At 33.4% G+C, this 70,820-nt stretch overlaps 2 protein-coding genes across 2 annotated transcripts; both read left to right on the top strand.

Moving 5' to 3' along the window:
- The first annotated feature begins 32,887 nt into the window (after window positions 1-32,887).
- Window positions 32,888-35,980, top strand: LOC120083319 (putative serine/threonine-protein kinase PBL10). The gene is made up of 6 exons (XM_039039018.2): window positions 32,888-33,482; window positions 34,088-34,410; window positions 34,535-34,670; window positions 34,770-34,912; window positions 34,993-35,116; window positions 35,222-35,980. The coding sequence occupies exons 1-6, from the start codon at window positions 33,431-33,433 to the stop codon at window positions 35,641-35,643; spliced, it is 1,200 nt and encodes a 399-aa protein (XP_038894946.1). The 5' UTR covers window positions 32,888-33,430; the 3' UTR covers window positions 35,644-35,980.
- Window positions 35,981-43,069: 7,089 nt separating this feature from the next.
- Window positions 43,070-59,821, top strand: LOC120083517 (protein INVOLVED IN DE NOVO 2-like). Its single transcript, XM_090316203.1, has 12 exons — window positions 43,070-43,317; window positions 44,016-45,511; window positions 45,631-45,812; window positions 46,271-46,339; window positions 47,760-48,047; window positions 48,226-48,436; window positions 49,236-49,478; window positions 57,358-57,428; window positions 58,217-58,342; window positions 58,616-58,975; window positions 59,061-59,267; window positions 59,478-59,821. Exons 2-7 carry the CDS (start codon window positions 44,023-44,025, stop codon window positions 49,466-49,468), a joined length of 2,472 nt encoding a protein of 823 aa, XP_090172329.1. The 5' UTR covers window positions 43,070-43,317; window positions 44,016-44,022; the 3' UTR covers window positions 49,469-49,478; window positions 57,358-57,428; window positions 58,217-58,342; window positions 58,616-58,975; window positions 59,061-59,267; window positions 59,478-59,821.
- The last annotated feature ends 10,999 nt before the right edge of the window (window positions 59,822-70,820 follow it).

The following is a 70,820-nucleotide window of genomic DNA, read 5'->3' as shown; positions in this document are numbered from 1 at the left end:
TTTTATTAAAATTAAAAAAAATTAACTGAAACAATAGCTAAGCTACTGTTTTCGTAGTATTAGTATATAATAATAATAATAATAATAATAATAATTAAAATTTTAAAAAAATATAATTAAAAGTTTTGTTTCAGGTTTTTCTAATTTTAATTATTATTATTATTATATATTAATAATTAAATAAATCGGGGCGGGGCGGGGACCCCTCCCCGTCCCTGCCCTATCCTCGATCGGGGATCCGATTTAAATCCTCGATTTGATCCCCATACCTGGTCAAACCGGGGATTCCCCTAAAGAAAATCTAAACAGAGATCTCCATGAGCGAAAGCTAGATCTTTCCAAACCCATTGTGAAAGAATTAAACACATTCACAAACATACAAGAACAATTATGTATCTTAAACAAAATTACAGCATGCTTTCTTAATAAAAAAAAAAACAAAAGGATTGAGAGACATACCTTTGAAGAGTTTTTCTTCTGTAAATCTCTCGCTCTCGTGAACAATCAAACAACAACCTCTCGCTCTCGTGAACAGTCAAACAACAACCTCTCGCTGTCGTCACAAACGTCTAGCCAATCTCTTGTTGTCGCTTAGAACACAAATAGTCTGCTTCTCAAACAAGAACCCTTCGACACAACCACTCGGCAACCTTAATATTCTCAGAGTGAGAATCCAGGAGGCAGGCTTTGTGTGAATTTGGTAGAGGGAAGGGAGAAGAAAACGATTGAACTACACGATCAAGCAAGTGGGAGAAAGGCTTTGTCTATCGCATAGACTGAAAATGATTGATCGTTTAGTAAATCTCGCTCTTGTGAGAATCGTATAGCTGATCACTTAGTCTCTCGCTAGATCGTTTACATGATCGTTCAGTAAATCGCTTTATATGATCGTTTAGTCTCTCGCTTGAAGGCTATCATGTAGTCTCTCGTGAGCAAAACGATTAGTAATTTACTAATGAAGTGATCTCTTTGTAGAATGAAAACACTTTTCATTTTATTTTTTAGTTATCAAAAACTGAATATAACCTCCCACTCCATGCATGGTTAAAGGAGAAACCAAATAACCACCCACAATTATCATATAATTGTTTTATTAAATAAATACAATAACCAACTTATCATATTATATTTACAACCTATAGTTTTAATATCATATCATATATAATATTTATACCATAGTTCTTTTCTCTTTTATTTAATATAAATCATATTTATATCAATTCCTCCAATTAATGTGTCTTATACATCATATCAATTATATCACATATAATTGAACCAATTTAATTATATCATATATAATCAAATTCTCTCCTATTAATTTGAACACTTTAAACTAACCCAAAAACTTATTCTCAACTTGAATCCATTGAGCTACCAAAGGGGCCTCATGGACCTGTAGCTTGAAGCTCCAACAGTACGTGAATAACTTACTAAACTCTTCAATCATGAAATCCACCATCTGTTAACTGCCGGACACTCCACTAAAGACCGACAACTGTAGTCTTCTCACTACAGATATATTTCTATATCCACTGGATATAACCAATCAACAATAGAATAATCCTTCACAGATCACTCGTAAGTACAACTGGGCCAATTTACCATTTTGCCGCTATAATTACATCTAACTCCTTAAGTACCACCGATTCCTCTAATGAACAATACATCATAGTCCTACTATGAGTGAACACCTCTCGGACCCTGAGAAAGTGTGTGACGCCACATCGTTCAAGCCTCAGAATCAGCCCTTAAGAGGGCAATCTATCTACTTACCCCTGCTTTAGGGAAGGAGTGAATTCCATCTTGTGTAACTGAGTTCCCAACTCCCCAATTAGACGAATCCCCAAAGTGGTAGGTTTAAGTCGGCAATCTGGCCACTCGCACCCATGCAAATCAAAGGATCGCCCTCATAGGCAGGAGTTCCCAACTCACTTAGGATTAAGGTCACGTATGGCCCTTTTGTAGGTATGTAGTTCAGATGGAGAAGATTTCGATGTTACCTATGGTCATCCTAGTGAAATGAAAGTCTCTGTCATGAACAACGTTATTTAACGAGACAAACATTTCGTGGTCTGATCTTATACAAACTCCTTTGTATAAGATAGTCCCACACGTATGTCTCCACATAAATGATCAGGATCAGACCATCTGTAGCACTTTACAACACTTGTAACATCTACAAAGCGGGTCGTATCCGTAGTGTCACAAGGATAAGGTTTCCCTCCTTTATCCATATACTACAGACCGTTTAGGTTATCACTTAAGGCATGATCCACTTGTATGTCTCCACATACATGCTTAAGTTACAACGATAATCAAAGATCTTAGTTTATTGGTTTGTGGTAAATGCAACTAAAATATCTCATATTTCATAGACAACAGTGAAGAAAATATCTCATATTATTACATCACAAGCGTTTGTTCATACAGGTGTTTACAAACTATAGGACCCTACGAGATTTAGGGTATTAACCCCAACATCTTCGTCCCAATCGAGTCGGGGACTCGCGAGGAATTTTGCCATCCCTAATTGTAGGCAACCTTATCAAACTCATATTCTTCTTCTCGAGCAGGTCCCTTACGTCTAGGAACTAGTGGAGGAGTAATAGGTATATCGTACATATAATGTATCTCCTCCATATAGCTCTCGTTGTTACTGCATATAGTAAGAACTTAGTTTGGATCATTTGCAACATCACGGAGGCTACTGTTATTCGACCTTTGTGAATTATAAAACAATTGGACAATATTTAAAATAAATTTAAATTAAAAATTTATTAGAAAATATTTATTTATGTACCAGATGACCCACAACTGCTCTCGGACGAGTAACGTAGGGCCTTGTAATATTATTGTACCAATTGATGTAATTTTGAGTGGCATCCTTATCAAATTGCCCAATAGAAACCTCATTGCAATAATCTTTCCAGTTTTTAGGCCGATGTCATACAGTAGAAATTCAGTATTACAAGGTGATGGGACATCGTGCTAGAAACCAATTGTTTCATTACCCTGTCAGGAAGATGTCATTCACGAATGTGAAAACATATGAAAGGATTTATTATCCACCATATGTTTTGACCATTTGTATAAAAATTGGGCAAAGTGTCCATAACAGCTTTGTAAGACTCCCAAATAATCTGAAACGTAAAATATTATATTAAAAAAAATATTAAAGACAAATACATTAAAAATTTGTATAAAAAATTCAATTTAGTTTAGTATTAATGTACCTGATCAGGTTGAAGCAGATCAAACATGTATATGTTTTGACTAACTACATGTGTAGCTGTTCTAGTCCCACAAAATTTGTCTTTCCACCCATATTTTTAAATTAATAATTTATATTTTCAATTAACTAGATCAATCATATATAAATATTTGTTAAATTAAATTGAATTAAAATAACATACTAAGAACCGTAGGCTCGTCCAACTAATTGAGCATCATTTACATGTCGGAGTCGTGGAACCATTGTTGGAAATCGTTCCCAAACCCATAATTGCAAAAATATTAGAAGCCCAACGATTTTAAGAACTTCAGGTTTTGTTGTTTTGCATAGTTGTCTATACAACTATGCCAAACATGTTCCACCCTAAGAATACCATCCCTCATTATAGAGGTTAGCTAATAATGGCAGGAACATCAAGTGAATGAAATGAATTGATTTGTTAAAAAATAGACTTTCACCCATCATCTGTAGCATATATACTCGCGTATGTCTTAGGACGACTTCTTTGTCTACTTCATCAGGAACCTCACAGAATTTTGTCCCTAACCATGTCAAACTTAATCTCAACCCTTTAATTTTATTGGCTGATGGGGTCACACCGAGTAATAGTTGAAAAATATTTAGCCAGTCATCATGCATTACTCTAGAAACCGACTCGCTGTCAGTAGGTAACTAGAACAACACTTCTATGTCCTGTAGAGTGATAATGCACTCTCCGGTAGACACATGAAATGTATGCGTCTCAAGCCTCCATCTCTCGATTAATGTTGAGATGAGATGCTAATCTAGTAGAATGAATCTCAATCTAGTAACTCAATAAAATCCAGATGTATGAAGCAATGGTAGTATTCTAGGGTGGAGTGGGATAGTGCGATGAACTGTGTCTCGATGTCTACACGATATCTCGCAAGTGGTACAATCTTATCCTAACTGATTACAAAATTCACATCGTAGTCGAGCGCTTGGTTCTGTCCAATCCATCTCGTTATGGTATCGTGGACTCTTTGGTCTACCAGGTTTTATCAACAACGATGGATCAACATGTAAGTGACATTCGTACTATTTCAATGAATTGTTCAAAAACAAACCCATTGTTCACATTTATGCAAACCCCACATGGTGATTAGTCATAATCAACTCCATCAACATCATAAATCACATTACAATTTGTAAACAACATAAATCCCAAACATTTGTTCGCAATTTTCTAAAAACAAAAGACAAACAATGTATTACTAATTATAAAACTTAAGTATAAACAAAAACAAACAAAAAATATAAAAATATATTTAAAAAATTAACTGAGTTTGAATTTCAAACTTATTAAAAACTAAAAGAATAGAATATTATTAAAAAAACAAACAAACAAGAATACTAAATTTTTTATAATAAAAAAACTTTAAACATCAAATTAATAATTTTGTATTGAACTACAAACTAAACTTTTTTTTATTAAACAATCACTAAATAATATTAAACTTTTTAAACTATAAATATCAAAGTTAAATACTAAAAAAAATCAAATATCATAAAAAATATATATATATAAAAATCACAATACTTCTGTATTAAACTATAAACTAAACATTTGTATTAAAAAATCACTCAAGAAAAATATACTTAACTTTTTAACTAAAAACATCAAAATTAAATACTAAAAAAATGGAATATTAGAAGAATTATACGTAAAAACCCACTCAAATTTATTAATTTGTATTAAACTATAAACTAAACTTTTTAAACTATAAACATTAAAGTTAAATAAAAAAATCAAATAGTATAAAAAAAATATAAAAATTCATACCATCAGTAGTTTTTTTTATTAAAAACAAACAAAATACTAAACTTTTTAACTGAAAAACTATACTCAAAAGCTAGAATGTCATATATATATATATATATATATATATATATATAAACAAGGATACTTCTTTTTCTATTAAAAACCACTACACAAAAAATTTAAAGAAAATTAGAATTAATATATATATTAATATATATATATATATATATATATATATTGTACTAACAAAATCTAATGTCCTAAAAAAAACACAAAGTCCTAAAAACTCTAACACTAATGTTATTTAAAATACAAAGAAAACATTAACATGGTAGATCTAATATAATATAAATAAAAATATTAAACTATAAAGAAAAAACTATCAACATCAAGATATAAATATTGTTGAATTCAGATTATTAAAAAACTATTATTGAATTGAGATTAACATGGTAGATCTAAAATATTAACATAGTAGACTAACATTAACATGGTAGATCTAAAATATTATTGAATTCAGACTAATATTAATAATAACTAATATTAAAAAACTATTAACATCAATATATAAGAAATTAAAATGATATTTCGAACATAAAATAAATATAAAAGAGTATTAAAAATAAAAAAAATTAGTAATAAATAAAAGTTAAACTCACAAATTCAATAGTGGTTCTACCTATTGTCTTTTTTTTTTTTTTTTTTTTTTTTTTGTTATTTGTTATCCAACAACAAAAACTGCGAAAAAATAAAATAATACTAGAATATACAACTTATTTTTTAATTAAAAAAATACAAATTTGGTTGAATGAACATATACCTCTTTTTGAATCATTGTTTCCCGAATAGCAATAAAAAATATATAAAAAAAAGAAATAATAATATGAGAATAGGAACAAAATTTATAATTATTTTTAAAAAATAAAAATTTAGTAGAGTGAATGAACAAACCTATATAATCTGTGATCGAAGAAGGATAAAGTATTGGGAGAAAAGATTCACATGAAAGAGAAGAAGAGAATAACAGGCAGAGAGTAAGAGTGTTATTTATGAGAGTAAGAGGCAAGAGTCTGAGATTTGGGGAAGAGTGGGGTTTAAAAGACCATAGGTCGAGTGCTCAAAACTCGACCAACGGATTAAAAGTGATAGGTAGGCAAATGGAGCAGTAGAGACTTTAAAGTTGAGGTTTATAGAGGCGAGGTGATGATTCAGCATGCAGGTTCTTGAGATAGTAAACACATGCGAGTGGCGATTCGACTGGCACAACAGGATGTCGAGGATTGAAGATTCGACCTATGTAGGTCGAGTTTTGAACCCTCGACTTGCTTTTAGATTTTTTTAGATCGAGATTTCAATCCTCGACTTACTTTAGGTCGAGATTTCAACCATCGACTTAATTTTTTTATTTTTTTTCAACCCTCAAACTTTTCAAAAAGCTGTACACTACCACAAATCTCTAAATATTTTTAAAAATACCATATTTTACTAATTATTTTTTCTAACTGCAATATTTAAATAAACATCCTTGTGAAAGTGGGGAAAAAAGGTTTTAAAGAGGCTTGATTACGGCAAATTAAGAAAGTATGTTTCATTTTCTTTCAACATCACACCAATTTCAAGCAAAATAATTTAATACAAACCCCTTTCTAAGGGATTTTAGTGGGAAAGTAAAGGCTTTTATATATATATATATATATATATATATATATATATATATATATAAAAGAAGATAGAAAGAGAAAGAAAAGTAAAAACTTATTTTGAGGTTTGGACTTGTTACCTCTCAATTATTATTATGATTTTTTTTATTTTTTTTTAATTTATTATTATTTTTTTTTTTTTACAAAAAAAACACTTGACTTTCTAGTAAAAATTTAAAAATAAAAACAAGTAATTTTTTAAAACTACTTTTTTTAGTCTTCTAAAATTGCCTTGGTTTTTTTAAAATACTAGTAGAAAGAGGATAACAAAACATAAAAACTTATAGGTGGAAATAGTATCTATAAATTTAATTTTTTAAAATAAAAACTAAAAACTAAATAGTTATCAAAGAAGGTCTTAATATTTTGATTCATTGAACTATATGTTATGGTTGATGTTTTAAAAGAATTCTTTTGTTGACAATATATGGGGTGGAGGAATCAAACCTCTAACTTTGAAGTTGATAGTACAAACACTATGTCAGTTGAGTTATGCTTATTTAATTAATTTCAAGATTGTGAAATCAAGTTGCTAACCAATTAAGATGAAATAACAAAATAAATAAACAACATTAAAAACACTAATTCTTTTAAGCCTTTCTTAATCATACTTTCATATCCTTTAAGATACCTTTCATTTAGATGAGGTTCATTCATATACCCCTCCTAAACTCGGGTGTTACATTAAGCACATATCTAGACCTAAAAGTTAAAGGTTTGATTTTTGTTAGATCATATAATTAAACTCACATTCACCCATTAGCTTAAGTTTTTAGATTAATCGATGATTTAACATAATATTAAAGTAGGTGGTCCAGGGAGGTCTTGTGTTCAAGCCCCTAACAATGTTTTTCTTCCTCATTTAATATTAATTTCACAACTTATTGAGTCTTCTTCATATTTGCTATCGGAAAAATGTCAGTAGATTGAGTCACTGTAAAACATACTTAACATTATAAACTGAATCATCAATCATTTTGTCTTTCTATTTCTATTATGTTTCTTAGTTTGCCTTCTTGTCATTATTATTGTTACGACATTGTGTGTGATTTGTGTTTTTCTTAGTAGACGTTCATCTACTTTCAGTTATATTATTAAGTTTAGTTTTTTAAACTTTAATGTTTGCGTATTGATCATTCAATTTTAAAAATGCCTAATACATCTATAAAGTTTTAATTTTATATCCAATAGCTTCATAGAATATAAAGTGTCTAATAGGTTTTAAAATTTTAAATTTTAGATTTAACAAATGACCAAATCGATATTTTTTTAAAAATTCATAGATCTAGTAGATATAAAATTGATAATTTAAGATGAAATACATGCTTTTAAACATTTTTTTAAAAAAAACTTATGAATATATGAAGAATTTAATGACACAAAATTTAAGTTTTATATTTTTATGAATCCTATCGATTATTCTTTCCATTCTAAAGTTTTTTTCCCCCAAATGAATACTTCTTTTTTTTTTTTCTTTTTTTTTTTCAGGTGATGTATCCATGCATTGTTATTGAAATTTTTAATTAGAATTTGACCAAGCCTTTCTCAAATCTCACTATTGAAATTTCTTTTAAAAAAAAAGTAAATTAATTCAAACCTTGCCAAATGGCAGACAAACTATTGATGCATTTGATAAAAAGGAAAGTATTTAATCTTTATTTAATTTTCTTTTAAAATATTATTGCTCATAAAGTAATTTCTTCATAACACAAACTCATTTCTAACTACATCAAAATTGATGATCATAAGATTTGAGAAAGAAAAAAAAAGTCATATTTGAAAAAAAACACACACACACCACCACTCAAATAAGCTTGAAGAATTCAAAGAACTTTATATTTATTTTATTTTTTGTGGGGTTAATCATGAACTCAACCTCAAACTTGGCTGCAATATTAATACTTATTTCTGTTCAAAATAAAAGTAAAAGAAAAAAAAGGAAAAGGGAAAGGGGAAAAGGGTAAAAAGAAATTATTTTATCTTTTTCAAACAATGAATGATGATGTGAGAAAATATCCAAAACTAAAAAAAAGAAAATGAAATTTTTAGCGATGAAAGAATATCAAATTATTTATAGAAATAGTAAAAAAAAAAATGATAGACATTGAGTCTATTAGTGATGAAACTGATAGAAGTTTATCATTGATAAAGGTTAATAGAAGTCTATCAATGTTCATCAATGATCGAAATCGATACAAAGTCTAAAATGATTAAATTTTGTTATTTTATATAAATATTTTTCTTTTTTTATATTTAAAAAAAGTTGCAAAATTAAATAAATAAATAGAACTTTTTATGTTGTTTTTCTTTTAGTGGGTGGGGGCTTAGAAGGACCACTTATGTTGACTTTTGTCTTGCATGTAACCTCATTGTCATTGTTAGGTAGGCTTTTTTATTTTTTTATTTTATTTTATTTTATTTAATTTCTTTAATGCTATATGTAAATATTGGAGAATGTATCTATCACAAATTAGTCAAATCCAAAAAATTATATCTCAAAAAAAAAAAAAATAATAATAATAATCCAATAGATCAACTATCAAAATTTTCTTTTAATATTAGAGAATAATTTACAATGAATACTTGATTTTGTGCTTTTTAGGTTAAACTATTATCAGAATTCAAAGTATATTTAATTTCTGGTTTAAATTGTATTTTTATTCACAAACTTTGAAAATATCTATACTAGTACATGGATTTAACACATTAATTTTGTATTTTGATTATCATTGTTATTTTATTATTAAAATAATCTTCAAAATGAAATTTGTATATTAACTTCTTGGTACTGTATGTACACATATATTAGTGTGCCCAAATATTTGAATAGGGGATATGTTTATTGTTTCGTTATCTTAAATCATCAATTAACTCAAAAACTTAAATTTATGGATAAAGGCAAATTTAATATCATATTAGAGAGTTGTTTAGAGGGTTGTTTCGTAATTTTAAGGCTCTATTATGTAACCATTTTGTTTTTTGCTTTTGTTTTTTAAAATTAAGTTTATAGACACTACTTCCACCTCCAAATTTCTTCATTTGTTAACTATTTTTCACTTATAGTTTAAAATGTCAAGTCAAATTTTGAGAACTAGAAAAAGCAGCTTTCTTAACAAAGATCCAAAGTATGATTAGAAATGTGGATGAAATAGATTTAATTTTCAAAGAAAAAAAATTCAAATAACATATATATATATATATATATATATATATATATATTTATTTATTTATTTATTTGGACATCAAACAAAATTGTAATTTAATTGGTTTAATCTAGTCACACATATTTGGTTATGTCCAAAAAAGAAAGTTACATGTGTTTGGTTTCTTAAAGTTGGCCTATGTCAATTCTAATTACCCTTCTACTAATAAATTGTGATATTACATCATTTATGATCTAGGATTAGTTTAAAGTAATATAATTTAAATGTTAGTTGACAATATTTTCATGATTTCTACCTAAAATGACTAGGATAATATGTTTGACAATAATACACAAATTAATTAATCAATATTGCTTAGAAATATGTTCGCTAACTTGAGACAATTTGGGTCTTTTTAAGAAGTTTTCACTTTTTTCTACCTTATGTAGATAAATTTTTGAATTTTAGATTTTGTTAATTTTAAAATAAGAAATATGGGAATAATTTTTAGATAAATACAACACCGAAATAAAATTAAGGCTCTATTAGATAATTATTTGATTTTTAACTTTTTAATTTTTAAAATTTATATTTATCTACTCACTATTTTTTTAATGATTTTTTATTTGTTAAAAAAATAAGAAATTTAATAAAACAAAAAAAACAAAACCAAAATTTTTAAATTTAAAAATATATTTTTTATTTTTTAATTTTATCTAAAAATTCATGTCGGTTTGGTAAATCATTTTGTTTTTGTTTTTAGTTTTTGAAAATTAAGTTTATTTTCCCTCATTTCTTATAATGGATTGCATCTTTCTTTAAGTACAAGAGTTGAATAGTTTTCAAAATTGGACTTAGTTTTTTAAAACATCGATAAAAAGTAGATAACAACGCAATAAATTTAGAGGTGAATGGATATTTATAAACTTAATTTCAAAAGCTAAAAATAAAAAATTAAGGCCCTGTCTGGTAACATTTTTTTTGTTTTTTTTTTTTGAAAATTAAGTCTATGGAAATTACTTTCACATCTAATTTTTTTCATTTATTATCTAGTTTTCACCAATGGTTTAAAAAATCAAACCAAATTTTGAGAACTAAAATAAATAGCTTTCAAAAAGTTGTTTTTGTTTTTGAAATTTGGGTAAGAATTCAACCATTGTACTTAAGTAAGATGCAAATCACTATAAGAAATGTGGATGAAATAAACTTAATTTTCAAAAACAAAAACAAAAAATCAAATGGTTACCAAACGGAGTCTCAATGTTTAAGGTCTCGTTTGATAACCATTTGATTTTTTGTTTTTTGTTTTTGAAAATTACACCTACAAATATTCATTGTAACTCTAAATTTATTGTTTTGTTATCTATTTTTTACCTGTGTTTTAAAAAACTAAGCTAAATATTGAAAACTTAATTTTAAAACATGTTTTTGTTTTTGAAATTTGACCAATAACTCAATTCAGTACTTAAGAAAGGTGCAAATCATGGTAAGAAATTGAGAGAAATTAAACTTAATTTAAAAAAAAAAAAGAAAAAACAAAATAGTTACACAACGAAGTTAAATTATTAAACGGGCTATGATTAAAAAAAATGAAACTATTTAAAGAAAACATGCATAATTTTCAAAAATAGAAAATAAAAAAGAATCAAATCTATCGGAAACAACTATAAGAAATTGATATTGGAGGATGAGACAAAAACATTTATGAACATAATAAATTTGGCCAACTATTATAAGTATATGTTTTTCAAACAGGAATTTGTGTCACATGTGTGTCTGTCTTACATCATCCCATCCAACCATACAAGACACCTAAATGTTTCGCATTAAATGTCATTCCCTAATCCAAATTTGTCACATGCACACCTATTACAATGTTTAATCCCATTAAAAATATCAATGAAATTTAATTAACTAATAAAAGGGGTGTGTTTAATTAGGATTTAGTTTTTAATGTTTTATTTTAAAAAATGTAAGCTTAATTTAAATACTCTTACACACATTACAAAATACCAAGCTATCTTTGTTAATTGTTAATATAAAAAAGAGAGGTTTAACTTATTTTTTCGGTTGAGTTCTGATTATGATTCCCTTTCTTTTTGAGATAAATACACCAAATACCTATTTTAAAAGATACAAATGGCAAATGATCCAATTTTTTTAAAAAATGTCAAATGTCCCTTTGTTGATGTTATGTCCACGTAAAGTTAAGGTATTGTTCTTATTTTTTCTTTTTTTTCTTCTTCTTCTCTGGTACGAAAAATCTTTCTCTACACGTCGTCTTCTTCTACACTGTATGTCTTCTTCTTCTTCTCCGACATGACGAGTCCACATGAGTAACTCTGATGTGATCAACTCCAGTGAGCTAGAGCAATAGGAGGAGTGATTTTGTGAGTAAGGAAACAAAGAGAGAGCGAGACGAGCGAGAGCAAGAGACACCGTGATTTGTGAGTGAAAAAAAAGAAGAGAGAGACGAGCGAAAGCAAGAGACAGTGATTTGTGAGGGAAACAAAGAAGAGAGAGAGTAAGACGAGCGAGAGCGAGATTGCTTTTCTGCGTGTGCTTGAGTATATTTTGGTAATTTCACCCAAATTTGATGTCAACAAAAAGTCATTTGCCATTTTTTCCCAAAAAGGGGTCATTTCACATTTGTTGTCTGATTTTGGGTCATCCATCTAACAAACTTTTTTTTGTAAGTTTTAAAATGTTTCAATTTTATATGTGAATTTTTTAATTTAATTTAATTTTATATTTATTTTCTAAAATGTTATATTAGTACTCTTAAGTTTTGAGTTTAGTTTCCATTTGGTACATAAATTTTAAGATTTTACACATCTATCATTATATTTTAGTAACAAATGCTTATTTTTAGTTATTTGTGTGTTAATCTTCTACTAATTAATTTAAAAGAATGAAATTAATTATAATTAAATCGATTTTCATATTTCATAATTATTTGAAAGCTAACACCAAAGACCAATTTTAAAAATTTAGAAATCAAATAGATATTAAACAAAGAACTCATGTGAAAAAGATAAATTAAGGTAACTTTTCCAAAGTTCTACCAACATTACAAGTATCTATAAAATAAAAACAACACATTCACTACTAGGAATTAAAGTTCTCAATAACAATATTTCAATTTTAGTCCCAATGTATTACTAGCGTCTTTCTTTTCGAGCTAATCTTTCACAATAAAATCACAAAATGTCAAAATAAATTTAGCTCAATAATTTTTCTATCATGAAATCAACATAGATATTTACATGATTTACTAACGTGTTAATTTCATCCACGGGTAGAAGAAGAGAACGACTTATTATTACAAAGAAATATCATAAATACATATCGCAAAGGCATCTATATAGTTAGAAAGTTCATACATAGTGCACCCTTCTAAACCTTATGGTCAAATTCGTAAATTAACTTAAATGCATATACAACTTATATTTCAAGAGCATCCTCTACAAGGACGTATTGCCTGTGGACCTGAACTCACTGACTGGCCAATAAGACTCCGTGCTTGTTCACTCGAAACACTAAATAATAAATTTAAGGCATTCTAATACATTCCTTAAGGTTCAAGGTTTCAATCTCTCATCTCCATAGTTATTGTACTAGAAAACATCACCACAAAATTTAAACTTAAAAAGTTTCAATTGATATACGTTGAAATTGATTTCTCAATTAATTCTTTAACTACTAAAGTCGTTCTATAGTTTAAAATCTTTACTCTACACTAGTCCTTAATTAATGTGTTATTCATGTCACAATTTTATATGAAAATATTTATGAAAACGTTATCAAAACAGAGTTGCGGGACCAAACTAAATCAAGTTTGGTTTGAGGTTCATAAAGATGAAAAGTTGGAAAATGGCATTAAAGCAATCAATAATTCCTAACACCCATAAAACAAGAGGTTGTAAAAAGGCTAAGTTTGAATAGCGTTTTCAATTATTGAATGTGCTGTGCTAATAAATGTTGGTCGGCATTTGTATGGCCTCTCACAATCACTAATTAATGCTAAGCAACGAAATACAAACCAAATTTTTAGCCTACAAAATTTAAAACCAACTGAAAATAATTGTAGACTCAAAATGATTTAAAGATTCACAAGTTTTAGTTATTAACGTTGATTTGTGTCTGTTTAATCTTTAAATTTTAAAAGTATTTTAATAAGTCTTTAAACTTTCAATTATGATTTAATAAATATCTAAATTTTAAACTAAAGTATCTAATAAACTTTTAATTTTATGTTTAATTTTATCTAATAAACTCTAAAAAATGTCTAATAGATCCTTAAACTTTTAACTTTGTATCCATTATATTTCCAAGATTTTTAATTTTGTAGTTAATCGATCCTTGACCTATTTGACATATTTCTTATAGAAAAATTCGCAATTCTATTGAATATAAAATTAAAAATATAAAGTTGAATTAGATAGAATTCTATTTTGTAGGTAATAAATTGATTATCAACTACTTTTTTCTTTTTTAAAAAAATGAATATATCATAGGCTTATTACTTATAAAATTGAAAGTTTAAAAATTTATTATACATAAAATTTAAAATCTAACAACTTATTTCACATGTTAAAATAAAATCCAAGAATATATCATGGACCTATTTGGTCCTTTTGTTAAAAATTTTGTCAACTTTGTCTTCTTTCTTTCCTTTGTTAACAAGTTGTTTTTTGGACTGGCTCCGATCATGGATGATGACCAAGATTTGAAGAGAGTATAACAAATTTTCTTATATGAATTTCATTTTGGAGGATTAAATTGTAACTTTTGTAAATCTTAGATAAATTTTGACCTTAAACTCTATTAGATACTTTTGAAAGTATAAAGATAAAAATAGATATAAATTCTAAAAGTTAATAGTTTGACATTAACTTGACATTTAGGTCTTAGAAGTCTATCTGTGTCTATCAGTATCTTCTATCAATGTCTATCAGTATTTTTTTTTACTATTTTTTGTAAATAGTTTGACATTTTACCTAAATGTGAAAATTTTTCTAATTTTTTTCTAATTAGTTTTAATTAGTTTATCTAAAATGATTCAACAATCCTTTTCTACTTTTCACCTCAATTTTTATACTTCAATATATGTATATATATTTTTAATATTTAAGGCTTTATTACTCTTAAGACCTAAATGTTGTAATATTTAATTGGAAAGTTTAAACTTATATATTTAAATTTTAATTTTTAAAAATGATAGAATTAGATATTCTATCTTTCTTTATTAGGAAGGCAAATAATTGGGGTAGTATTTTGAGGATTATTTCTTTATCTCATGTTCAATGGTCTAGCGCACTCACTTACCTCTAAAACTTTAGAGAAGTATGAGTTTTCTTGTCTTGCTACTTTCTACCTTAATGGATTTTTATGCTTGTGACTCGTGATGTGGTCCTCTAGTTTTTTTTCTTTGCTGTTTTTTACTATGTTGTCCTTAAAAAGAGAGAGTTATTCGCTCTTACTATACTCTTAATAATGACATTTTATGCTAAATCGAGCATAACTCAACTGCAATAATGTTTTTACTCTTTTACTTTGACTTCAAAGTTAGAGCTTCAATTCTCCCACCCATATATTGTCAAAACAAATAATAATAATAAATAATGACATTTTACTTATTAATTGAAATATTATTTAACGAAGAATTAAAGTTTTTACTAATGTTTGGGACATTTATCAATGAGATTCTTCATAAAAGTACATGTAAAAATGTAAAATCTATAAACTTAGGAATTGGAATAAAATTCTTTACTTCAAATTACAAGCTTAGGCTTGAACTTTTAAGCTTTTATTTAATAAATACTTGATCTTTCAATTTTGAATTTTACATGTAATAAGTCCATGATTTATAAATATCATGTCTAATAAATTCCTGATTTGTCTTGACATTTTAAAAATTTATGAATGACATAAAATTCAAAGCTGATTTTCTTATTAGACACAAAATTCAATTTTCATGTCTAAAAAATATGTTAATTTTAGAAAATGATGCGTATGACCAAAACATCTATTAGACACAAAATCAAAAGTTCAATGCCGGCCTACTTAAGTCAACATAAGCATAGTTCAACTAACATATATAAAGCTTGTATTATCAACTTCGAGATTAATCTACAAGAAAAACACCATCTTGATAGAATCCAAACAATATAACAACAACCCACTAAGATCTCCTCCAAAACAATCAATCAAATAATTGTTCTCCAAAACACCACAAAATCATCAAATAATCACCAAGCAATCAACAAAAAATAGATAGCAGTAAACCATAAAATTCTGGAAGATTAAGAATAAAGAGCACACACGATTTATACGTGGAAAACCCCTTCAATGTGAAGAATAAAAATCATGGGACTGAAGGAAATCATAATCGAGATTTTCGTGAGCAGTGGAAGCAAGACTATTCCAAATTACAATCATGAATGAACATATATTTACAGTTGACTTGAATACAAACGTTATACGATTCATAATGCAGAAATTACAGCATGAACAAATACCAAATGTACAGAGGGAAACTCTATAAACATATGCAAAAGCGTCTCCACGCTCCGATGCGCACTCTGATCGAACAATAGCGACCACGAATACTCGATCTACACGACCGCAACACCGCACGAACACTTCGCACTTGTCCTCAATGATCTCCTCAGTCACGAACTCCTCTGCAACACGAACGACCTCCAAAAAACCTCGACGATGTCGAGTGAGTCTGACACTACCAACAAGGCGACCTTGGTATTCTTGGTGTGAGAATCCAGAGAGTGGGCTCTGTTTGGACTTGGTGTGAGGCAGACGAAGGGAGGAAATAACGATCGCGTACACGACTGGGCAAGTGGGAGATGGTAGAGTCCTATCGTATAGGTCGATGCCCAATCGTTTAGATAAAGCTATGCGATTGTCTAGAAAAAGCTATGTGATCGTTTAGCTCTATTGTTTAACTCGGTCTATCGCGTACAGACTCTACACGATCGTTTACCTTGGGCCGATGATCGTCTCGCAAAGCTATGCGATCGTTTAGTAAACACTGCACGATTGTTTAGCTAGCACCTGTACGATCATTTAGCTCGCCCAACCGTCGTTTAGTAAATCTATATTTACTTGACGACCTCGTGAGTTTTCTTTTCGCGGAGAGAAAACTCAAAATCCTTTTCAATCTTTTGAAAAAACTTCTTTTCAAAATAGGAAACCACTTTCCTTTAAACTCACGGTTACCATGATCCAATAACCACCCACTACTTTCGTTATTTAAAAAAAAAAAATTAATTATCCAATAATTAATATTATTATAAACATAAATGATAACCAACTTATCATACTATATTTATAACCTATAGTTTTAATATTTCATCTCATGAAATATATAAACCATAGTTTTTTTTTCTATTCCATGGTACTTAATGTAAATCTCACTTACATCAATCCTCCACTAGATGTATCTTATACATCATACCGATTATATCATATATAATCAAAATACCTCTTGTCAATTTGAACATTTCAAACCAACACCAATAACTGATCTTCAACATGAATCCAAGCTACCAAGAGGACCTCATGGACTTGTAGATCCGAAGCTCTAACGGTACGTGAATAACTGACTAAACTCTTTAGTCATGGGATCCACCATCCGTTAACTGCCAGGCACTTTACTAAAGACCGACAACTGACTCCTCACTATAGATATATTATGTGTCCATCTTAACCAATCAGTAGTGCGACAACCCTTCACAGATCACTCGTAAGTACAGCTGGGCCAATAACCATTATGCCCCTGTAGTTACATCTGTCTCCTTAAGTACCATTGATCCTTCTAATGAATATAAGTCATAGTCCTACTATAACTGAGTCTTCTCTTCCAAAGAGAAGTTGTGGCCACTATGTTCAAGCCCCAGAATCAGCCCTTAAGAGAGCAATCTCTCTACTTATCCTTGCTTCGGGAAAGGAGTGAATTCCATCTTGTGGATTGAGTTTCCAGCTCCCAGATCAGACAAGTCCCCAAAAAGGTAGGCATGTTGAGTTGGCAATCTGGCCATTCTTACACATACTAATCAAAGGACTACCCTCAAAGGTAGGAGTTCCCAAAACACTCAGGATTGAGGTCGTGTCACCTATGATCGTTTAGGTGAGATGCAAGTCTCTAATATCAACGACGTTATATACAGAGTCTAGTCATCTCATGGTCCAGGTCTTATACAAACTCTTTGTATAGGACACCCCCACTCCACGTCTTCACATGAATGGTTAAGATCTACCATCTATAGTAGTTTACAACACTTGCAAACCTCTACAAAGCGGGCCGTATTCTAGTGTCACCAGGATCAGGTATCCCACCTTAATCTTTATGCTACAGACCGATTTAGGTTATCACTTAAGTCATGATCCACTTGTATATCACATATACATGCTTAAGTTCACATAAGATAACCAAGGAGTTTTGTTTATTGGATATGAGTAGATGCCAGAATTAAATAACATTTATTTTATTCATTGAACAATGTGTATCTTTACAAAACAATGAGACTCTGGGAGAATTAGGACACCAATCCCAATAGGGACTTGTGAGAAGTCCACCCTTATCAACTTCTCTTATTATGATAAAATTGAGGGAAAAAACTCAAATCAGTCATACAAAGGTTAACTACTCACCAATACTTTCATGAAGATGAGCAATTGAGCGATAAAAAAAAATAAAAATCACCCAATTTTATAGGTTCTGTTTGGTAGTGATTATAGACAAACTAGAGCTCCAAACAACGAGCCAATTGTTCAAAACGTGACCTTATATTTCCTTGACAGGATGACCAAATTTCAATATAATCCAACAGTTCAAACTTCGACAATCGACAACTTTGTGGAAGTTGCTGCTGAAAAATGGAACTACTGTCTTCTCTCCGATTTTTTTTGCTTCTTTTTCACTCTTCTTCCTCTAGGTCATCCCCATGTCACATAAAAGAAGACATAGGGCTTACAAGATGGACCAATCTAAAAAATTAGTCCTAATTGGGCTCATAAAACACAAGTTTAAAATAAAGTTTTGCTTGTGCCACAAGTGGGTTGGACACCTACAACAATTTCCCTCTCCAGCCCAACACGGAGAAGACTCAATCACATCCATGATCACTTGAACCTCATCTTGGCAAGCTTACTAAGCTCAATCATGCTTCCACGAACTACCTTAGTTAACATATTTGCACTATTCTTATCGGTGTGGACTTTCTTCAGATTCAATCTCTTTTCTTCTATTACATCTCGTAGCCAATGATATCTAATGTCAATGTGTAGTACAAGCATGATACATTAGATTCTTACTCAAATCCATAGCACTATGATTATCACAAAATATTACATACTCACTTTGCTTCAACTCTTGAAGGAACCTTTTAAGCCATAACATCACTTACTTGCTTCCATTGTTGCAATATACTCTGCCTCAGTTGTAGACAATGCTACGCATTTTGTAGCTTGGATTTCCATGAGATGCCCCCCTTAAAAATGTAAACACATAACTTGAGGTAGACTTTATATTATCAAGATCGCCTACCATATTTGCATCAGTATAGCCTTCAAGCATAGGTTTGCCATCTCAATAAGACAGACTCGATTTGGAGGTACCCAGCAAGTATCTGAAGATTCATTTCATTGCTTTCCAGTTAGTCTTACCTGGATTAGGTAAAAAATGTCTCATTAGACTCACTGCATGTGTAATATCAGGTCTAGTATACACCATAGAATATATCAAAGAACCAACAGTAGAAGAGTAAGAAATGGATGACATAACTTCTTTATCTGTAGGGCAAACTCTCTTACTTAGCTTAAAGTGAGTAGCTAGCAGTGTACTAACAAGCTTAGCATGCTTCATATTGAACCTTTCCAACACCCGATCAATATACTTCGCCTGGGATAACCATAATTTTCCCACTTTCCTATCATGAGCAATCTCCATCCCTAAGATTTGCTTTGCAGGACCCAAATCCTTCATGTCAAATGACTTGGACAAATCTTTCTTTAAATTTTGAATCATATCTATATCTTGTCCAACTACCAACATATCATCTACATATAAAAGAAGAATGATGAATTTCATATAGGGAACTTTCTTAAAATACACATAAGAATCAGCTGCAGTTCGTTTATAATCATTGCTTATCATAAACGAATAAAAATTCTTATACCATTGCTTTGGTGCTTGTCTAAGCCTATAACAACTATTCTTCAACTTGCAAACAAGTTCCTTTTTCTTTAAATCCTTCAAATTGCTCCATGTAGATCTCTTCATGCAAGTCAACGTGTAAAAAAGCAATTTTTACATCAGGTTGCTCTATCTCAAGATCAAGATTTGTTGCTAATCTTAATGCTATTCTGATAGATGTCATTTTAACCATTAGAGAGAAGATCTCATCAAAGTCAACATTCTTTTTTTAGTTGTATCCTTTAACAACTAATATGACTTTGTACCTCACTATCTTCTCACCATCCTTCTTGTACTTGAAAACTCATGATTTTTAATATTTTCTTATCCTCTGGAGACTTCACTAGCTCATAGGTTCTATTCTTTTTAAGGAAATTTATCTCTTCCTTCATTGCATCGAGCTACTGGTTTTTCATCATGAGATAAGAACTCTTGATAGTTGAAGGAACTATAAAATACTGTAGCAGAAGTGAGGATCGACTCAATTCACAATTATTCCACAAAATACAAATTTTACAGAAATCACACAAAAAGATTATGCATTCATTCGTAAATATACTGAAGGAAATCGAATACGAGATTTCCATGAGCAGTGGAAATAAGATCATTCCAAATTACAATCATGAATGAACATTACAAATTATAGTCAAAACAGAAACATGCGGTTATACAATCAATACAAAAATTACAGCATGAAAACTCAAATGAACAAAAAGAAAACTCTACGAACATTTGTAGACGCATCTCCACGCTCCTTGCTCACGAACGCTTGAACAATAGCAACCTCGAACGCTCGAACAACATGACTGCCACACTGCACGAACACATTGTCCTCAACAATCGCCTTGGTCACGAACTCCTCAGCAACACGAACGGCCTCTACAGAACCTCGACGGTGTCGAGTTGAGTAAGACACCACCAAGAAGGTTACCTTGGTATTCTTAGTGCGAGAATCCAGAGGATATGCTCTGTTCGGACTTGGTTTGAGGCAGACGAAGGAGGAAACACCAATCGTGTACACGACTAGACAAGTAAGAGATGGTGGCGACCTATCGTATAGGTCGATGCCGAATCGTTTAGCTAAAGCTAAGCGATCGTCTAGCAAAATCTAAGCATTCGTTTAGCTCATTGTTTAGCTCAATGTCTGTCACCTACAGACACTACACGATCGTTTACTTTGGGCAAGCTGTCGCTTAGTAAATACTGCAAGGTTGTTTAGCTTGCCCAAGCTGTCGTTTAGTAATTCTTTATTTTCTTTTGCGAGAGAAATCTCAAAACTCTTTTCAACGTTTGTAAAATCTTTTACATACTTACTAAAATTAAGAAAACAATTTTCCTTTTAACTCACGATTACCATGAAAATCCAATAACCACTCACTCAATTGGTTATTAAAGAAAAAAATTTAATTATTTAATAATTAATATTATTATAAATATAAATGATAACCAACTTATCATACTATATTTATAACCTATAGTTTTAATATTTCATCTCATAAAACATATAAACCATAGTTCTTTTTCTATTCCATAGTACTTAATGTAAATCTCATTTACATCAATCCTCCGCTAGAAGTATCTCATACATCATACCGATTACATCATATATAATTAAAATACCTCTTGTCAATTTGAACATTTTCAATCAACACCAAGAACTGATCCTCAACTGAATCCATTGAGCTACCAAGAGAACCTTATGGACCTGTAGTTCCGAAGCTCCAATGGTACGTGAATAACTGACTAAACTCTTTAGTCATGGGATCCACCACTACCAGGCACTCCACTAAAGACCGACAACTGAAATTTCCTTACCACGGATATGTTATGTGTCCATCTTAACCAATCAGTAGTGCGACAACCCTTCACAAATCGTTCGTAAGTATAGTTGGGCCAATAACCGTTATGCCTCTGTAGTTACATCTGTCTCCTCAAGTACCATTGATCCATCTAATGAACATAAGTCATAGTCCTACTATGACTGAGCCTTCTCTTCCAAAGAGAAGTTATGACCATTATGTTCAAGCCCTAGATTCAGCCCTTAAGGGAGCAATCTATCTACTTATCCTTGCTTCAGGAAATGAGTGAATTCCATATTGTGAATTGAGTTCCTAGCTCCCAGATCAGACAAGTCCCCAAAAAGGTAGACATATTGAGTTGACAATCTGGCCATTCTCACCTATACTAATCAAAGGACCGCCCTTAAAGGCAGGAGATCTCAAAACACTCAGGATTGAGGTCGTGTCACCTATGGTCGTTTAGGTGAGATGCAAGTCTCTAGTATCAACGACGTTATATATAGAGTCTAGTTATCTCGTGGTCCAAGTCTTAAATAAACTCTTTGTATAGGACACCCTGCTTGTTCGTCTCCACATGAATGGTCAGGATCTACCATCTGTAGTAGTTTACAACACTTGCAAACCTTTACAAAGCAGGTCGTATCTGTAGTGTCACCAGGATCAAGTATCCCACCTTAATCCTTATACTACAGACCTATTTAGGTTATTACTTAAGGCATGATCCACTTGTATATCACATATAAATGCTTAACTTCACATAAGATAACCAAGGATCTTTGTTTATTGGATATGAGTAAATGCTAGAATTAAATAACACTTATTTTATTCATTAAACAATGAGTATCTTTACAAAACAATGAGACTCTGGGAGAATTATGACACCAATCCCAACATTTACAGTATGCATTGAAAAGGAAAGAGGGAAAAATAAATCCATATCTTTGAAGATCATAAAACTTCACGAATCCTCTTCTCCAAGACAGTCACGAACAAAACACGATCAATCTCCAAAATGGCCACCACCACGAAATCCTCTGTAATCTTTGGGATGAGAATCTAAGGAGTTATATGGGCTCTTGGAGTTTTGAGAGAGAGGGAGATTGAGAGGAATTGAGAGAAGAGAATGGTTTTTGGGAGTTTTTCTGTGTTCTTTCTTTTCATAGAGAGCACTATGTATTTTCTTCCAAAAAAATTGTGAAGAAGAGCCAAATACCATAATCACCATATTTACACATGTAGTGAGTTGAGAGAGATTAGAGGAGGGAAGTTATTTCCCTCCCTAAATTTCAAAAAGTTAAAATTAATCAATAATAGATAAATTAATTTTAATAAATAAATAAATAACTATATATATATATATATATATATATATATATATATCATATATAACATATAACCTATGGTTTAATATTGTATCATATACAATATAACCTATAGTTTTAATTCTCTCATCAATGGTATTTAATATAAATCCCATTTATATTAAATTCAATTATATGAATCCAATTCATATCATTAATATTTGAATTTGAATCATATTCAAATATTTATTTCCTCTCAAGTAAACTTTATATTATAATGTATCAAATATATTATAGTAATTATATCATATATAATTAAATTAAATTAATTATATCACATGTAATTAATTCCCTCAATTGATTTGAACAATTCAAATTAATCCAAAATTGATTCTCATTAAATCTCTGTTGAGCTAGAGAGGAGACCTCATGGACCTGTAGCTTGAAGCTCCAATGGTACTTGAATAATTAATTAAATTAATTATTCAACATTCATTAACTGTCGGACACTCCACTAAAGACCGACAGTTGCACTTCTTTGCACTACAAATATATTTCTGTGTCCATTGGATATAACTATTGGGGTTGATGCCCTAAATCTCGTAGGGTCCTGTAGTTTGTAAACCATGTATGAACAAACATTTCAGTGATTAATAATATTTGATATTTTATTCACTTATGTCTGTGAAATATATGATATTTTAGTTGCATTAACCACAAACCAATAAACTAATATCCATGGTTATCGTTATAACTTAAACATGTATATAAAGACATACAGGTGGATCGTGTTTAAGTGATAATCTAAATGGTCTGTAGTATATGGATAAGGCTGGGTACCTTATCCTAGTGACATTACGAGTATGACCTACTTTGTAGGTGTTACAAATGTTGTAAAGTGCTACAAATGATCTGATCCTGATCATTTGTGTATTAGACATGCGAACGGGGATATTCTATACAAAGGAGTTTGTATAAGACCAAACCACGAAATGTTTAGTCTCGTTATATAACGTCGTTCATAATTGAGACTTTCATTTTACTAGGATGACCATAGGTAACATGACCTTAATCCTGAGTGAGTTGTGAACTCTTGCCTATGAGATGGTCTTTTGATTTGCATGGGTGAGAGAGGCCAGATCGCCGACTCAAAAAACCTACCATTTTGGGGATTCGTCTGATTAGGGAGCTGGGAACTTAGCTATACAAGAAGGAATTCACTCCTTCCTTAAAGCAGGGGTAAGTAGATAAATTGCTCCCTTACAGGTTGATTCTAGGTCTTGAATAATATGGTGTCACACCCTCTCTTGGCCGAAGAGGGGTTTAGTCATAGTAGGATTATGATATATTGTTCATTAGAGGAATCAGTGGTACTTAAGGAGTTAGATGTAATTACAGGGGAAAAACGATAATTTGACCTAGCTGTACTTACGAGCAATTTGTGAAGGGTCATCGTAATATTGATTGGTTATATCCATGGACATAGAAATATATCTATAGTGAAAAGAGTGCAACTGTCATTCTTTAGTGGAGTGCTCGGAAGTTAACGGATAGTGGATAATATGATTAAAGATTTTAATTAGTTATTCACGTACTATTGGAGTTTCAAGCTACAGGTCCATAAGGTCCCTTTGGTAGCTCAATGGATTTAAATTGAGAAAAAGTTTTTGGGTTAATTTGAAATATTCAAATTAATAAGAGGGAATTTGATTATGTATGATTAATTAGATTAATTCAATTATATATGATATATTTGACATAATGCATTTGATACATTACGATTTGAATGGAGGAACAAATATTTGAATATGATTCAAATATATTTTCTATGAATAAGATTCGTAGTTATTAAATTTAAGATAAATATGATTTATATTAAATGCCATAAAATAGAGAAAAAGAGCTATGGTTTATATATTGTATATGATGCAATATTAAAACTATAGATTATAAATATAATATGATAAGTTAGTTATCATATTTATTTATATTTATTAATTATTTGATAATTAACTTCTTTTTCTCCATAACCACCCTTAGTGGGTAGTTATTTAGATTTGTGGCAAAACGAGATAAATGAAATTGGTTTCATAATTCCAACGAGTGATCAGCATTCACTATTACACGATCGAGTATCTACATGATTCTTCAGAGACTAAACGATCGAGCATCATAGTCTATGTGATAGATTTCATCGTTTATACGACTGCCTTTGTCTGCTACTCGATCATCTTCCTCCTCAAACTCTAAACTTCCCCTCTAACAAAAATTAGCCAGAGTTCACCACTCCTGGATTCTCACACCGAGAATACCAAGGTTACCAAGTGGTAGTGTCTCTGTTGGTTCGAGGATCGAGTTACTGTTTGTTGTTGTTTGAGAGAGATCTTGTTGTTCGACTCATTCGTGAATGATCGAGGGATTAACTTGAAGAACGATTCTTCAAAGGTATAATTTCTTAACTTTTGTTCATTTGTTTCGATAACACGCTGTAATTTAAGTTTTATGCATAATCTGTTCTTGTATGACTGTAAATATATGCATTCAATCACAATAGGATTTGGACGATCCGCTTCCACTCAAAGGTTCTCTGTAAATAAAGTTCCTTTAAGAACCAGTCAATAGTGCGATGATCCTTCACAAATTGCTCGTAAGTATAACTAGGCCAAAATTATCGTTTTGCCCCTATATTTATATCTAACTCCTTAAATACCACTGATCCCTCTAATGAACAATAAGTCATAGTCCAAATATGACCAAACCTCTCTCAGGACAGGAGAAGATGTGGCGTCACATTGTTCAAGCCCCGGAATAAACTTTTAAGGCAGCAATTTATCTACTTTCTCCGACATCGGGGAAGCAATGAATTCCGTCTTGTGTAGCTGTGTTCCTAGCTCCCCGATCAGGCGAATCCCCAAAATGGTAGGCTTATTGAGTCGGCGACTTGGCCACTCTCACCCATACAAATCAAAGGACCGCCTTCATAGACAGGAGCTCACAACTCACTTAGGATTCAAGTCATGTTACCTATGGTCATCCTGGTGAAATGTAAGCCTCAATTATGAACAACGTTATATAATGAGACTAGTCATTTTGTGGTCCGAACTTATACAAACTTCTTTGTATAGAATACTCACGCTCACATGTTTCCACATGAATGATCAGGATCAGATCATTTGTAACACATTACAACAATTGTAACATCTAGAAAGCGGGTCATATTCATAGTGTCACCAGGAGAAGGTATCCACTCCTATCCATCTACCACAGACCATTTAAGTTATCACTTAAACATGATCCACTATACGTCTCTACATACATATTTAAGCTACAGATGATAACCTTAGATGTTAGTTTATTGGTTTGTGTATTTAATGCCACTAAATGTCAAATAAATAAAATCTTTGTACAAAACGATTAACTGGACCTTACGAGATTTAAGGCATCAACCACAAGACTCTAACTCTCTATCTTCACTAGAATGAACTCTGAGCTTGGATACCTTGTTGAAGATTTATGCACTCCGGTGGACTTTCGAGTCTGAACATCCCTCACTTGGGGAATAGGTTGCTCCCTCTGCTTATGTACTTCTCCGTGAATCACTTCCTCATATGCATCCTTCCCATGAATTTCTTCATCAAATGAAGACTCATCAAGATCACCATCATCATCAACATGACCTGGTACATCACCATCAAGTTGTATCTCACCAACATCATCATGTACATCATCAACATTCTCATTTTTCGACTGAACAACAAAAAGGAGTAGAAGTAGTATCATTAGCAGTATCAAAACATAACTCTAAGTAGAAGTGTACTTTGTACTAAGAAGATCTGCACCCTTCTCGTGCTCAAAGAATACTAGATCTCTGCTTCTCACTACCTTTTTCTTTTCTGGATCGTAGAGTCTATAACCATACTCTTCATCACCATACCCAACAAAAATACATGGATTGGTCTTCGAATCAAGTTTTGACCTTTGTTCTTTAGACACATGCATGTATGCCTTGCTGCCATGGACTTTAAGATGCAAATAAGTGGGATCATGTCCCTTCCATGCTCTCTTTGGAATGTCTAAATCAAGAGGAATTGATGGAGATCGATTAATTAAATACACGACACATTGCACTGCTTCACCCCAAAATGTTTTAGGAAGATCAGATATTATAAGCATACACCTCACCTTATCCATAATGGTTCTACTCATCCTCTCAGCAACACCATTATGTTGTGGTGTGCCAAGCTCTGTCTTCTCATGTCTAATGCCATGTTGTGGACAATAATACTTGAACTTATTTGAAGTATACTCACCACCATTATTAGATCGAAAACATTTCAATTTCCTTTCAGTCTCCCTTTCTACCATGACATAAAACTTCCTAAGAACTCGAACACTTGACTTTTTGTCTTCAATATATACACCCAAGTTCTTCGAGTAGTATCATCAATAAAAATGACAAAATAGTTATTGCCACCAAGTGAATCCACCTGAAGAGACCCCAATTCTCCTTGGCTTCTGGTAGACTTCCTAGAAAAGGAAATTCTATGTTGCTTACCTACCAACAATGATCACAAGGGTCCAGAGAAACTATTTTATCAACAGGGATAAGAGATTTACCTGCCAACAATTTAATCTCCTTATCACTTATATGCCCTAGCCTTCAATGCCACAAATTTGGAGAATTCTTTTCTTCTACTACATTCAACTCAGAAGAGCATATGCTCAAGTTTTTTTTATACAAAGAGCAATACAACCCACCTCGAGCAACTATTATTGAACCCTTATATAATTTCCACTTACCATCACAAAAGGTATGTCAAAATTCTTCTTGATCGAGGACATTTGTAGACAATAATTTAAGGCGTAAATCAGGAATATGGTGGACATTCTTTAATGTAAGCATGTACCCAACACTTGTCTTCACATGAATATCACCTAACCCAATTATGCTAGCTGAGCTTTCGTTTCTCATCTTCATATTACCAAAATCACAAAATTGATAGTTCGTGAAATACTCTCTTTTGGGAACATAATGTATGAAGCACCTGAATCTACTACCAATTTTGTGTTTGAACTCTCTACATGATGATGCTCATTAGTTGCACAAATCAAGGTGACAGCATTATCACTCTAAGAAATAATTGATGCAGTATTTTTATCATCTTCTTCTTTTTGTGAGTCTTGCTTCTTACTTTGTTCTTTCTTCCAATGATAGCAAAACTTTTTTATATGGCCAACTTATTACAGTAATGGCATGTCCTAGTCTATTTGTCTCTAGACTTGACTTCCCTTTTGAGTTACCATGGTCTTTAGGTCCCTTACTCTTGTTTCTTCCATAGTTCTCAGCAATAAGAGCATGTGAATTATCAACTCTCGTCTCCTTTCTTCTTATCTCTTCATTCAACATGCTTTGTTCGATAACATCCAAAGATAAAACTTTTGGAGCAGGGTTATTAATAGTCACAACCAAGGTTTCCCAACTGTTCAGCAAAGAACTCAACAAGAACAAAGCCTATAATTCATCGTCAAAATCAATCTTCATAGTAGTCAACTTATTAATAATATCCTGAAAATCATTTAAATGCTCAGAAACCAACTTCCCGCCCTTCAATTTCAAATTAACAAGTTGCTTGATTAAAGAAGCTTTGTTATGTGCGGTTTTCCTTACATAAAGACCTTCCATTTTCTTCCATAACTCATATGGGTCAGACTCCTTAGACACATGGTTGAAAATGCTAATATCAACCTATTGCCTAGTAGTCGCCAAAGTTTTTCTCTTTAACTTTTCCCAATCTTTTTCTTCCATTTTCTCTGGTTTTGCAGGTTTAGAAATTGTGCCATCTACTTTTCTTATTGTTTTAATTGGATCAAACAAATCTTTGCAATATAACAAATCCTCCATCATCAATCTCCAAATGGAATAATTGGCTGATGTCAATTTTATCATCGAACCACCTCCACCATTACTAGTAGACTCCATAACAATGATTAAATTAAAACTTGCTCTGATACCAACTGATAGGACCTAAACAATCTAACAACAACTCACTAGGATCTCCTCCAAAACAATCAGCCAAATAATTGTTCTCCAAAACACCACGAATAAATCACCAAATAATCACCAAACAATCAACCAAAAATGGACAACAATTAACAATAAAATTCTAGAAGATTAAAAACAAAGAGCACACACGATTTATACGTGGAAAACCCCTTCGATGTGAGGAGTAAAAACCACGGGACTTGTGAGGAGTCCACCCTTGTAAAGTTCTTTTATTATGATAAAATTGAGTGAAAAATAACCCAAATCAGTCATATAAAGGTTCACTATCCACCAATACTTTCAGACATAAAAGATGAATACTTGAGAGATAAAAAAAATGAAAATCACCCAGTTTTACACGTTCTATTCGGCAGAGATTACGGATAAATCAGAGCTCCAAACAACGATCAACCGTTCAAAATAAGACTTTATGTGTCTCGAACAGGTTGACCAAATTTCAGCACAATCCAACAGTTCAAACTCCGACAATTGATAACTTTGTGGAAGCTGCCGCTGCAAAATCGAACTACTATCTTCTCTTCGATTTTTTGTTTCTTTTTCACTCTTCTTCCCTTAGGTCATCCCCATATCACATAAAAGAAAACCTAGGGCTTACAAGATGGGCTAACCCAAAAACTAGGCCCAACTGGACTCACACAAGTTTAAAATAAAGTCTTGCTTGTGCCACAAGTGGGCTGGGCACCCACAACACATCTCCCACATTCAACATCGTCGACAGAAATCTAAAAACATGTCGACAATTCGTCTCCCAACGTCACGAATTTTGTCGGTAAACATCTAAAATTAGAAGTTCGATTCCTCACTCCAATTTTTTTTTTAAATATCGACGTATTTAAAAATTTAAGAAACTATTGAACATAAAATTGGAAGGGTAAGAAACTTCAATGAACTTATAATTTAATCAAATTAATTATTTGTATACAAAATTTGTATCCTTGAAAATCAATATTGGACTTTGGTCGGTACTACTAAGAAACAATTCTTCTTCTGAGGAATAAATAGTACATTTTTCTACCTACAATAGGACCTGGACCCATGTGATTGCTTGAAGTAAGTGAAGAAAATTGTGGAAAAATAGATTTTATTTTATTTTTAAATTAGGGGCATTTGTTTGTTTCCTAAGAAAACGATAGAAAATTTGACCACAAAAATGTAAGGCTTTGAATATGTAATAAACTGCCAAATTTGAACAAAAACTGTTGCACGATCTCACTGAAAATTCTATTATGATTGGTAGGCGAATTTGTTTTTTTTAATAATAATACTTATGATAATATCTTCCTATTTTTTTAAAAAAGAAATATATTACTAATTACTGTTTTATTTATTTATTTATTTTGAGATTATTCTCAAATAAAAGAAAATGCACCAATTTATTTACAAATATGACAAAATGTCACCATCTAATCGTGATAGATTGAGATAAATATTTATCAATATTTATCACGATTTATCTCCTATTTATAGATGTATATCGCGGTCTTATCATTAATAGATAATGATATTTTACTATATTTAAGAATATTTTTAACCGTTTACCATTTAAGATAATTAGTTCCTCTATTATATATTGCTTTTTTGTGACTATGGAATTCTTTTAAATGTGTAGGGTATATTTATTTATTTTTGGGACAGTTGCAAATATAGATATTAGACTAAAAGTATTAACAAATATAACATAATGTAAAAAAAATTGCAAATATAGCCAAATTTAAATAGTCTATCAGACCATATTATTGGTATGAGTGGACAGTGATAGATCATATCACTAGTAAGAGTCTATCAATGATAGAAGTTTATAGCGGATAGATTTGGAATTCTATCAACGATAGAAGTCTATCGCGGATATATTTGGAATTCTATCAATGATAGAAGTCTATCGTTGATAGACTTGTCTAAATTTACAATTTTTTAAAAATGATGTTATATATTTGATTATTATTCTTAAAAATACTACTAATTGTAATTATTCTTTATTTTTCCACCCATGCACATTGATAAATGAACCAAGTGTGTTTATGACTTAAAAAAATATATTAGTTGACCATATTTTCAGAGCTCACAAAAAAGTACAAAATAAATAAGATTTTTTCTTTTTAAAGAGAAAAACTAATTCGTTGTAGATTTAAGACTACATAAAACTAAAGAAGATAGAGGATTGGAATGTTGTGCTCATACTGAAAGCTGAATTTAGATCATGTTGGACTCGTTTAAATATATTTCCATAAAATTCCTTATCAATTTTATGTGAATTACGAATAATAATAAAAAAAAATCCAGTACAATGGGCTTAGTTAGGATTTTTCAAATCATTAAATGCTTGTGCATAATCCTACTATTAATTTGTAATTTTTTTTTTTTTTGAATTCAACAAATGACTTAATTAGGATTTTTCAAATCTTTTAATGCTAATTGTTCCATGCTCATAAGATAGGATTATTGATTTCATGTAATTTATGTGTAATTGCAAACACACTCTGAAAGTTAATTAGATCATTGATTTTATGAGTGTATTCCTTTCAAATTATCTTCTTAATCCCACAAATTATTTTCTGTAATTACAATTATTTTTCATAAACTTTGATAAATAATTTAGGTTAAACAAAACTATTTGCAATTTAATTCATGTAATTTTCTAAATAATTGTCTCAAAGTAAATTAGAAATTAAATATTAACATTAGAATAATTGAATTAATATGCCTACTTTAGCAATTATAACAATCACTATAACTTAGAATTAATTTATTTGTTTTTTAAATGGAACTTACCAAACATAATTTTACACTACTTTACAAGAGATTTGGGTTTAGAAATCATCAAAAGTAATTTCAAATTAAGCCTAATTCATGGATAGATGATTTAAATTTTGAATGGTTAATATCGTTTATCCCCGTTTTTGTAAATAATGAAGAATGACCTTTTGTCATTGTCAGAATAGACTAAGAGCGTGTTAATTATCCATATTGCCCCTCACAATTTTAGTGAGTTTGAATGAAATTAAGATTATTCATACAGTAGTACTCCGACTCTTCCTTTCTCACTCCCTCGCACTTGCACTCCTCCTTGCTCTCTCACTCACATTTTTCTTTTACTTTTTCGGTCGTGTTTGCACTCACACTCCTCCTCGCTCTCTCTCTTGCACTCTCAATCTCTCATTCGTGTTCGTGTTCCCGATCTTCTTGACTCTTTCACTCGCACTTACCACTCTAAACCATCATTAATGGTGGATGAGAGACCATATGAATAATTCACACACTCTCATACATTTTAATATAAATTAGGACAAACGGTATTAACCATTTAAGGTTATACGTATTAGAAAAACGGTAGAGTATAGATGTTGGTATTCCTATCTCAACGAAGATGGATCACAAATTTAGGAGCAAAAGCAAAGAAGAAAAACAGAACACACGGTTATGGATATTGGCAAAACAGAGTATTGCAGTGATGATTGATGGAATTCTTTTTTACTTTCTTGTCAATTCTATGGCTTCTCGTCCTGATGAAATCAAATGGTGGAGAATCGCATCAGAATTCTGTAGCCCCAAAACCTTATCTGTTTTGCTTCTGCTTCTATTTGACCAGGTAAAAAGCTTTCAAAAGAGTCCAGAAAAAGAAAAGTTTCTAGGCCAAAATGCGGGCCCGTGGACTGACCGCCATTAGTGCAAATTTCTCCACCTTCGTCCACTGGACCCCCTTCAACCATCTCCCACTGCTCCATTTCTTTATTCATTCTTGCACAATTTTCCCAGTCAAAGTAGTCTCTCAACCCTTTTCCCCTCTTCTCTCTCTCTCTCTCGATTTGTTTTCAAAGATTCCTTCGCATTTCGATTCGACCCTTTTAAATGTTTGTTTTCACCTCCTATATCTGCCTTCTCAACTTCGCTTCTTGCTAGGGGCTCTGGTCTCTGAACCGAACCTGTTAATTGAATTTACTCCCTCCCATGTTCATTGGGTTTTGGGGGTTTTCCTGCTCTTTCGGTTTTTGTTCTTGTTTATGCTGTAAGAACTTCAATTCTGAACTTGTGATTGCATGCAAGTGTTTGTGGAGGGTTTTGAGCGATACCCATTTGACTTAACATATGAATCTCCATTTTCGAACTCGGATCTGTTGAAATTTCTTGCTGTAAGCCGCTGAATTTTGTGATCCGTAGGGAGATAAGTGGTCAGACTGTGAGATTTTGAACCAGTTCCATGGGGATTTGCTTTAGCGCCAGGATTAAAGCTGTTAGCACATGCAGTACAGGTAGAGAGCTCTGAAAGAAAAAAAAAGCCATAGAAATGAATATCATATCCATTGTGTTTAAGTTTTTTTGTTCATTTCTTTGCTCTTCTCCATGTTCTTCCCTCGTTTGATTATTGGGAAATGAAAAGGGGAAAAAACATGTTCTCATGATTCTGCTTTTAACAAATGGTTGGAGTTTTGTTCTCTGAGTTTTTGACATTTGATGTCTACAGTACGTTAGTTTGAAGAACTTTTGTTGCTTGAATGATTGAGATCTGTGAGTCAACTCATTAAAACAAAAGCTCTGAATTTAGATACAATGGTAAGCATTTTTTGTTCAATTGTTTGTTTACTGTTTGGTTTTGGTTTCTTTTTTATGCATTCTTTACAACTTGTGTTTCACTGGACTCCCACGAGCCGGCAGCCATATACTTTTGTGTTTGGAATTGGAATATTTTTGTTCTTTTGCATCTTTCTGGTATTTGGATGTGCTTACATGAATCCGAATTTGGGAATGGTGCTCTGCTGACAATCGAAATTGTATATGCAATTCAACTTGATTTGACAATAATAGTTTTAGTTCAAGTATGGAATAGGGATATCTATCTTACATTTAAGTTATGCAGGAGGAAACTTAACCGGTGTTAGCCGAGATGCGATCAATCTCTCTAGTTCAAGCAGCAACAGCAAGTTCTCATCAACATCAATTCCTCGGAGTGAGGATGAGATTCTTCAGTCCACAAATCTGAAGAGCTTTAGTTTTTCAGAACTTAAACTGGCTACTAGGAATTTCCGTCCTGATAGTTTGTTGGGGGAAGGTGGGTTCGGTTCGGTTTATAAAGGTTGGATCGATGAGCATTCATTTTCTGCTGCCAAGCCAGGGTCTGGCACGGTCGTTGCAGTGAAAAGGCTTAACCTAGATGGTCTCCAAGGTCACAAGGAGTGGCTGGTAAGTCGATGTTCGTTACGGTAAAAGATGTCGGGACGTTTATGATTTCTGCTTTATCTTTGACTTCAACAAAATAAGCTATCAAGTATCAATCCACTTACCTTTAGTTTCTTCAATACTGTAGGCTGAAGTCAATTTTCTGGGACAACTCCATCATTCTCACCTTGTGAAACTGATAGGCTACTGTTTGGAAGATGAACATCGATTGCTGGTTTATGAATTCCTTCCTCGAGGCAGTTTAGAAAACCATTTGTTTAGAAGTAAGTTCTCATCTCCTTCACTGATTAAAGTAAGAGGCTCAATCGTTTAGGATTCTCAGTTTATTTATTCTTGCAACTTGTTTTTTTTAAACCTTTCAGGAGGTCTGTATTTTCAACCTCTTTCTTGGAGCCTTCGCTTGAAGATCGCTCTTGGCGCTGCAAAGGGACTGGCTTTCCTTCACAGTGATGAAAACAAAGTTATCTACCGTGACTTCAAGACGTCAAATATTCTCCTTGATTCAGTAAGTAGTTGTTACACTGTAGCAGAATTTCAGTTTTTGGCCGTTTTTTCTGAAGAGTCCATTCTATGGTATGATTACAGAACTACAATGCAAAACTCTCTGATTTTGGGCTGGCCAAGGATGGACCGACAGGCGACAAAAGTCACGTCTCGACCAGAATTATGGGGACGTATGGATATGCAGCACCTGAATATCTAGCCACAGGTAATACTTAGCTAATGATTGCACCGATGTGCTTGTTTTAGCGAAGAAAAGGAATCTTTTCTATGATCTCTTCTGTTAATCTTTTATTTCATCCTGACTGTTTAGGTCATCTTAGTGCCAGGAGTGATGTGTATAGTTTTGGGGTTGTTCTATTGGAGATGATATCTGGTCGAAGAGCAATTGACAAAAATCGACCACCGGGGGAACAGAATCTGGTCGAATGGGCCAAACCCTTGCTTGCTAATCGACGCAAGACTTTTCGTTTACTTGATGCACGTATTGAACGCAACTACTCCATGGAATCAGCTTTTAGATTAGCAATCCTTGCATCACGTTGCCTATCTGTAGAACCCAAGTTCAGGCCGAGTATGGACGAAATTGTTACAACGTTGAATGATCTCCAGGATTCGAAAGGAACTGGAGGTACAAGAAGATCCAGGACTTGTAAGCAAAACACAGACAATGGCAATTCACACAAGGAAGTCGCTGCTTATCCTAGACCATCTGCATCTGCTCTCTTTACATAAGTTTGGGTCTTCGGAAAAACATAACGAAAATGAAAACCCGACGAGGTGATCTGAGAGAGGAGGAAAGAATCCCGGCTTATATATTGTTGAGCGGTTGTATAGTCAGTGTTCTTATTTCCACTAATGCATACTTAAATTGCTACATGGGAAACAGAAGTAGGGAGCAGGGTTGAAAATGCTATTGCTGTAGCCTGTAGTGATGGGTATAGCTATTTTGTGTTTCAGTTTTGTAATGCTTTTCTCCTTCTTCTTACCAGATTTCTGTCAAGTGGGATCTGTGTTATTGAGTTTATTGTAAAATGCATAGTTAATGAATGAAAAAAGGATTTGTATACAACCATTTGGCACTTGCTTTGGTTTATTTTTGGAACTGTAAAACTGAACCGGGTTCTAACTTGAATTGATGACGGTTTTTGGTCGATTTGATTTCGATTTGACGGTTTTTTTTTTTTTTTTTTTTGTCGATTTTCGGGTTTTTTCCTTGCACCCCTATATTTATACACAACCATTTGGCAGTTTGTAAACTAATGAAATGTTAACTCATTTTTTTTAATTAAAAAAATATTTTTGTTATATGATTGAGTTGGATTGCATAAAAATGAGTGCACCTAAGTATGTGCACCTAAGTATTGCTCTATTATTATCATTATTATTTGATTTCAACAATGGGAGAATTGTGAATTGAGCAATTGGTATTTTATCTGTTAAAATGGGAGAATTGTGAGTTGAGTAATTGGTATTTATATCTGTTAAACTATGTTCATTCAAACTAATTTATTCTCTTTTGTACAACTTAGGCTTAAAATTCGTAATTTAACCTTGAATTTATATCAACTCTCTTTTATATTTCTCCTACCTTCACCTTTTCAAGAACTGGAGAGGATTATTCAAAAGTCCAAATCTGGTAAGAATAGTTTAACCGAGCTTAACTTTTAAAGAGAATTTTTTGTCAAGGATAGAGGTTTGATAATTTATTATTGTAAATTGGATGAAACAAAAAATAAAGAAAAAATTGTCTTTTCACTCCCTTAGTTATAAAGAATAGTTGTGTTTAATTCTTGGGTTTTCAAAATGTATCCTTTTAATCCTCAAATTTTTAATAATATATATGTTTGGTTCATGTATCTCTTCGGTTCTTGAATTTTTAAGAGTAAGTTTAAAAGAACCTTCAAATAGTTTATTATTATTACTTTAAATAATGATATTGCATTTTAAATTTAAAAAATATTTTTTTGAAAAAAGTAATATATATTAATATTGTAGACTTTATTAGAATAATTATGGATGTTTTAATTATTTAAGTTTAAGACTTTATTACTTTAAATTCCTTAGATGTTGTAATCTTTAAGATAGCTAATGGTTGAATTTTAATTTTTACAAATAATGAGAATTTAACATTTTAATTATATCTTTTAAATTGCATATGTATTATTGTTTCTATTAGCAAAATTGGATTTTTTTTTTAAAAAAAATAATTTTTTTTAATAAATAATGACAAAAATAGGGTTAGGGGGAAAGTATTCCCAAAAATAGGTGTTTAAATCGTGTATCGGGTACACGATTACACTTAAATCGTGTACCAGGTACACGATAAGGCCTAAATCGTGTACCGGGTACACGAGTATCTGGCCACTTGGCACGCCCAGTCTGGCGTGGCAGCCATGCAGGTTTGACTGAGGGAATCATGTACCGAGTACACGACTTCCACGCCTTAAAAGCTCCGCTCGAACCCTTCTTCTTCCTCACCGAAACCCCTATTGTTCTTCCTCACTGCCGCTTATAATCATTTTTCCTCACCGAAACCATCGATTTCTCCCTTCTACCTACCAAAATCTCGTTGATTTTCCTCACTGAAGCCTCTATTTCACCGAAAGCTTCCAAAATTTCGATTTTGCTCGACTTTCAGTCCTCCATTTGATCCTCACTGAATTCTCCATTGTGGTGGTCGTGTTACTCGATTTTCCTACATTTTTTGCTGCCGCATTTTACTTGGTATATTTCTTTCTCTAGTTGGGCTGATCTGTATTTATATGTATGTTTTTGCATGTTTTTGGGCTGAATTTTTGTTGGTATATTCCTACATTTTTGTTTAGTTTATGTATAGTGTATGTATAGTTTATGTATGTATAGTTTATGTATGTATAGTTTGTGATAGTGTATTATATAGTTTATGTATAGTATATGTTGTATAGTTTTGTGTATGATTTAGTTTATATATAGTTTGTGTATGATTTAGTTTATGTATTATTTAGTTTATGTATAGTTTATGTATGATTTAGTTTATGTATTATTTAGTTTATGTATGATTTAACTTATGTATGATTTAGTTTATATATGTTTTTGGGCTGATCTTACAATTTTTTTATTTGTTTGGATTGATTTAAACTTAGAAATCTTATATGTATAGCTTATGTATGATTGATTTAAACTTAGAAAACTTAGAAATTAGAGTTTGTTGGGTTGACATATTAACATATATTTTTTTTTTTTATCAACTATAACAGTTTTAAAACATAATAAATATATTGATGCATACTGAAGATTTAGTAATTCTTGAACCTGAAAATGATGGAGATAGTGACATCGACATTGAAGTGGATGAATTATTTGGAAACGACGGTAGTGGTGAACAAGATCTTGAGTTGGTACCATCGGAAATATTCAACCAAATAGATTGGGAAATGACAAATTCAACGTGTGAACTAGGGTCTACTTTGGAAGAAAGGAATGTAGGAGTAGATAACTATAGTTTAATACAAAAGGGAATGTTGTTTAATACCAAAGAAGATTTACAGCTTGCTGTAAAAAAATATTGTGTGACAGAACACTACGAAATTGATGTAGTGGAATCAAATTAGGATCTTTGGTATGTTAACTGTAAATCCTGGAGTGACGGTTGTGCTTGGAGGCTACGGGCATGTCGGCGCAAAACTCATGGGATGTTCGAAATCACAAAACTTCAAAGAGAACACTCATGTTTGTTTTTAGAGTTGACACAGGATCATTCACAGCTGAATTCAAATTTCATGAGTATCGAAATTTAAAATTTGGTTAGAGCTGATCTTGGAGTACCTGTGGCCCTACTTCAAGAAGTCATTAAAAGACAATATGGCTATAATGTCAATTATAGATAGGTGTGGCAATCCAAGAGAAAAGCGTTAATTGCTGTATTTGGCGACTGAGAGAAATCATATTTGGAGCTTCCGTATTGGCTGAGTGCTGTTGTTCATTACAACCCAGGAACACGAATAGACTAGTTTTTCCTTCCCTCGGATGTGCCAGGTACGACTATTTTTGAACGAGTTTTTTGGTCTTTTGGTCCTGCAAGAGAAGGGTTCAACCATTGTAGGCCATTAATCTAGATTGATGGAACTATCTATACAGAAAGTATAAGGGGAAATTATTGACAGCCTTATCTATTGATGCAAACGGACATATATTTCCCCTTGCTTTTACTATCGTAGAAGGTGAGAATTCGTCCAGTTGGTCATGGTTTTTGTGGCCATTGCGTGAATATGTTATCCAAAGAGAGGGTATTTGCTTGATTTCTAACAGACATAAGGGCATTCTTGCTGCAATTAATAATGAAGAAATTGGTTGGAATGAACCCAGAGTGTACCACCGATATTGTCTTCGCCATGTTGCCAGTAATTTCAATAGAAAATACAAATCGAAGCAACTAAAAAATTTGGTGTTTAAGGCTAGAATTCAACACCAAAGGCGTAAGTTCATTCGGTGCATGAAAGAATTGAAACAATTGCACCCTGAATGTCTTGAATTTTTTTTCCAGACATTGACTTAGAAAAATGGACACAGTCACATGACGGTGGGTACCGCTATGGGTGGATGACCAGTAATGTAGTTGAATGCATGAACGACATTTTTAAAGGTGCTAGAATGTTACCCATTACTTCTTTGGTTAGGCTAACATTCTATCGCAAATCAGTAAAGCACTCGATCGTGGGGACATATATACAGAATATGCCCTAAAAAAACTGAAGAGGTGGGAAAAATGAGCATCGGCACATACGGTGACATCCATTGACAGGGAAAGTCAAACTTTCAAAGTACAAACTAGCATAAGTATGATTTCTCCCTACAAAGGACAACACACCTAAGTTTTAAGCTTGAAAGAAGGGACATGTTCTTGCAATAAGTGGCAATCATTCAAGATTCCATGCTCTCATGTAATTGCAGTTTGTAATTACATGCATATGACATACCTACCACTTATTGATGAATGCTACAAATTGTCTAATGTCAAGCGTTGTTATGAAGGCTGCTTCCATCCAATTCAACACCCATATTATTGGCCAGAATTATCATTTACAGAAGTTTGTTCAAATGCGGACTTACTCAGAGAACAAGGTCGGCCAAAAAGTACGCGAATTCATAATGAAATGGATTGAAAGAAGCAAGCCAAAAAGTGCGATGTACAATTTGTAAAAGAGAAGGACATAATAGACGCACTTGTCCACACCGTACATTGGGTGCTTCGTCGTCTTCGGGTCGTTAGAATTTTTATTTTTATTTTTTTACTTGTATATTTCATGTATTTGTATTCTTTATGTATTTATAATTTTCATGTAATTGTATATTTCATGTATTTGTATTCTTTATGTATTTATAATGAATTTATGAAATGAATTTATTTAATAAACTTATTTTATGTAATTGTATTTTCTTATGTACTTTTTATGTATCTTTTATGTTATCGATTCTATTATGTAATATAATTTGAATTTTTTAGGTAATGGAGCCTGGTCCTTCTAATCCTGTACAATTGTACCAACGAATCACGCATCGTTCACAGACAGTATGGGATAATTCTTCCACTATAGTGTTGAGTTGTCGGAGGAGGGATGCGACTGCATAAAGTACTATCTCATTTGATCACCGCATTATTCCATATGTTTAGGAGGCGGGTTTTCTTGGGGTTGCACAGATTGGTTTCATCCAGCTTGATTGGCACCTGATTACTGCTCTAGTTGAGCGCTGGAGACCAGAGACCCACACATTTCACCTGCCCTGTGGAGAATGCACTATTATGCTGCAAGATGTTGCTATACAATTTGGGTTAAGAGTGGATGGGCAACCACTGACAGGCTCACTACAGTATAACTGGAAGGACGTTTGTGAAGAGCTGTTAGGCATTCTACCAGAGGATTTGAAGGGATCAAGATTAAGTATCCCTTGGTTGGCGTCCCAGTTTCCCGAATTACCTCCCGATGCCGACGACATCAGCATACGTAAGTACGCACGAGCATACATCCTACAGCTTATTGGAGGATTTTTATTTGCCAACAAGTCAAATACTCTGGTGCATCTCATGTTCCTTCCATTATTGTCTGATTTCGAGCATGCTAGTACGTACTCGTGAGGTGGTGCATGTCTTGCATGGTTGTACAAAGAACTTTGTCGGGCTTCCAATACATAAGCGTTGGAAATAACGGGGCCACCGATACTATTACAAGTATGAGCTTATAATCGATTTCCAATTGTAGCACCACAAGTCCAACTATAGGCCCTAGATCATCGTCCACTTAGTGTCAGGTATTATTTTATTTATATATTTATTTCTTTACCATTTTATATAACAATATAAATTAATTGTAGTTTTCATAATTTTAGATGGAGTGGTGTATTAGCTGCCTCTGAACAGTCAGCAAATATATTGCTCGTGTACAGAAAAAAATTCGACATGCTGACACCCAATCAGGTAGTAAATATGTATATAAATGAATATTTAAAAAATTTTATATGTATACTTATTATTATTTTTTGTCAGGTTATTTGGACGTCATATTCACAGATTTGGTCATCCTTACCTAATTATTGTCGTGATGGTGAAGACATCTGGTTGACTGTTAGCCCTCTTATATGCTTCCATATAGTAGAGTGGCATCATCCAGATCGTGTGCTGAGACAGTTCGGTATGCGATAAACGATACCTTCGTTGTCCTATACACTCCTAGAACTACACCAGATCGATTTAAGAGGTAAGCACGACCAAGACTGGCGTCGAATCCATGCGGAGTATTTATCCTACTGGCATAGACGACGTGATCGTTGTGCACAGAGAGAATTAATAGATGGACCAGCTGTATCAGACGACTACTTTCCCTGGTACAATTCGATCACGAGGCGGTTTATCTCACCAGACGGCGCTTACTATTACTGCATGGTAAGAGATTTCAAATCAGACATTTTCCATATGTATAATATGAATATTGTTTAATATTTTTTTTATTCTACAGAATAATTTTATCGACGATGTTCAACAATATTCAATGCAGAACAACCTACCAGAATTGGGTTCAATGTGTCAGCAAACATTGATCAACGTAGAAAGTATTATTCAACAAACAAGATGACTCAATGTTGCTGACATCGATCGAAGACGTATTCTTCGTAGACGACAGCGACAACGGGGTGAACCTAATTTAGAAGGACACGAAGACAACTCACATGAGGAGTAAGGGCCAAGGGTCGTTTTTAAATCCCACATTGTATCATTTTCAAATTGCAAATCTCAAAAGAACTAATTGTAAATATTTTTTAATATCATGGTATTTTTTTTTAATATGAGTGCAAGATGTTTTTATTGTAGATTAAATATATAATTAAGTTTAATAATGAAAGAATTAAGTTTAACAATTTAAAAAAAAATTATAAGCAACAATGAAGGAATTAAGTTTTAACAATTAACTTTAAAAAAAAAAGGAAAAAAATTTATAAGCGAATCGTGTACCGGGTACACGAGTTCGCTTGACCGGTCAACCAGTCAGCTGACGTGGATTAAATGTTACATGGAAATCATGTATCGGGTATACGATTTCACTACCCTAAATCTATCCATACTTTCCCAAAACACCTATTTTTAAAAATATTTCCCCCAACCCTATTTTTATCATTATTTATTAAAAAAAATTAAAATTTATAATATTTTGTTTAAATGAAAATTGTATTGAAAATGTTTAAGGAATTGTTAAGAAAATATATGTGACTGAAATAAAAAATTATTAGAAAAATAAAGAAAAGAAAAATTTTCCGTGGAGACTTGATCTCCACCTCATAGACATCTCTACTAATAGATAATAATATTTTGTTAAATTTGTATATAAATGGACTCATTTTTTTATATTTAAAAATATCAATTTTTATTCTCTCTAAAATTATTTTTCTAATTTTAAATATTATATGATTACTTTAAAAAAATTACTTCAAGACTCCAGGGGGTAAGAAACGTGGATTTAAAAGCTTAGTGAATTAAATAACCCTATTTTTGAAAACTCGAGAAACATTTTAAAGTTCGACCAAACGCACATAAATTTTTCAAAAAAATCTGGAGACTAAAAAATGTAATTTTACCAAAAATAATATAATAATAATAATTAAAAAGAAAAAAGGATTTGAATTACGAAAATCGGAAAATCTTCTCTCGTTCGGCGGAGGACTACCACTGTCAGCAGTGCAGAGTCGGAGATCATTTGTTTCTTGCTTTCTTCACAAGAAAACCCTCCTCTTCGCCTTCTCTCCGCCTTCTCTCCCGTTTTCCTTTGCCTTCTTATCAGGATCCTAAATTTCCCTCAGTTATGGCCTTCTCAATGCTTCCCTCCACCCTCTGAGCCACCGGAGACTCACTGAAAACTTCCTGTTGTTACTACGGGATCGGTACGACAATAGGACATGAATCGTTTTAGTACCTGCATGCTGCATTTCAATATAGACTGTATTGCTCATTTCTCCTTTGACGCTTCTCTGTTTCGTGTTGCCGTTCTGTTTGATTGATTGGTTATTAGTGAATGATTGTTGAAGGATGCTCGGAACTAATTTCGTTTATCGTTTCACGATTGTAATAAACCAACAAGAGAAATACAAGTTGTATATGCTCAACGTCTATATTGAATGCCTTCCTCTAGTAGTTGTCTCCGTTTATTGGAATGAATCATTCTCATTTTGTTTCAATATCTCGTTTAGTAATCATGCTAAAGAAAATATTGAAATATTTACATTGAATGCCTCCCACTTACAATTATTTTGACCGATTACTGAAATGAGTCGTTCTCATTTTGTCTCAAACAGTTGGCCTGTTCTTGATTTAGTGTAATCAGCATTATGATGTTTGATTGCTGAGAAACTATTGGAGTTACCACTTGTGAGTTGTAAATCCTTTTCTCCTAATTGGCAACTTTATTTTATTACTTTCAAATTGATTATTATTTTACCAAATAAAGTTCATATATAGTTTTTGATTATCCTGTAAGTCTAATCTTGTAACTTCTTGAATCCCGAATATTCTACTCACAGTATTTGACTACCATTGTTTTGGTTTACCAGTTGTCTATACTAACCTTCTCTGATTTTTCTAGGTCCAAGATGTCTCTTGGCTCAAAAAAAGAATCTGAGACTGATAGTTTGAAGAAGTATCAAGATTTTTATTATGCGGATCTGAAACAGGGTCTCATAAGAATTAAAGCTTCTGGTTCTAGGTACAGATGTCCGTTCTGTCATGGGAGGAGTGGGAAGGAGGACTTGCAATTCAAGGACCTTCTCCTACACGCTTCTGATGCAGGGAGAAGCTCACAGAGCTGGAGCACAAAGGAAAGAGCAAAACACTTAGCTTTGGAGAGGTATATGAATAAGTATTTTTGTCATGAGGATCAACGTCAATCTGTCCGCAATCAGCAGCGTGATGATTGTGATCAGCCTCAACCTGTCCACAAAGAGCAGCGCCATGATCGTTATCAATCTCAAGCTGTCCGAAAGGAGCAGCGTTACAATCGTGATCAATCTCAGCCTGTCTACAAGGAGCAGCATTATGATCGTGATCAATCTCAACCTGTCTACAAGGAGCAGTATTATGATTGTGATCGACCTCAACCTATCCGTAAGGAGCAGCGTTATGATAGGAATCAACCTCAACCTATCCTGAAGGGCCAGGGTCATGGTCGTGATCGACCTCAACCTATCCTGAAGGGCCAGGGTCATGGTCGTGTTCGACCTCAACCTGTCCTCAAGGAGCAGCGTTATGATCGTGATCGACCTCAATCTGTCCTCAAGGAGCAGCGTTATGATCGTGATCGACCTCAATCTGTCCTCAAGGAGCAGCGTTATGATCGTGATCGACCTCAATCTGTCCTCAAGGAGCATCATTATGACCACGTTCAACCTCAACCTGTTTGCAAGGAGCAGCATCATGATCGTGACCAACCTAAACCTAAGAATAAACTTGAAGTCCAGAACCACTCTCATATAGGGGATCAACCTCAACCAGTCCGCAAGGAGCGGTGTTATGATCATGATCAGTTCTTTGTCTGGCCTTGGATGGCTATTGTGGCAAACATACAAACTGAGATACATGCTGGACGACATGTTGGGGAAAGTGGTTCCAAACTTAGAGATGAATTTATTAGACAAGGTTTTAACCCTTTGAAGGTTCATCCTTTGTGGAACCGCTTTGGTCATTCTGGATATGCAATTGTTGAGTTTAACAAGGACTGGGATGGTTTTAGAAATGCCATATTGTTTGAAAATAGCTTTGAAGTTAATCATCATGGGAAGAAGGACTATAATGTTTCAAGGGACCGGGGAAAGGAATTGTATGGTTGGGTGGCAAGGGACGATGATTACTATTCAAAAAATATATTTGGGGATTATCTGCGGAAGAATGGGGACCTGAAAACTGTATCGGGTAAAGAGGCTGAAGATAACAGTAAAGCATTAAAGCTTGTCTCAAACTTGGCCAGTACATTGGAAACTAAAAATCTACATCTTAAAGAGATCGCTCACAAGGTGCTAGAGACTAATGCATCCTTGAATAATATGATGGAACAAATGGATGAGACAGTTAAAATTTACAATGACAGTAAGATTTCATTTTCTTTGGTAGATGATACTGTGATTATGTGCACAAATATTTGCTTCTTGGCCATTGTATCTTTCCATAGCTTACTTTCTCTTTATTTTTTTGTTTCACCTCTCTAGAAATTAGAAGAATGCAGGAGGATGCACGGGATCATTTTAAACATATTGTCTCAGAACATGAAAAGGTTAAACTACAATTGAAAGATCAGAAGAAGGAACTTCAGCAAGGTGAACATCAGCTGCTTAATCGTGAGGCTAAAAATGATAATGAGAGAAGAAAGTTGTATCAGGAGAAGAAAATGGTACTCAAACTTCTGTCTTATCTCGTCTTGTGAAGTTTTCTTAGAATCATTTTGGCGTCCTTCAGTTCTAGAGCTTTTACCCTTCAAAGATGTGTATTTTGTTGGAGAATCTGTAACTTGGACTTAAAAGGTCAGGCTATAAATTTTGAAATTTTGCATGATATTTGAAGACCTGGTACCATCTTACAATTTTTAATTCAACATACTTAAATGCAACATTTCCAGCTTTCAATATTGCGCTATGTCATGCTTCTAGCTGTATAAATTTCTGCTGAGTACCCAAAGTATCCTCCATCGTGTTTTCCATTTTGAAGCATTTAAATTATAGCTCTATTAATTGATCGCTTTGTTGGATACTCTTGTTGAGAGTCTACTCTAAAGAATACACCTCCTTGACGGGGGGACAAAAAGTTATAATTTTCTAATATGAGCTCCTTTTTCCTTTTTTCTTTTATCAGAATGAAAGGGCCACTTTGGAGCAAAAGAAGGCAGAAGATGAAGTCTTGTGCCTAGCAGGCGAACAACAAGTGTGCATCATATTTATTATTTCTTATTGTCTTTCATTGCTTCTATCGTATGCCTTTAATTGTAGAGATTTGTGAGGGTTTTCATACTTGGTGGGGGGGAATTGGTAATTGGTCTCTTATTCTTCTCTTATTCTTCAAAGCAAAGGTCTTTTTGGTGACTAATTGTGGAATTTTTCCGATCATCCTTTTTTCTTTTTTTGTTGTCTCTTCCATTAAATGTAGACCTGATGTTTGTAATGGTTGGGATTCGAAGTTCCTTAAGAAGTCATCTATTTTATTATAATTCTTTTTTCACTGCAAATGTTATTCAGCATTATTGATGTACTGAGTAGAAAATTATTAGCCAAGCCTAGTTTGTTGATTGGCTTTTTAGGGGGCTGTCTCTCCCGCACTCCTTTTCTCTAATGTTTGCCCATCCGCCTTTATCCCCCAAGCCCCACTATTTGTAAACTTAATTCAAAGTTCAAACTAACTAATGACTATTATACCTCTTTACAAAACTACTATTACATTCGTGGCCGGCATATCTTCTTTTCAGAATAATATCATGTTCTTTGTACTTCTTCAATCATTATTGCCTGTCAGTTCTAGATTTATCTTTCAGCTTAAAATTGGATTTTCATATTTTGAGAAGATGTATATGTATATTTACTTTTCAGCTTAAATTAGGATTTTCATATTGTGAAAAGATGTATACTCATGTATATACAAATGATTTAGAGCCTTCTCAACCTTCTGATTTCTTGAGTTTCATTCAGGTCTGAAAATCTTTTAATTGGAAGAACAATTTGGTGCAAGGATCTCAGTAGTAACTTTTCATGCATTTTTTTTCTTAGCATGCTGAATCTGACCACCACCTCACCTCCTTTTGGTTCAGCTCATTTCGTATGGTTTGGAGGATTTTCATATAAGATTTAGGTTCTTACTTATTTGGTTTTGATTTGTAAAACATTAATATTGTTTAAAAATCCTCATATTTAAAATTTGGGCTTAGTTTAGCTATTACGAGAACCAGGATTGGAATTTTCATGTCATTTTTGCCCCTTAGCAGAGGATGTCTCATACTTTTATTTCTAAATATCTATTTTGCAGTATGAATACATATTTGTATATAATTACTTATCTATTATATGCTCACTTATCTATTATATGCTCTTGTGGAAGCCATCGCAAGTTGGCCTGATGATTATTAATCCAAGTGAAAAAGGTATAGGGACGATGGGAGTCAATCCCTAAAATGGGTCAACTGCTTAGGATATTAAGATCTGATAAATTTTTCCTTCTACCAAATGTTATATGGTCGGTTGGTTATTTTGTGAGATCAGTAGATGCATAAGCAAGCTTAAATAAAATGTTTTTTGGGTGGTAATTTAGACTAATTTGTGATGAATAGGGTGTTTATAATTAGTTCTTATTGCAGAAAGAGAAGGAGAAGCTTCACAAAAAAATCATAGTGCTGGAACAGAAACTTGATGCAAGACAAGCGTTAGAGTTGGAAATTGAAAGGTTGAAAGGTTCGTTAGAAGTCATGAAACATATGGGTGAGGATGGAGATGATGATGCCAAGAAAAAAATGGACCAGATTCAACAAGACTTGAATGAGAAGGAAGAAGAATTTGAATACTTTCAAAACATCAATCAAAACCTTATCATCAAAGAGCGTAGAACCAATGATGAAGTTCAAGATGCGCGCAAAGAATTGATTAATGTATTTATCAGAGATTTAAATTTTCATATTGATTTCTTGTTTGTGCTTAGTGAATACATCAACTTTAAAAAGGTCGAACTACATTGCCAATATCAAAGTATCGAACTACATTGCCAATATCGGTACTAACTTTTGGATAATTCTTTCATCCCTTGTAATTTAATTCCTTTACTCGCAGGTGTATGCTGGCTCGTCGACCCGAGCCTTTATTGGTGTCAAGAGAATGGGAGATCTTGACAGCAAACCATTCTGCACAGCCACAAAGTTGAAGTATGTCAAGGAAGAAGCAGAAGAGAAAGCAGTAGAGTTGTGCTCACATTGGGAGGACCAGCTTTGTGACCCTAGCTGGCATCCTTTCAGGATTATAGAGGACAATGCAGGACAAGCTAAGTTATGCATTTAAAATAAAATGTCTACGTTTATTCCCCGTTATCATTTCCTTTTGGCTTGTTCTGACATATATTCAAATGGGATAGAATTTGAAAATGAAACATTTAGGTCATGTTTGATAATAATTTTATCTTTAGTTTTCTGTTTTTGAATATTAAGTTTACAGCATTGACGTTCATTGTTCAGTTTTTTATACCAAGTGTAAAACCTTAACCAGATTTCAAAACAAAAAAAAAAATGTTTCTGAAACTATGCATTTATATATTATATATACTAAATCAGTGTATGATTTTGGAAGTAGATAGAAAACAAAGAAAACAGCAAGTAATTAAGCATATTTTCCTAAAAACAAAAAACAGGAAATAAAATGGTTATCAAATGTGTATAATGTTGCATTTATTTCTGTTTTGATTGATTGGGAATTCTTATGATCTTGGAAGTAGATGGATATTGTTAGAAGATATGATATTAAATTTGTCTTCACCCATCAGCTTAAGCTTTTGGGTCAATTGGAAATTTAAGATGGTATCAGTGCAGTTGGTCGAGGGAGGTCTTGTGTTCACACCTATGCAATGTTATTTCCTCCCTAATTAATACTGATTTCAATTAGTTTGTCTCTTCTACATATTTCAAGCTCACAAGTGAGGGGCAGTGTTAGATAATATGATATTAGATTTGTCTTCACTCATCGGTTTAAACTTTTGGGTTAATCGGTGATTTAAAGTAACTTTCTCCGATTGTTTATATCACGTGGGTACCTTGGCTCTTATAATGGTGAACATGGATGAATCTTTGTTCAGGAAATTATTGATGAAAATGATGTGATGTTAAAAAATTTGAAGAATGAGTATGGAGATGAAGTTCACAGGGTGGTTGTCACAGCCTTGATGGAAATGAATGAATATAACCCAAGTGGTAGATACACAGTAATGGAGCTGTGGAACTTTAAAGAGGGAAGAAAAGCTACATTAAAGGAAGGAGTAGCTCATATACTGAAGCAATGGAAGCTGCACAAAAGAAGGAGAACTTGAAGGCAAACTGGTAGGTTTTCCTTTCTCATTAATCATTACTTCATGAATTGAGTTCAGCTTCTGATTTAGGTGATGGGGCAACCATTTTTTGTTAATGCGCTAAGCTAGGTGGAGATTTGAACATTTTATCTCAAGAAAAGGAATAAATGCCTTAACCATTGAACTTTCCATTCAAAATTTCGTTAGAAATTTTCTATATTAGAAACTATAGGATCACAAATTTCTGAATTGATTTCATGATCTGATTGACATGATATCCAACTTGTATTAGGATGGTCAGAAATTAGACACTGTTAAGGGCATTCATCATGTTAGAACTTTTTTTTCCCCACAAATGGAGATAACATTTAGCTTAATTCTATATTTATTATAATTTCTATATTGGTGATTGTTGTTACATTAATGTCTTCTTTGCAATATTTTACTTTTGTGGACTTAGTTTGGTTAATTTACGAATTTGATTCATATGATTTGAACAAAGTGTTAATTTGGTTCCTATTATTTTAGAAGTTTTAATTTGATCAATAGAGCTTCGAACTTCATAAACTTCACTCTATATGGCTCAATCTCTCCGAATGTCACTCATGCTCTTGTTATGTATACTCTTACAATGTCACGCATGCTTATGCATAGAATGTCACTCATGCTCTTGTTATGTATATTGAAAATGTAAGTCTCGCTCTCTCTAAAAATCTTGCTCTCTCTTAAAATCTCGCTCTCTCAATGTATTGCTCTCTCCATAAGTGTTGCTCACCCTAAAAGTCTCGCTCTCAAAATCTCGCTCGCTCTCAAAATCTCGCTCTCTCAATGTATTGCTCTCTCCATAATTGTTTCTCTCCCTAAAAGTCTCGCTCTCTCTCAAAATCTCGCTCTCTCAATGTATCCCTCTTTCTATAAGTGTTGCTCTCCCTAAAAGCCTCGCTCTCTCAATCTCACTCTCTCTCAAAATCTTGCTCTCTCAATGTTTGAACTTTGATATAATGTTTGAACTTTGAACTTTGAACTTTGATATAATGTTTTATATATATTGATATAATGAACAGAGAAATAGCTCAATTACAATAAGACAAAATACAAAGAGATAAGATTGTTTTATACATGTTTTACATACATAAAAAATACAATAAAAAATACAATAAAAAAATACATGTTTTATACACATAAAAAATACGAAGTGTTCGCCCATAACTGACATGCTAACTGCATCCTATATTCACTCATTCTCTCCTGAGTGATTACGGAAGAATCAACACTAGTCACCAAATGTTCTAGTAGTTCTATTGCAAAGATGCCACAATCAAGCAACCCATGTTGTATGTTGGCGTTCATAGGTTGGGTGATTTTCCAACGAGATGTGGATAGGTCCGATTTTGAACGATCCACGTCATAGTAGTGAAGTAGGGATGGTACTGTGACAGTCAATGGCTCTAGCCAAGTCCCCATCTTTGTCATTGGTATGTATAACGGAAGTGAGTCGAACACGAATATATGACCTCTGTTAATGTCCATTGCAAAGACGATCTAGTGCTTACTGATGTTCATTCATGTATACACGAAATCCACATCTACCTATTTGACATCGAATTTTTTGGTGACGTAATTCTTATACGTGTCTTCATCCTTCCATACTAGGGCAACCTATAGTCACGACTTATTCTTTATGCATTTAAATACCTTGCTACGAGCATTAAGGTGGCTCTGCAAAATAAAATGAGAAGTTAAGTAACGAAATATATCATGGTAAAATAACTCTGCACAACAAAATATATAAAAGTTTACCGTTACTCCAATTGGCAAGATGGTGAATTTGTGCATGCACATGTCAGGTCGGTTATAAAAATTTTCTTTCATAAAATGAAATAAAGTATTTATGGTCTGCACAAAAAATTACTGTCAGTCAAAGTACAAGATATCCAATTGTAAAGAAGTCAAGACTAGGAAACTTACATTGCACTCAACCCACGAACTCGGTTCAATCAATTCCTTGAAAAATTGCTTCGATAGTGGCTTAAAGGAATTATCTCGAACCTCGTTATTGGTATTCTCATATGTGATCCAGCCCATCGTTTCTGTAAAGATATTAAATGGAGCGTCATGTGCTACATTGTACCCAATAATCGCTCTGAATAGTGACGTAGGCACACCCAGGAGATGATACTTAACCTTTTGAAATGGAAGGTGTACCCTAAAATCCACACTTTTCTTCTTTAGTTGAGCTGGAGGTGTATATTTATCAACACCTTTTCCCTTACGACTAGTTCTTCGAGATTCCTACATAAACAGATAACAAAAGGTTACTCACCAAGAAATATTAAAAAATATAATTTCAAATCACGAAATATAAACAAAGATTACTGATAAAAAAAATTACTGACCAATGTAACTCCTTGGTCGTAACAATATTAGAAATGTCGGCCTCTGGGATGTCAGACATGTCAGCCTCTATATGTGGCATGGTGAGTAAGTCAGACATGTTGGCTCTGGATATGGGATGTCAATAGGTAAGGTAGACACGTCCGACTGTGTATGTGGGACGTCGGCTTCTATAGGTTGGACATCAGTGAGTGATGTTGCGGTATCGGGCTCTAGAGGGGTGATGGGAGTAGGTGTAGTGGTGGTATTTTGAGGCACTATAGGGGGATGAAAGTATGAGAGACAATCACATCAGTGGTATCGGGATCCCGAGGTGAGATGAGCGACATTGTGGCATCGTCACTTGTATGTGAGATGGGTGACCTTGTCGTCTCCTCAATCACCATGGAACCCTTCAATTAGTAAACATAAAATGATGAGTTCACGAACACGTAAAAACTAAATATAAAGCAACGATAGTAAATGCAAACCTTGCACATAGACTGCAACAGTGATATGTTTGTCATATTTTCCTCGATCTTGGATACATGATTATCTAAACTCAATATACGGCCATCCAACCTCGATAGTGAGTTGTCAATGCTCTGCAGGTACAAATAAATAGAATCGTTGGGATTGGCTCCCTCCCTGTGACCAGCACACTTTTCATCCATAGATCGCTCTTTATGGGAATCCACAGATCAGGTGGGTTCAACTCATCCTCATCGCGTACGCCCCCCACCACATCATGGAACATATCATCACTAGGTATGTATGTCCCTCCCTCCACCCTTCCACATTCAGGAGCCTTGTGCTCAAAATGCTCGTGTTCATCATTGTTACCTCTACGATGATCATTAGTGTCACTTTCAGAACTACCCTTCCTACTCGACCTACTGTCGCTTTCAACACCATCATCATTGGCACTTAGATCAAATATAGGTCGTTTGTCCATTGGGGTATCCCAAAACTCCCTCTCAGTGTCGGTCATGACAAGACTCCCTTTAACCTTTTTCTGCATTAACATCCCAGTAAAATGGTTAGTGTCAATTTAACAACCAAATAAACATATTATGCATAGAGTACACTTACATTGTTAGACTCGAATATGTCTCTCTCGAGTACTTTGAAGGACACTGAGTGGGAGCATGGCCATCGTAATATACAAGACAAAACTACCTTGCTCCGCTCCGCAATGTTCCCAACTATCGATACTGCTAGGATCTCATACGTCCATACTTAAATAAAATTTAACATATATTAAGAACAATAGTAATGTTAAATCAAACAACATGATTATTATGTTAAGAAAATTTACCTGGAACGCTTGTGGAAATCCACGAAAAGAGTACTTCACGACATAATTTTATTTTCTTTCACCTTCGTCTTGTATAAACTAATCTTATCATTCAATGCAGTCTTTAGTAGGGATGGCAAAATTCCCCGCGGGGTCGGGTCCTCGATTGGATCGGGGCGGGGAATCTCCGGTTTGACCGGGTATGGAGGTCAAATCGGGAATTTAAATTGGGTCCCTAGTCGCCCCTCTCTATCCCCGACCTTGACTCCGATCCCCGCCTCCACCTCGATTTTTTAATTATTAACATATATAACAACAACAACAACAACAACAACAACAATAATAATAAGAAAAAGAAAAATTGAAACAAAACTTTTCATTATAATTTTTTTTTCTAATTTTAATATATATATATATATATATATATATATGAACTACTGAAACAGTAGCTTAGCTACTGTTTTAGTTAATTTTTCTTTTAATTTTAATTTTCTAATATAAGAAATTTTATAATAAAAACATTAAAATACTTTTTTAATTGTTAATTTAAACAAATATATGTAACAATAATACTAATTTATTACACAAAATTTACAATTTTAATATAAATACTAATTTTAGATAATAAAAATAATAAAATAAAAAGCGGAGATTTTTTCCGTGGGGATCCGAATCCTCGACCCCCAAAATGGGGAATGGGGTGGGGACGGGGATTAAACATCCCCATGGGGACGAGGATGGGGGATGCATCCCCGCCCCACTCCAGCCCCGTTGCCATCCCTAGTCTTTAAGGCACCGAGTGTCCTCTCTCAAATAATGGTAACCCGGTTTAGACTGTTGAAGTACTCTATGTTTTGAATGTCCTTGAAATGTTTAAGGTCCACTGCACTTTTGTGCTTATTTTTTCCTATCATTGCAACCTCCGTTTAGTACACTAATGTGATCTTTACAGTATCCTCGTCATCTTCAACTCCAACTCCTTGTATTTTTCTTCTAGTAGACTGATATGTAATGTGTCCTTCATCACTTGGCTACCGAAATACTTGATTGCAAGTTCATATGAGGACTGCTCATTCTGATCAACTCACAAGGGGATCGCCACAAACCAGTCATCAACAAAAAATTATCCTTCGACAACGTGACGACCTTTCCACCAACAGAGAATCTCATTGAGTCAATCTCGTGCTCTTCACTTCTCTCAACAACATATGATGGATAATTTGGCTATTCAAAACCATATCAATGTCTACAAGTCGCCTAAAAACTGTTCTCTTGAACATCTCTAATTGTCATAGGGTAAACTTCTCCTTTATAATCTTGTTCGCATTAATATGGGCCAAGCTCGTTACTTGACCGAAAAATCAATCGGTTATAGGTATTTTGAAACGTGTTGACATCTTAAATCACTCCTGCATGAAATAAAGATTCAACCAATAATTCCTTCAGAAAAAATTGTAAATAAAATATTCTGTTTAAGTCTCGCTAGAACCACTCTCATTAAACATTGTCTCGTTAGTGCGCTCTCTCTGGTGTTGCTTGCATTAGTGTCGCCCCCTTGGGTGTCGCTCTCTCTGGTGTCACTCCCTTTGGTGTCGCTCTCTCTAGTGTCGTTCTTTGGTATCACTTTCTCTGGTGTCGCTCTTGCTGATTTCACAGTCACTTATCTCACTCACATTCTTTCTTTTTACTCGTCTTCAACCTTAGAACACATCGAAAACTAAAAAAACAAACAAAAAAAATCATAAGTTCACAATATTTTTAAACCCAGAATGACCCACCCTTTCCAGTGTCGCTTTCTCTAGTATCGCTCTCGCCGATTTCACTCTCACTTATCTCACTCACATTCTCTATTTTTACTGGTCTTTAACCTCCAAACACATTGAAAAAAAAACAAGCAAAAAAAATCATAGGCTCACAGTATTTCTAACCCTAGAATGAAACACCATTTTCCCATTACCGACTAGTGTAAGAAATCCTCAGGCATAGATTGAAATCATTTATCGATTAGATTCGATTTGTCGACGAAAATGGAAGATTTTGCAAGCTCAAATGATGGATTTTAAAATGCAGCGAAACCGTCCAGAGCTTATGAGCGATATGAAGCCATTATGTTTGAAAAGTTTTTAGTTTTGGTTGGTTTTTAGTAAAAGGATAAGAAGAAAAAGAGGTTAAGGCATTTACGTAATTTGGTATGGCGATGATGTCAGCAGAGGGTCAATTGACATTATTTTTAAAAAATGGGTCATTTGATATTTTAGGGCAAAAAAATGGGTCGTCCGTACAAATTTCCCTATTAATTGATGTAGAGTTGTAAACACAATGATATGAGGCCACGTTTACCATGATATACCATACCCCTATTATTCATTCCTTTCTTATGTGAGAGAATCTTGATCTCTAATAAAAATTATGTAATCGTAATAGGATTTTATTGATAGCTCAATCTTAATGAGTGACAATCGCAAACATATTTGGATTACTTTTAATCACGTTTACTTAGAAATATGAATCTATCACATTTGCTATTACCATTATTGTTACGATTACCATGTAGGATTAAATGGTAATGATAATAGTAAATGTGGAAAATTCATAATTCTCATGTTGTAACAGTAATAATAAGGGTAATCGTAACGACAAAGGTAATGATATCAGCTAGTGAGTTTCATGCAATTGAATTGAGCACCCTTCACTTATCAATCAATTTATATTTTTTATTAGAAATTTGGGAGTCGACCCTAGATGTCAGTCGTGTATAGAACACAAGTAAAACACACAAAACGTAATCAAATGAGACCCACTTTTTATATTACAGTTGATTTATTACATTTCTCCTAGAGTAAATATGGCCCAAGGAATAATGTAATTTAAAAAAACAATATAAGTGATAAAATTATATTAATATAAACCACCATATATGCAAGGTTGATTTGTTTGTCCCCACAAATATAAACTGTAACGACCTGACTTTCTAGAAGTAACCTTAGGTGTTACTATGCATGCAAAGTTTGTGATAGAAAAACGTAAAATTCAATTGTGGTTGATAAATAATAACCAAAACACAACAAATGGATTATTTAATGAAATAGTAAATAATTAATTATGGAGCTTGCATAGATAGTGATTATATAATAAATATTAAAGTTTATATAACAAGATAAAACTAATTGCAAATATAGGGTTTTTATAATACAGATTTAGGCCCAGAATTATGAAAAGACAAAAATGGACATGACCCATTTTGAAAAGCCTTCTTTCACAGTCTGGCCCACCATCAGGTATGAAAAATTGATTCATTACATAATCAATGGCCCACCTTCTTTCGAGCCCTATCATCGAGAAAGACAAATCAGTTCCCACCCTTCATCTTCCTTGATTTCGCTCCAAACTTCACAAGGTACGTTTCTTCTTCTTCATTTCTTCATTTCTTCATCTTCGTTTCTTTGTCTCTTCTTCCTCGTTTCTTCATCTCTTCATCATTAATAGCAAAACTTTGAAAATGTAGGGTTTCGTTCTTCTTTCATTGACAATAATAATTTCGATTCTGTCTAAAATGATATTTGCTGATATTTTGTTGATAGTTGTTGTTAACTCAATGATTTCCTTCAAATTAGGGTTACATGCATTCTCCAACTTTTTTAGGTATTTCATTCACGATTTTATAACAGTCATTGTGACAATCTTTGCTCATATTTTCTGATATATTATTGATATTTCATTCATTTTTTATTGTACTATGCTCGATTATATTGTTGCCAATTATTGTTACTAAAATTAGTATAAGTATGTTTGATTTCAATTTCAAAAAAATATTTGTTTGTTGACAGTTTGTTGATACTTTGCTCATATGTTGTTGATATATCATTACTGATGGTAGTCATTTAAGTAGTGACAGTAATGATTTAATTAGTTCCGACAGTAGTGTTTATTGATAGTTTGTTGATAATGTGTCTGATTCTATTGCTGTTGATTGTAATAAAAATATGTTGATAGTTTGTTGACAATCTCTATTTCTTGTATTGTGTGTATTGTGATTATTTGCTGATTCTTTAGGGGTGATAAAATTTTTTATAGGTACTACCAGTGATACTCTTTTATTGCTATCACTAATAGTATCTATCACGGAGAGTATCACTAAGAGTATAACATTAGAAGGATATAATTGATAGTATCTTTAAGTGATATCTCTAATAGGCTACTATCAATGATAAGAATGTAATGTTTCAATATGTTTTTTTAGGATAAATGGAGAAAGGAAAGAGAAAATCATTGGAAGGATCAACATCTGGAAAAAAGCACAAAAAGCTAAAGGTGTACAATCTAATGATATTATATAAATTTATATACATTTATGGTTATTTTTTTCTTTTATTTATGTTGTTGTTATATATACAGAAAAATGTATTAATTGTTCCAGAAAGTGAATGGACAAATCCATTGAAAGTCAGCTCCTTCATAATTTAGAAGTCTTATCTAACATAGGAAAATTAGATGAGTCATCACTCCAACAATTTAGGGAAGGTCCTTTTGGGCACTTCTTAGATATGAAAATGAAAATGATATCCATCCAACTCATATCATACCTAATTAGAAGGCAATGCATGACTATGAAACAAAATATCTTGGCCTTTAATTTAGAAGGACATATTTCAGAACGGCCTCAAGGATTTTTGTTTAGTAACAGGTTTAAATTGTGATGATTGTCTTGTAGATGGTATCTATAGTGGAAAAAAATCGATGGACAACACAATTAGGAACTTCTTTTTCAAGACAAATACGAAAATTATAAGGAGAGAGCTCCAACATACTTTTAATTTGTTAAGTTCTGATGCCAATATACCCATTGATATAAAAGTCAAACTTGTACACTTGTATTTTCTAGAAAGCTTCCTAATTCCTACACAAGGGCATAACAAAGTAAGTTGGAAATATTTAAAAATGTTGGATGATAAAGAAAAGTTTAGATCTTATTCATGGGGCATGATTTCCTTTGAACTAACTATAGAGTTTTTTAAGATGGTTGTCATCAATAAGCCTTCCATTTTTCTCCAAGGATTTCCACTTACTTTGGTATATTGGGCTTTTGAAATTATACCAAGATTATCCAATCCCACTATTGGATTTGCACGAAGAATAAAAAGGATGGACCTAGACTTACTCAATGGGAATCTCAAGAACCTAATGATTGGCAACACATCAATAACAATATTTTCAAACCCACTGGTGTAAGTCTTTTATCATTATTATTTCCTTTATTCATATATATTATTAGCATGCAAATGATAGAAACTATCACTGAAACATCAGCTTCTATGACATAGAAGATACTGCTGATTTTACGTTATCAGTGATGGCTTCTATCACTCATTTCAAACTATTGTGATATCTTCTATCATTGATAGCATATTATCGTAGATAGAAACAATCAGTGATAGCTTGAAATCAGTGATTATTTCTATAAACATGCTATATCACTAATATCTTTATCAAACTTTTAGTTTGCCGATGCTTCATTGGTTCCAACTGAACAAGAATTACAATTAAACTATTATGGCTATTTTGCGGAGCTAGAAACAAGGGAGATGGATATTGAAAAGGAAAAAGAAAAAGAAGGAAAACAAATGTCATCTGGGAGAAAATGTGCATCATTACAAGAAGGAATTGAAGAATTAAAAAGAGGACAAGAAGACATTAAAAAAGGCATCCATGAAAAGCACAATGAGATTCTTGATATATTAGGCCACATAAAAGAAGCTATCAGTGACAAACTTCTACAAAAAAAAGGAGATGGTGAAAAATAATCTCAAGAATCTCTTGAGAAGAACAAAGCGTCATCATCTAATTTGGAGCTTTTAGATGTAAGTTTGGAAATTCTAGAGGTAAAATTTGTGATTTTCTTTTTATATAAACAAATACAATAACATAAATGATATATGCATGCAGGTTGAAGTTTAAACTACTAAGGACAAGGAGGCTCAAGAAAAGGATATTCAAGATAATGACCAGTAAAAACAATTGCAAGATGAAGACAAAAATCCTGAAGATGAAGACAAAGATCCTGAAGATGAAGAGGAAGATCAAGAAGAAAAAAAGGATAAAGATAAAGAAGAGGAAGATAATATAGATAAAGAAGATATGACCAAAAAGAAGGTAAGTATTGATTGATTGATATTTTTAAGTATAGGATTAGCCTGTTATCAATGATATCTAAAATCAATGATAACCAACTACCAGTGATAATATACTATCACTGATAGTTTGTTATCATTGATAGTATAAATGATAGGAAGCTTTATTTACTTCACTGATACTGATCGCATATTGATAGATGTCATATTATATTTGATTCCATGATTTTAGGTTATTGAAAAGATTCTTAAAAAAAGTTCAAAACAAAACCAACCAAGAAAATTTTGGAGAACGAAAAAAAAAAAAGACAAAAAGAGGTCTCTCTAAACGTGTCTCCCAAGATGTCTACCAAGGTGTCTCCAAGCAAAGCTACAAGGCATTCTCCAAGGTGGAAGGATGACGCTTCAAGCTTTGATCTCAAAATATCACAACTCTGATTCCTAATTCTTTGACAATAGATAGACTTGTTTATTGACAATTGATAGACTTTTGTTTGACTTTTGTTTGACAATGATGGTTGTTTTTTTTACAATAGATAGGCTTCTATTTGATAGTGATTGTTATACTTTTGGAAATTAGATTGTAATTTTACAAGATCAGTGACAGTTAGATTGGAAATTATTTCAGAATCAATATGAATCTTTCATAAATGTGATTGATATAGTTGCAACTTTCAATTTATTTTAGTGTTCTTCAACAGGTTATTCAGTGTTCTTCAACAAGTTGTTGGGTTGTTCAAAGTTTAAATACAACTACATAGCTTCTATCACTAATAGTATGGTATCAGTAATAGACATGCTATCAGTGATAAAATCTATCATTGATGGATTTCTTGCAAAAATGCTTATCTAAGTTACTTTTTGCGAGTTGTTCAATAGAGGAACACTCAACAAAAGAAGTTTGATGCTTTTGAATTCATTGTATTAATTGCACTTCCTACTTAGTCTTTGCAAGTTGTTCCAATCATGAGTGATATGATTCCAAAGAGGCGAACAAGAAAGAATCTTTGAGGTAAGAGAACAAGAATGAATTTTCGAGGTAAGAAATCTAGTGAGGTGGAAAACAAAAAAAAAAAAAAAAAAAAAAAGGAGAACATATGCTACCAAAGAATTGGGTGTAAAAGAAGGAGAGAGCATTGAAATAGGTGCCTTATTTTTGAAAATTCTCTAAATTTGATTCATCTTAATTACTTTATTTTAATTAAATTTCTTCACCAAAAATGAACTTAGTGAAGGAAATCGGATCTGAGATTTCTATGAGTAGTGGAACAAGACTATTCAAAATTACAATCATGAATGAACATATATTTACAGTCGATTTCAAATAAACGGTTATACAAATAATACAGAAATTACAGCATGTAAAAACTTAAATGTCTAAAGGGAAAACTCTACGCACAATGGCAGAAGTGTCTCCACGCTCCATTGCGCAACCGCTCGAACAACAATGACTATGAATGCTCGATCTACATGACTGCAAAACAGCAAGGAACACAGCACGAATACTTCGCGCTCGTCCTCAATGATTGCCTTGGCCACGAACTCCTCCGCAATACGAACAACCTCCACAGCACCACGAACGGCCTTCAAAGAATCTCGACGGTGTCGAGTTGAGTCTGACACCACCAACAAGGCTACCTTGGTATTCTCGGTGTGAGAATCCAGAGGGTAGGCTCTGTTCGGACTTGGTATGAGGCAAATGAATGGAGGAAACACCGATTGTGTACGCGACTAGGCAAGTGGGAGATGGCGGAGACCTATCGTATAGGTCGATGCCCAATCGTTTAGATAAAGCTAAGCGATCGTCTAGCAAAAGCTATTCGATCGTTTAACTCATCGTTTAGCTCGGTCTGTCGCCTACAGAAATTACACGATTGTTTACTTTGGACCAACGATCATCTAGCAAAACTATGTGATCGTTTAGTAACTACTGCACGATCGTTTAGCTCTACTCTGCACGATTGTTTAGCTAGCCCAACCGTCGTTTAGTAAATCTGTATTTACTTGACGACTTCGTGAGTTTCTCTTTCACGATAGAGAAAACTCAAAACCTTTTCAATCATTTGTAAAACTTCATTTTGAAAATAGGAAACCACTTTCCTTTTAAACTCACAGTTACCATGATCCAATAATTACCCACTACTTTGGTTATTTAAAAGAAAAATAATTAATTATCCAATAATTAATATTATTATAAACATAAATGATAACCATCTTATCATACTATTTATAACCTATAGTTTTAATATTTCATCTCATAAAACATATAAACCATAGTTCTTTTTCTATTCCATGGTACTTAATGTAAATCTCATTTACATCAATCCTCCACTAGATGTATCTCATACATCATACCGATTATATCATATATAATCAAAATATCTATTGTCAATTTGAACATTTCAAATCAACACCAAGAACTGATCCTCAACTGAATCCATTAAGCTACCAAGGAAACCTCATAGACCTGTAACTCGAAGCTCCAATAGTACGTGAATAACTGATTAAACTCTTTAGTCACGGAATCCACCATTCGTTAACTGCCAGACACTCCACTAAAGACCGACAGCTGAACTCTTTTTATCTCAGATGTATTATGGACTATGACTGAGTCTTCTCTTCTAAAGAGAAGTTGTGACCACTATGTTCAAGCCTCGGAATCAGCCCTTAAGGGAGCAATCTCTCTATTTATTCCTGCTTCGGGAAAGGAGTGAATTCCATCTTATGGATTGAGTTCCCAGCTCCCAGATCAGACAAGTCCCCAAAAAGGTAGGTATGTTGAGTTGGCAATTTGGCCATTCTCACCCATACTAATCAAAGGACCTTCTCAAAAGGCAAGAGTTCCCAAAACACTCAGGATTGAGGTCATATCACCTATGGTCGTTTAGATGAGATGCAAGTCTCTAGTATCAATGGCGTTATATACAGAGTCTAGTCATCTCATGGTCCAGGTCTTATACAAACTCTTTGTATAGGACACCCCCGCTCCACGTCTCCACGTGAATGATCAGGAACTACCATTTGTAGTAGTTTACAACACTTGCAAACCTCTACAAAGCGGATCGTATCTGTAGTGTCACCAGGATTAGGTATCCCACCTTAATCCTTATACTACAGACCTATTTAGGTTATCACTTAAGGCATGATCCACTTGTATATCATATATACATGCTTAAGTTCACATAAGATAACCAAGGAGCTTTGTTTATTGGATATGAATAAATGCCAGAATTAAATAACACTTATTTTATTCATTGAACAATGTATATCTTTACAAAACAATGAGACTCTGGGAGAATTAGGACACCAATCTCATCAATCTCCCACTTGTCTTAATGACTCGAGAGACTAATGTACAATACAATCTAAAATGTACAATATACAATAAACTAGGGCATACCCCAGTATCATCTCCCACTTTCCCTAGACAAGATGCGGCATGTCCTACATACCCAAACAATCTAGGTGACCCTCGAACACTTTAGCTGTGAGGGCCTTCGTAAAGGGATCAACAACGTTATATTCTGTATAGATCAGATCCTTATCTCCATATACAAGCATGTAGTCCCTCGTTCTCTGAAGATACTTGAGGATCATCTTGATCGCCGTCCAGTGATCAAATCCTGGATTGGAATGATACCGACTAACAATCTCTACTGCATAGCAAATGTCGAGTCTAGTACACAACATTGCATACATCAAGCTTCCTACAATAGAAGCATAGGGAATTCGTCTCATCTCCTCAACCTCTTGAGGTGTCTTAGGACATTGATCCTTAGACAGAATGATTCCATGCCTGAAGGGTAACAAACCCCTCTTGGAATCTTGCATCCTGTACCTGATCAACATTTGATCAGTGTACGATGCCTGAGACAGGGCTAACCGTTTGTTCTTGCGCGAATAATTTGGATCCTGAGAACATACTGTGCCTCACCCAAATCTTTCATGTGGAACTGGGTAGCTAGCCAAATCTTAATGTCAGTCAGATACCCTACATCATTCCCAATGAGTAGGATATCATCCACATATAGTACCAGGAAAGCTACTGAGCTGTTGATGATCTTCTTGTAAACACAAGACTCATCAACGTTCTGATCAAAGCCAAACGACTTGACAGCAGTGTCAAATCTGATGTTTCAAGATTTAGATGCTTGTTTCAACCCATAAATGGACCTATTAAGCTTGTCAACTCTTTTCTCTTGATCTGGAACTATGAACCCCTCTGGTTGAGTCATATAGATGGTCTCTTCAAGATTACCATTCAGAAAGGTAGTCTTGACGTCCATTTGCCATATTTCATAATCATAAAATGTGGCTATGGACAGGAGAATCCTGATAGACTTTAGCATGACAACAGGTGAGAAAGTTTCTTCATAGTCAACTCCCTCAATTTTGGTATAACCCTTTGCCACGAGTCTAGCCTTAAAGCTTTGCACCTTTCCATCTACACTTCTCTTTCGCTTATAGATCCACTTAGACCCAATAGGTCTTACCCCATCAGGTGGATCAACAAGCTCCCAGACGTTATTGAAGTACATAGACTCCATTTCTTGGTTCATGGCCTTAACTCATTCATGTTTGTCAACATCCTCCATTGTTTTCTTAAAAGACAACAGATCCTCGACCCCATCATTCGTAATGTCGTTTTGGGCTTCAGTCAAACCCATGTAGCAATCCGGTGGGTTCATAACCCTCCCACTATGTCGAGGTAGTCTCAACTTTTGAGTTGGTTGACTAGATGTCCCGACCTCAACAACTCTTGTTGATCTATCGGTCTGTTCAACAACTCTTGTTGAACCCTCAGTAGTCTCAGTCTTATTTGAGATCTCATGTAAAACGAGCTTACTTCATGGCTTATGATCCCTCATGTGATCTTCTTCCAAGAAGATAGCATTAGCGGAAACAAATACTTTGTTCTCACTTGGATCATAGAAGTATCCTCCTCTCGTTTCCTTGGGGTAGCCTACAAAGAGGCGAAGCTTCGAATGTGGTTCTAACTTCTTTGGGTTAGTCACTAGCACATGTGCTGGACAACCCCAAATCTTGAAGTAGCGTAAACTACCTTTACGACCTCTTCATAACTCAAAAGGTGTTTCAGAAACACTTTTTGAGGAAATGTTGTTCAGGATATAACATGCAATTTGCACTGAATAACCCCAAAACGAGTCTGGAAGATGAGCATAACTCATCATAGACTGAACCATGTTCAATAAGTTTCTGTTTCTTCTTTCAGATATACCATTTTGCTGAGGTGTACCCGGGGCTGAGAGTTGGGACGCAATCCCATGTTCTATCATATAGTTCTGGAATTTCAGGTCCATATACTTTCCACCACGATCAGATCGTGGTGTTTTTATCTTCTTACCTAACAAGTTTTCAACTTCAACCTTATACTTCTTGAACTTGTCAAGGGCTTCAGACTTACGTTACATTAGGAAGAGATACCCAAACCTTGAATAATCATCTATGAAAGAGATGAAATATTCATACCCACCTCGAGCTCTAACATTCATCGGACCACAGAGGCCTGAATATGCAAGCTCTAAGGCTTCCTTGGCTCTGTAACCTTTTCTAGTAAAAGGGTGTTTGGTCATCTTGCCTTCGAGGCATGATTCAAATACCGGCAAGGAGTTTTCTTCTAAACTTTTTAGAAGTCTACTTTTCACCAACTTCTCAATCCTATTGAGGTTGATGTGACCTAACTTAAGATGCCAAAGATGGGCGTTTTTCTTTGAAGAAACCTTTAGTCTTTTAACTATTGTTGTCGTACTGAACATTTCAGTGTTAAACAAGACTTTTATAACTAACGACCTTAGTACATATAAGTTATTTTCCATTGAACCATAACCAATCTCCATTCAATTCTTGAAAATAAACACTTTATTCTCAGAAAAGGAGATGGTGTAGCCTAGTTCAATGAGACAAGAAACCGAGATTAAGTTCCTCTTAATATGAGGAACTACAAAAACATTATCCAATAACAGATAACGTTTCTTGTCAACAAATAACTTCAGCCTGCCTACAGCAACAATCGACACAACCTCACTAGTACCGACTCGAAGAATCATCTCTCCCTGTGGTAACGTTTGCCATGAACTAAATCCTTGATAAGAGGAACTGATATGATTGGTAGCACTTGAATCAAGGATCCAGGCAGAATCATCATTCTTTACCAGACAAGTTTCCAAGACCAATAAATCATATTTATTGTCTTGTCTTCTCTTTTGGAGAGTAGTGGGATGGAGGTCGTTTGCCACGAAATTTGTTTCACATGATTTTTTCCACTGTAAATAATCGGTCATTTTTAAAAGCTTTAAACGGAAATATGAACGAGTTGTTGAAAAAAAAATACATTGACCTACGTTAGGTTTTAAGCAAATACCCGTTGTAAAACAAAACAACATCCAATAAGATTTTAGTAAAACTAACATGAACCCCGTGTGACATCTAGTTTCGCAATGACACTTCAAAGGTTTAGGACAAAAGCCGCCGAAGGGAGGTCAGTTATCCCTCCTCTGAATTGAGAAGTTCTCAATCAGTCATTAATATCAGAACAACTTTTGTTCCTATAACGACAAGCCATCATTGATTTGGCCAAGAGATCATTAACTTACTTAACGATCTCCCATAAGTGTGATCGCCATTTTAAGCCCTAGAGGTCCATCCCAAAAGACCAATCCGAAGGGAAAAATCTGATTAGGGCAAAATCTAAAGCGACCCTATCCATTTCTGGATTTCACCTTGATATTGACCAACTGCACAAAACCCATCCAAAGAGGGACGCTCCGGAGGTGACACGAGTGTGTACAGAATGATCTCATGGTGTGAACCAATGATAGAGACCATAGGACGTGTTGACACACACCCTTCACCCACTTACTATAAATATTCTCTCCGTCCACCTTGATATTGACTCATGCAAACACCATCCGAAGGGGGATGCATCTTGGGCATTTCGAGGCCAAGCATGAATCTCACGGTATGAACATATAGAGAGAAATGTGAGTGGAATCATAAACATATTTGATACGCCTCTTCCTCCCACTGAGTATTTTATAACCTAGTGTTTAGCTGACTTAGAAAAAACACGGCTAAGGATTTTAACTAAGTGACTTTTAGGTTTTTCCAAGAGTAACTTTTACCTTTTATAGTTGAACAACTTTTGATCATCATCCACTAAACTCTTTAACGAAATCTCTGACCAAAACGTTGCATGCTTATTGAAAATCTATCTAATTCACCTTTCCAGGTAAGGGTGTTACGTTTCCGTCAACTTAAGAATCCCAGCCTAGCCAGAACCTGCCTTAGACAAAAGGTCCCTTATAGATAGGTTTACAAAATTTAATCTTTTATTCCAACCAATTTAATCCTATTAAACCGATTTTAAAAGATTAATCTAGGTTACTAAACTCTTTATAACCACTTGAACTTAGGTCTATCTCAAACCAATTTTAAAACCCTTTCAAAAACTTGAGTTCATCCTACTATGACTGGGTCTTCTCTTCCAAAGAGAAGTTGTGACCACTATGTTCAAGCCCCGGAATTAGCCCTTAAGGGAGCAATCTCTCTACTTATCCCTGCTTCGGGAAAGGAATGAATTCCATTTTGTGGATTGAGTTCCCAGCTCCCAGATCAGATAAATCCCCAAAAAGGTAGGCATGTTGAGTTGGCAATCTGACAACTCTCACTCATACTAATCAAAGGACCGCCCTAAAAGGCAGGAGTTCCCAAAACACTCAAGATTGAGGTTGTGTCACCTATGATCATTTAGGTGAGATTTAAGTCTCTAGTATCAACGACGTTATATACAGAGTTTAGTCACCTCATGGTCCAAGTCTTATACAAACTCTTTGTATAGGACACCCCTGCTCCACGTCTCCACATGAATGGTCAGAAACTATCATCTATAGTAGTTTACAACACTTGCAAACCTCTACAAAGTGGGTCGTATCCATAGTGTCACCAGGATAAGGTATCCCACCTTAATCCTTATACACAGACCTATTTAGGTTATCACTTAAGGAATGATCCACTTGTATATCACATATATATGCTTAAGTTCACATAAGATAAATAAGGAGCTTTGTTTATTGGATATGAGTAAATGCCAGAATTAAATAACACTTATTTTATTCATTGAATAATGTGTATCTTTACAAAACAACGAGACTCCGGGAGAATTAGGACACCAATCCCAACACTTAGTTCTATGATAATAGTCATGACCTACTTTCCTAAAAGCTTAGAAAAGTTGAGATCGGATAGTTATGACTGATAGCTTAAAAAAATGGAGATCAGTAATCGATGGTATCATTAATAACATGTTATCAGTGATAGAAGCTATCATTGATAGCTTGATATCAATGACAAAAGCTATCACAGACAGCTTGATATCATTTCTTTCGTTCCTGTGCTAAAGTAAAACAAAAGCTTCATAGGCAAAAGCATCATATTGACTAAAGAATAGATATATCAACAACAAAGTTTGTTTAACTAACAAAACATTAGTAACAAGGTCTCTGATATATTTATGACAAACATCAATAACAAGTTGTCACAGTATCTAATGGATAAATTGATGACCACAAGCAACAACTACAATCTGATGGATAAATTAGTAAAAAAAACATCAGTTGCCTCACTATAATTGATAAATTGATGACAAACATCAATTACAAAACAAGCTTCTTCATTAAAAAACTAGTGACAATTTGCATGTCCTACAATTAGGGCCATAACGATGACATCAACGACACTTCAAGCTCCTTTTCTTTTCACCAATTGATAATATTCTTTATTTATGTTGTCGAGTCAGACGTTTAACTATTAGAGGTAATACATTAACACTAACATTGACAGATCTCCAATCAGAATGATTTCCAATAGGATAAACTGATCCTTTATAGGTTGATAACAGTATACTGGAAAAATAGTAGTCTAACACAAAATCATATATATCTAAATTTAGCCCATGAATAACAGCACAAGCATGATCACATGGAATCTCCACCAAATCCTAAACACGACAACTACACGATTTAGAGTCCAAATTTAACAAAAAGTAATGTCTCCATCAACTACTTTATATTAGTTATTGTTAATAGGATCAACCTGAAAAATAAAATAGTCAACAAAATATAATCAACTAAGTGAGCTAATGGATTGTCAATGAAAACTAAAATATAAATGAAAATGTAAGTGATACTATCCCTACATGATTAAATATTTTCAAGCTATCAGTGAAAACAAAAAATATCAGTGATAGCTTCTATCATTGATAATATGTTATCAACGATAGGAGCTATCATTGATAACATGTTATCAATGATATCTTCTAATAGTTAAGGTATTTGTATCTTGAAGCTTCTTGACTAACTGTGTTGCTCTCGCAACTCAGACTCTGCCTAACTAGTCAAAACGGTCTTCGTGGATAATGCTGATTGACCTTTTTCATAAAACCAATTTTGAAGTATTTCTCTAATATAATCAAGTAATGATGCACCAGGGAACTCCCTAGGTTCTTTCAAAATATTATTCAAGAGCTCGGAAGTATTAGTAGTCATCATATTATACCTTCTTCTCCTATAATGCACACGTGCCCATTTCCCAAAACCAACTTTACTGAGATATTCCCAAATAGTAGGATATATTGATTCCATCAATTTCATATAAAACTCGAACTTATCAATTGTATAAGCTTTTGCACAACTATAATATATGTCATCAATTAAAGAATCCTTATAAGTCAACTTCATATTTTGCAAAAGGTGTCATAGACAAACACAATACTCAACATTTGAAAAAACATTCATAAAACCTTTTGGAATGCTAAAATGCCGATCAGAAATAATGACTAATCCTTCTTGTTCACCAAAAGTTTTCTTTAGATTCTAAAAAAACCATCTCCAGGATGCATCATTTTCAGAATCAACAATAATAAAAGCAAGAGCAAAAATCTGATTGTTACCATCAATTGTTGAAGCCGTCAAAAGAGTCCTAACATATTTACATTTCAAGAATGTGTCATCAACCGATATATTAGGCCTACAATGCTTCCAACCCTCAATTGATGCTCCAATAGCATATAAGAATACTTAAAATGGCCATTTATGTCAGCTTCATAGGCAATGAATGTATCTCAAATAAGAAAATAAACAACTAAGCCAGATACAAAAGCTATATAATTGATTTGTGCTTATCTATGATAGGTTCTATCATTGGTTGGAGTCTATCACCAATAGCTTCCATTATTTTCATGTTATCAGTGATGGAAGCTATTAGTGATAGACTCCAATCAGTGATGGAAGCTATCATTGATAGATCATATAATAAATCGAAAAAAAGACAATAAACCTAGATTCTTTTCTTCTAACTTCATCAAAAACTTTGGAATCAAAGTATATAATTCACATGCATCGTCTTTTAAAGACTTCATTATTTGCCCTTTTTCCCTCCATGCTGTATAATAGCTAATAGCTACTCCAAATTCCTTATGGACTTTATTTACAATATTACTAGAAGTTGAGGTATGAGAAGAACTAAATCTAAAATCATTGCTCAAGCATTCAACTATTAAGGACGAGGAAGCTTGCCTATGAGAAGTTTGAATACTTTTTATAGAACAATATGTTAGGAATGGTTTCCTAAATCTCCTTGTAATCTCGTAGTTTGTAAACTCTGTATAAACATATTGTTGTTAATAAAATAAGTGCTATTTTATAAGCATATACTCAATCCATACAACTAAGATCCGAGGTTATTTCATGTAATTTAAATAAGTATGTAGAGACATACAAGTGGATCTTATTTAAATGATAACCTAAATGGCCTGTAGTAGATAGATAAGGCAGGATACCTTATCCTGGTGATACTATGGATATGACCCGCTTTGTAGATGTTACAACTGTTGTAAAGTACTACAAATGATCTGATCCTGATCATTCATGTGGAGACTTGCAAATGGAGTATCCTATACAAAGAGTTTGTATAAGACCAGACCATGAAATGATTAGTCTCTTTATATAATGCCGTTAATAATAGAGACTTACATTTCACTAGGATGACCATAGGTGACATGGCTTGAATCCTAAGTAAGTTGTGAACTTCTGCTCATAAAGGCGGTCTTTTGATTTGTATGGGTGAGAGTGACCAGATTGCCAACTGAACAAGCCTACCATTTTGGGGATTTGTCTGACCGAGGAGGTGGGAACTCAGCTACACAAGACGGAATTCACTCCTTCCCCGATGTAGAGGCAAGTAGATAAATTACTTTCTTAAGGATTGATTTCGGTTCTTGAATATAGTGACCATACCCTCTCCTGGTCTGAGAGAGCTTGGTCATAGTAGAACTATGATTTATTGTTCATTAAAGGAATCAGTGGTACATAAGGAGTTAGATGTAACTACAGGGGCAAAACGATATTTTGGCCTAGCTGTACTTACGAGCAATTTGTGGAGGGTCATCGCACTGTTGATTAGTTATTTCCAATGAATACAAAAATATATCTATAGTGTGAAGAGTGTAGCTGTCGGCTTTTAGTGAAGTGACCGGTAGTTAACAAATGTTGGATAATTT

This window comes from Benincasa hispida, chromosome 8, assembly GCF_027475165.1.
Source record: "Benincasa hispida cultivar pf3 chromosome 8, pf3_genome.v1.1, whole genome shotgun sequence".
In the NCBI taxonomy this organism is placed as follows: Eukaryota; Viridiplantae; Streptophyta; class Magnoliopsida; order Cucurbitales; family Cucurbitaceae; genus Benincasa; species Benincasa hispida.
This window is presented reverse-complemented; position numbering and strand designations above follow the sequence as displayed.

Bases quoted from the DNA above. Each gene is read 5' to 3' on its own strand.
- LOC120083319 (XM_039039018.2), top strand. From the start codon at position 33,431: ATGGGGATTTGCTTTAGCGCCAGGATTAAAGCTGTTAGCACATGCAGT. The intron at 34,411-34,534 runs GTAAGTCGATGT...TCAATACTGTAG, and splicing joins AAGGTCACAAGGAGTGGCTG to GCTGAAGTCAATTTTCTGGG. The intron at 35,117-35,221 runs GTAATACTTAGC...CTGACTGTTTAG, and splicing joins ACCTGAATATCTAGCCACAG to GTCATCTTAGTGCCAGGAGT.
- LOC120083517 (XM_090316203.1), top strand. From the start codon at position 44,023: ATGTCTCTTGGCTCAAAAAAAGAATCTGAGACTGATAGTTTGAAGAAG. The intron at 45,813-46,270 runs GTACTCAAACTT...TTCTTTTATCAG, and splicing joins TGTATCAGGAGAAGAAAATG to AATGAAAGGGCCACTTTGGA. The intron at 48,437-49,235 runs AGTTATGCATTT...GAATCTTTGTTC, and splicing joins GGACAATGCAGGACAAGCTA to AGGAAATTATTGATGAAAAT.